The 72,089-nt window shown below is 44.0% G+C and overlaps 1 protein-coding gene and 1 pseudogene across 1 annotated transcript; one reads left to right on the forward strand and one right to left on the reverse strand.

The window, feature by feature from the left end:
* The first annotated feature begins 40,139 nt into the window (after window positions 1-40,139).
* LOC148451049 (acyl-coenzyme A thioesterase THEM4-like) lies at window positions 40,140-58,872 on the forward strand. Its single transcript, XM_088462342.1, has 6 exons — window positions 40,140-40,238; window positions 40,383-40,539; window positions 43,670-43,823; window positions 50,310-50,420; window positions 54,734-54,858; window positions 58,511-58,872. The coding sequence occupies exons 1-6, from the start codon at window positions 40,140-40,142 to the stop codon at window positions 58,534-58,536; spliced, it is 672 nt and encodes a 223-aa protein (XP_088318468.1). The 3' UTR covers window positions 58,537-58,872.
* An 11,595-nt stretch (window positions 58,873-70,467) lies between these two features.
* On the reverse strand, window positions 70,468-70,586 carry LOC148451050 (5S ribosomal RNA; annotated as a pseudogene).
* Window positions 70,587-72,089: the final 1,503 nt, after the last annotated feature.

Raw genomic sequence — 72,089 nt, forward strand, 5'->3', positions numbered from 1 at the left:
CATCGACAGCCGCCCCTTTTGTTGTGAGCTCCGGAGAAAGAGAATTTCTCTCTCGCTCCGGGGCTTGCGCATGCGCAGTGCGGCCGGTGTGTGTATGCAGGGCCTAAACATCGACCCAGTTGCAAGCGCTCAGCCTTGACTGACATGGCTGTAGTTTGTCCTTAGCAACCTTGTGTCCTGTTTGCGAGAGATGAAGCAATAAAAGTTTAGTATAATTTAAACATGACATAAATGAATCAGAACATAACAATAAATCATCCACATATTGTATTAGAACAGATCCATTGACAGGTTGAAAAGATTGTAAACAGTCATGTAAGGCCTGGGAGAAGATACTGGGGATGTCTTTGAAGCCCTGGGGCAATCATGTCCATGTGTATTGTACACCCCTTGTAACAGGAGTAACAAAAATGGAGTTTTCAAGCCATTTTGATGTTCAGTGCTCTCAGTCAGTTTTGCAACATATACAGATTGTGACACAGTCCAATATATGTCAATATGTTTTAGAATGCCAACTAGTTAGCTATTACAAATGTATTGTTATGAGACAACATATACTTAAGACTGCGTCAACATGGTTTTACCTTCAACTACGCACCATAAATGTACTCAATTTCTAAGACAACAGTGCCCCCTACTGTCTCAATCTACTTTGGTGTATTGCAAAAGATGACCTTTATACCTTTTTAAAATGCCTATTCAGGAGTTTTCCCCTCAGCATCTAGCCCAGGGGTTCCCGGCCGCGGTCCTCAGGGCACACTGGCAGTCCGGGTTTTAAGGATGGCCATGGTTGAGCACAGGTGACTTAATTAGCACCTTAGGTATTTTGATTTAACCATCTGTGCTTAAGCATGGATATCACTGGGGCCGGGACTGTTGGTGTGCCTTGGGGACCGAGGTTGGGAATCGCTGATCTAGCCTATATTAGCTGTACTGTGTCAGTGTGAAAGCAGCCTTATTCCTGGAACCACACTGACAGCAGAAGTGCCAGGAGATCCCGTTTGAATATAATCCAGTCTCTAGATGCTGAGAGAAAGGCTCCTGGATTTTGCTGATGTGATTGCTGTATCTATTGAATAAATCGACAATTGTAGCTAAGTATATTAAATTTACACTTTTATATTCATTTTGTTTGTTTAAGTATCATTTCTGGGAATCCACCCATCTGGGATCTTTTAGATTGAACCCACTTGTAACATTTGGCGAGCCAGCCAGGAGATCCCGTTTGGACCCCCATCAAGGTACTGTATACTGTATTGTGTAACAAAATGTTTAAGAGATTATTCAGTAAGAGAAAGAGGGCAAGTTTTCCTTCATGGCTGACTAGATCCGGACCCTGGGCTGACATGATGGAAACTGCCTGTAAATACATGTAACCAATCAGAACTATAACACCTTTAGTTAGATTTAACAAGGGGGTGCAAACGGATAAAAAATCCTCTGTCTCATAATTGAATGAGGGAGGTGTGACCTGATTAGTCACAGAGTGTATACTGTACACCACAGTATATCTGTATGTTGTCTGTTTACTGTCTTTGTGTTTGTGCAACTGAAACAAACAAGAATAATGCATTTTAAAATTCTTAAGAAATTTTGTAACATTGTAAAACAGAAATTAGAAGTTCAGCTGGCTGATTTCCAAAGAAAGCATAATGTTGGTTTTTCACTGCCTGAGAGTAAAAATAGTGAAATTTTGCGTAGACCCATATATGTTGGGAAGAGAGAAGGGAGCATAAAACCTATGCAGAACAATGCTGTGATAAGGAAGCCTGTCTCACAGATAGAGAGAGTAGGCTTGAATTCACATTGTCCCATGAATTCCCAAGGGAGGGGCAGTGAGGGGTTTCATTACTTAGCAGCTACTGAGGGAGAGAGATCAGATGCAGCTGCCTTTGAGAAAGAAAGTTGTCAGGTACAAACTTTGAATGTATCAGAAGATTCTTGTGAAATTGCAGATATTGATAGTCACACATTCTTAGAACAAGAGTTTGATTCTGAATTGAATGGCAACAAATGTGTGCATGAAGTAGCAGAAACTGAGGTTTCTGACAAAGTGACATTGGTTTGTGGCACTCCTGAGGTGAAAGATAGTACACCTGAATTACTACATACTGCCCCTGTGTGTGGTGAACTGAACAAGAACCAGGAAGTGTCTAAATGCCCATTAGAAAAGGTAGGGCTAAGTGATGACGGGGGAGTGGTTATGATGCCCAGTGATGATTGGGATTTACCCAGAGGGTGGAAAATGGGCAGTAATGCAGTCAAAGAACATTCCCCTGAAACAGAGAACTACCCCCATGATGATAATGATTACCAGAGAGTTACTGTAAAGTTTCACAGTAATGAAAATGCATGTTCAGCAAATGATGTTTATGAGTTATCAGCTATTGATGAGACAGTAGTGGTGGGAAACACACTGATACTGATAACCAGTGAGCCATCACATATGGCAATGCACAACAGCTTTGCACCCACAACATACATACTGAGTGGGGAAATGAAAATGTTGTTTGATAACAGAGAGCAACAGAGAAAAATATGGGATGTAAACACTGTGTTTTGTATTGCAGAAAGGCTGATTGTGAGTGGTAAGAAAGATCAGACCCCAGTGTATTCCCTGATAAGACCTTATCAGTCAATTGTTTAAATCAGCTTACAGATGTTGAACAACAGCAATTACCAGAGCTGACATGTCGATTGCTGAGGAGTTTAAAGCAGAGAAATGGATTGTGCATAACAGGGGCATGCAAGATCAGACTTTGATACATGGACGATGGTACTTACAGGAAAGAATTCGCATGAAGCGACAAGGCCCTCACGTTGTACCAGTTTTATCACAGCCGACTGCTGGGCTTGTCAAGTTTAAGTCATTGTTGCCAACGTTACCAGGACTGGGTTACAGTGCTGTCTGCACTGATACAGAACTTTTATGGACTATTGCTGCAGCAATGCTGCCATCTTTGCAGACTGTCAGGCAGACACGTGAAGAAAAGGAATTATTCCTGCTGCAAATAGGTGCGAGACCAGTATAGGTGGCAGAATTGTATGCCAAATTAAAGGAACACCAGCTGCAACTTGTGTGGTGCACAGATGGATCAGCCACACTGAGAATGAAAGGACATTTCTGCACAGACAGCTGTACCGTGTTGCAAGGCTTCACCACTAGGATGCCGACATGGAAGCAGGACTGGCAAGTCCACAGCAAAGTTATCTGGGGTGGCACTGCCCTGTGCATTCATAGGCCTGTGACCATGGGCCATCTCAATGCCCACACTGGACTAGATGGCAATACAGTTACGGATGTACTGGTTCAAGGCAAAACAGTGGCGCTTACCCCTGGCGAGTGAAGAGAACTGTACAATCTGGGAGAAATGGCTCATTTGCAGTGTGGAGAAATGGCTCATGTGTGCAGAGGAGCAGAAGACACGTATACCTGGGCCCAGAGAAAATAAATTCCCATGACACAGTTGCTGGCAAGAAACATTGTGGAGAAATGCAAAACTGATCAGCTGTGGAACTACAAGCAAAAGCGAACCAAAGACATGGGCTCTATACACAGAGGAGAAAGAGCAGGACAGGTGTGGCAGATAGCTTTTATTGACCATGTGCCCACTGGACATGGGGGAGTCAATTCTGCTGCACTGCGATGGACACCTACTACCTTATGGTGATTGTCGCTCAGCCTCTGTACATGCTAATACATATGCCCATAGTCTGAATGGTGAAATTCATCGCAGACGCAGCACTGATTGTGCAAAGACTTGTGAAACTATGAAGCTTGATGTCACATTAAAGCAAAGCCTTATTTCCAACCATGGACAGAGACAATGCAGAAAACTGTCATGTTTGACAACAAACAATTGAGAAGCTTTAAACAAACACAGCATAGAGAGCCTGATTCAGAGCCGGACGCTCTGACCAGAGCGCTCCCTCTGAATCAGGGCCCTCCTCCATTAAAATGGAGTGTCCTCCTGGACGCTCGTATAGCAGTGGGTGACCACCCACAGCATATACGAGCGTCCAAAAAGATGGTCGCGATGGTCTTGACCATCACGACCATCGGACTTGCGACGGAAACCCTGCTGTAGGGTTTCCCAGCCACAAGTCCTGGAGTGATTTTGGCTCTATCAGAGCCAAAATCACTCCCACTGACATCACTAGTGATGTCAGTGGGGCCGGCTTCAGACGGTAGGCGTTCCCATGGGAACGCCTCCGTCTGGCAGGCACGCCCCCGGCACGCCCACCAAAGGGGGCGTGCTGTCACTCACCATCGACAGCACGCCCCCTTTGGTGCAAGACCCGGAGCGACAGCTTGGCTGTCGCAGTCCGGGTCTCGCGCATGCGCACGACGGAGCTCCCTCCGTCGTGCGCATGCGCAGTGGGGAACATTGACCCACTTGCGAGCGTACTGCCGCTTGCGAGTGGGTCTGAATGACCCCCAGAGTACACTGGAGGGTCATTTGTATTTTCTTACTATCCACAAACAGCAGAGTGTGAATGTGTGAATATTTTGTTTAAGAGAACTGTACATTTCTATGTTACATATAGATTAGATATTATAGTAGGAAATCTATATCTGTTTATTACAGTATAGCAGCTAATTAAAGAAAATGTTTATTTCTGTTTATTTAGTTAAGAATAAGTAAGGGTAAGGTGTAGATTTTGCTGTTAAACAAATACACTGAGACTTTTAAGTTGAAAAAGCATATCTATAGGAGTGATGTATTATATTGTATTAGATATTGAGACTCACCCTGTTTTCCTTTCTTTTTCACGATATGTTATCAAGAAAAATGACGTCCCTCATGTTTATTCCGGGATTTTGATACAGAAGCTTTCTTGTGATATTACTGTGTATCAGAGACTATATTACAGTGCCAAGGACAATAGTGAAAGACTGTTAAATTGTATGGATTCATCCACAGTGCAAGGGTGGGGAGATACGGACTTTAAATCCATTGGAATGTGGTGTGATTCTCACACAGGACAATTACCATCGAGGACTCAACATGTTTTATACATGTTTGTTTACATGATAATGTGTATTACCTTAGTACATTATGAGATCAAAGGGTGGTTCATGGGAATTTTACATTTAATAGGATATATTTTAATAATGATTTTAGCAATATATTTGGTGATCAAATGTGGTATATGGTTATTAGGAAAATGTTGTTCTAGAAAATGTTAAATCATATCCTGTTAAGATGATAACTAATACAGGAGAAATTTGGAAGGTATATGGTGCAATATCACCTGAGAGCAAGGGTGGAGTGTAACATGAGTAACAAAAATGGAGTTTTCAAGCCATTTTAATGTTCAGTGCTCTCAGTCTGTTTTGCAACATATACAGATTGTGACACAGTCCAATATATGTCAATATGTTTTAGAATGCTAACTAGTTAGCTATTACAAATGTATTGTTATGAGACAACATATACTTAAGACTGCGTCAACATGGTTTTACCTTCAACTACGCACCATAAATGTACTCAATTTCTAAGACAACAATGCCCCCTACTGTCTCAATCTACTTGGGTGTATTGCAAAAGATGACCTTTATACCTTTTAAAATGCCTATTCAGGAGTTTTCCCCTCAGCATCTAGCCTATATTAGCTGTACTGGTGTCAGTGTGAAAGCAGCCTTATTCCTGGAACCACACTGACTGCAGAAGTGCCAGGAGATCCCGTTTGAATATAATCCAGTCTCTAGGTGCTGAGAGAAAGGCTCCTGGATTTTGCTGATGTGATTGCTGTATCTATTGAATGAATCGAAAATTGTAGCTAAGTATATTAAATTTACACAAAGCGAATAGGTACTGACAGTCAGGATGAAGAGATACAGAGAAGAAAGCAGAACAGAGGTCAATGACAGTGAAATGGGTTGCATTTGGTGGGATCTGCATGAGAAAGACAGCTGGATTCGGCACTACGGGGAATTGGCTCTCTACTACCTTATTAACCCCTCTAAGGTCTTGTACCAGCCAATAACCCCTCCCACCACTTTTCTTCACAGGAAAGATGGGACTGTTGGCTACACTTGCTGTACGGACTAAAATTCCCTGTTGTAATAACTGCTCAATTATGGGATAAACCCCTATCTCTACCTCCTGTTTTATCGGGTACTGGGGAATTTTTGGAGCTTGCCTACCGCTTTTTAGATTTGCCATTACAGGAGCTACATTTGCCATCAATCCAGTGTCCTGTCCATCTTTGGTCCAAAGTGAACCTGGTATTTGGGATAACATTTGATCTACCTGAGATGGATTTTTACCGGAACCAGTAGAGTGATACATTAACCTTTGGGGAGTATCCAATATATCTGTCACCTCATGCGCAACTCTCTCTGGGATATCTAGAAATATACCATCAGGGGTACAATATATGACACATTCCATTTTACATAACAAATCCCTTCCCAGTAGATTGGAAGGGCCGCTGCTGCCAGGAGAAAAGAATGCCTGGTATGCAATGGCCCGATAGTAACCTTTGTGGATTTGGTTAAAGGATAATGTTGCACTTTACCCGTTACACCCATTGCTGGTGCTGTTTCGCTGGTCACCTGTAAATTAGCTGGAGATTTTATCACTGATCTGGTCACCCCTGTGTCTACAAGAAAAGAATGTTTAGTACTAGCTACATCAATTAACATTACAGGGTCTTCTCTAACATCCCCAGTTAACCTGACTGGCTGTAGACTACAGTTATGATCTGACCCCTATAGTTGACTCTTACTCTCCAATACAGCATTTAAGGCCACAATTGGAGCAGCTGACTGTGGAGAATTCCCTGCATTCTGCATATATTCCTTAAAGGGATATCTAGGTACTCCCTGGTTAGGGTGTCCTACCCTCTTCACTTTACAGTTCCTACTTACATGTCTCACTTGGTTGCAGTTAAAACACCATCATGAGTGGGGTGGGGGAAAAGGTTGTTGTGTAGGTTGGGCAGTAGAGAAAGATTGTGAGTGTGGGTATGAATTTTGAGGGAAATATGGTGGCTGAGGGTAGTAAGGGTTTTCTGGTTATGTGGGATAAGTGGGGTAGGGCTGTTTGTGCATGTGCAGGATTGGTGAGTGCGTGCAGCTGTGAAGGTGCATGTGTGTCTTGTGGCTGTGATGGTATATTCATTCCTTCTAGAGCTTGAATGCTAACAGCCATTGGCTTCTCGCTCTGGGTTTTTCTCTTCTTGAGGATGTTTTTATCTTGCTCAATAGCAGACTCCCTGAGTGTGTCTACAGTATCTTCCCTCCAGCCCAGTAGAGATGTCTGGACTCGGGTCTCCAGATTGTCTTTAAGACCATCCATAAGTATCGTGATGACCGTTTCCCTATGGTGAGTGCTATCTTTAATATCTTCTATCCCAGTGTACTGGGTGATAGTCTGCAGAGCTCGGGTACAGTAATCTTCTGCAGATTCACTCTCTTTTTGTTTTATGGCGAAATTTTTACTTCAGTTAACTGCTACCGGAAAATATACACCCAATTGAGTTATTATGCGGGTAATGTTACCTTGGTTATCCTCATCTGTTAAGGGACCATCTCCCCATAAATACGCAATCCATGATAAACTTTTTCATGTCTGTATTGTGCGGAAGACACGGCCTAAACACCACTCTCCAGTCTTTATTGGTTGGCTTGTTAGCATTACCCAAATTTTTCACAAATCTTTGGCATTTTGCTAATTCCTTCTTAGGGTCAGGGAAGTCATTCATTATGGAATTTAGTTCCGCTCTTGTCCAAGGACAATGCACCACACCATTCGCATTCGGATTCCCATTGGGAACAGTTACTGTCCGGACGGGATGGAGACCGGCCGCACTGCTACCTTTGGATTTGTTACCTGGCTGGAGATTTCAGTCTATTACTGCTACGTACAGGATTAACAACTTTCGTTACAGGTACGGCTGACACTTCCTGTACTACCACTTATGAGGATGGGGCCACCTCCTTTGCTTGTTGGAACATCTAACATTTGTACGGCATGGGAAATGGCAGACATAACAACAGGTTCATCATCCACATCATAAACATTTTCCTTGTGATTACTCAAAAGAGGGTACAGGTTACATGTTAAATTTTTATGGGTTTTTACATTGACTGTACCTTCAGCCCCATCCGCATAGGGCGGTGGTGGTGTGTGAACCACTGATATTACCTTCCGCAACGCTACCTTGTTATGCGTGCGCGCTATTTTGTGGTGCGCACGCACGCACCACAGTTTGCACTGCGTGCACACTCCCCTTCATCGTGCACATGACGCTGGTTTGTGTCGCATGCACACCCCTGAGCCATGTATCTCCTTCGTGCTGCCATAGCTTTAAACAATCGTTATATTTTACCTTTTTCATTCGAGAGTGCACCATACAGATGCTATCTCAGACATTGTTCAATACCTCCTTATCAAAGCTGCCAATTCTGGGAAACGGTTTCACAGTCTTCCTCATAATTTTAAACCATACATCACAGTACCTAGTTGCATAAGCACCATACCTAGTATGCATAATATGCCGTGCCGACCCAAGCGGCGCTTCCAAAAGCAGCACATCATTGAACATCTCTACCGTTTGCTTGGCTCCCATCTTGGGAAAATAACACTAAACTTTTCAATAGAGATTTAAATCGGTGAAAGAATGTCAAGGCTACTTTCACTTACCTGTGGACGATATTAACAGGATGCGCCCACACACCTATGGAAGAATAACCAGGCTGCTTCCACGCACCTAAGCCCTTTTCGAGTACTTTGCACTGCTAGCATTTAGGCATTCCAATAACACCTACCCTTTTCAGTGATTTCATCCACCACTGCTCAGTTCACAATCACAATATGCCACAACTGTGCGGTTCAATCACAATAACCCTAACTGATCACTGGATGCTGCAATCACACTGAGAGACGATGCCTACAACAAGACAACAATTACACCTGCTTATGTGTATAGACTGCGGTATCTACTACCGAGCCACTAGGCCAACACCAGGACCCTAGAACCTAAGAGTCTTACGATACCCCTAGCTAGGGAACATGTTACCCCTACCAACACACATTCACTGTTACACACCATTTTCCTGTGCAGAAAAATACACGTTTTCCCAGACTATGGCAGCACTGACTAAGGTACTTACAACAATGTTATCATGCTATCAATATCACAATGCAAACTCAATGGCTTTGTTTAAACATACGGCAGCAATACAGGAAATACATATATGCTATTGTGCGACTAGTCGCATACACAATAATGCGACCGCTACACAAAATGTATTATTACCTCTTGCTATTGTGCGACTTCCCCTTTGAACATGAAATTTTATCAACGAAGGAAAGCAAACTTTTTCCTCCCTTGTCCCTGGATTCTAATCAGCGCTCCTTAAACTCACGCAATAACGGATAGCGGTCTCTCAGCAGCAAAGTGGTAGCAGGTATTCAAAGGCACAATGCGTTCTTTCCTGCTTATGGCGCATCCACCCTTTTGCTGAGAGATCGATAACTGTGTGTTACCGGGTGAATGGTAGCGTGATTTCACTATGAGCCCCCATCTATTGATTCCTACCTATCTATACACTCTAAATGTCGCTAAATAGCATTATGAGTCGCACAAGAAATAATTGCTCTCCAGACTTTGATTGTGGTTCCAAAGCACAAAAAGATATTATTCACCAAAAAGCAGATAGTTACACGCTATGATCTAAATACAATTAGCACAAACAAATTATACACTCACAAGGTATAGTCGATATATACGCAAGCGCACCGGTCTCAGTTACAGTCATCAATCCAGAGGTCTGTGGTCATCCCAGAGAATGGCTACTAACTGAGACCGGGACACAGGCTATATACCCTAACAGATCATGATAACAACAATGTAGAAAGACAAACATAATTCCATTGGTTCTTGCTCTTGGTCTCTGTAGTATGCTGTAGTTCATAGGGCAGTTCACTAGGGGTATGTCCCAATTCTACAGATTACATTGTCGTTCTTTAATTGATTTAAATTAGATAGAGACACTACATTACAGTGTACACATTCTAACCAATAATTTCCTATATACCATAACCATCGAACGCAAGATGCGACTCCCTCGCTGATAGGTTCAGATTTCTGGAAATAAACAGTGTGTCAGTTTTGTACCAAACATGTCAGGTTTATCATGTTGTATACCATAAATATTAAATACATGCATTTTATTTAAAAATTAATAACTTTAATATAAACCATAATGTGCAGGAACCTTTTATGAGTGTGTGTATATTTATGATTACATGTAAGTATGCGTTGTGTGTTTTCATGCAGTGGAAAAAGGTGCGTTGTGTGTTTCTATTTATAATTGCAACTGTATGTCTATGTGTGAACACTTTGTGGATACCCATGTAATCGTTTAAGTGTATATATATATATGTACATATACATATATATATATATATATATATATACACATACCTATATATATACATACACACACACATATATATATATATATATATATATATATATATACACACATTCACATATATATATCCTCAAACTGGTCATTATTTATTTTACTTCTGTCTGGACTAAAGGAATGACAGACAACGGGGTTTTGTCCTGTTCATGGATGGAGCAAGCCTTGGCAAACAATCTTATAATTTTAACAAAAGGCTCCCCTAAATCAACTTAAATATATCAGCATTGGATATTTGTTAACAATAGCTACACGCCTGGCAATTGTTTATTAATCTACATTTAGGACACTTCAATTGTGCATATCAGTGCCTGGGCTATATTTCAATTGACACAGACATACTGTGCATATATTAGAAGTAAACATTCACAGTATCTTTGTGTATTCTTGATTATTTGTCACAGACATGTCTACAAGACAAGTCTGTCATCAGTGAATATATGAAGTCTTTAAATATATATATTTATATGTGTATCTGTGCGTATGGGGTATGATAGGGTTTTAAACAGTATGCAGTGGTAATGCGATCCCACAAAGCTAATAATAGCATATTAGCATCACACACCATGGTTTCATGCTGATGACGCAAGATGGCGTCATCAGAGGCAACCTAACATGGCGTCGCTTGATATTAATTTTAAGATCTGGTCTCAGCCAATCATCCGGCTTTGACAGTCCACCCTTTGATAGCAAACACAACGCTATCACACTCTGGTCTTTACACCAAATTGGGTGGCCAAAGTTACGCAATACCCTCCTGTGATAGCTGTCAAATAATTTAACACTAGTTTTTGTTGCACCAGTTCTTTCTTGTAAACTTGCAACTCCCTACCTGTATACCTACATGTGTCATAATACATCTTGGTGATATTATCTATCAATTTAGCAAGATCTTGGATATATCTAAAATTTAGTGTACCCCGAGCGATCCTGGTGGGATCCAATGTTACCAAAACTTTAAAGCCAGTTGTTTCACTAATTAACTGTGTGGCTTTATGTACATCACCAGGTATCATATTTCTTTTGTCACTATGTTCATGCTGTGTGTGAAGATATGGTGATGGTGTGTTTATATGAATACCAAGCATTTCACTATCTGTAAGGGTCATAACCTCTGGGACTACTCTTCCCAGATAACACAAACCTTCAGAACTCGGAGAGAGCCTCTTATACGCTTTTATACCTTGGCACAATATCCTTCTGCTACCAATCATTTCTTTGATGTTACTTAGTGTATATTTATACCGGAAGTGTCTTCCACCCAATCAAATTGTGCGTAACAGTTCAAAATTTATAGGTTCATTATCAGCTCTTAGTGAGAAGGTCATCGTCTGGTTATTCCCCGTCACCTCCCAACTTCCTGGGTCTTTGGAGTTGGTGATGTTCAAACATAAAAGTGATTAATCTACTTGGTACTGGTGGAGTTTAAAATGAGGTGGTTTGGACTTAAGAAAATTTCCATCCAGTGCATGCCCTCTTTGCGATTCAAAAACCTCAGAGACATTCAATGGGAATGGCACTAACCCTACATTATGCTGTCCTTGAGGCATGTGAGAGCACACCCAACAGTCAGTTTGGTTTAAAACTTTGCCTACCATGGTATGATAATCCTCTAAAGAATACCCACCCCAATACTGGTTATACTTAGGTTGGCATTGTTGCATGCATCTCTCATCGACTAGGGACCCACAGAACTCACACATACAATAATCCCCAGACGATAGACCTTCACACTGTCTCCGAGTGTCCAGATTAGCAGATCTCTTAACAATTACTGTACTGAGTTTGGTCAGATACACCCCCGATTGGTTTAGCACTCCTTCTCCAAACTCTATTCCATTGATATCACCATCAGCTCCCCTCTCCATCCTCTGTCCTCTGTCACAGAAACCAAAGATCCTGAAACAACCCAAGATAATGAGAAATCTGGGAGAAAACACAAAGATAACCACAGCAGACCAATCTATTGCTGATAACAATGATCTACAAATTTCTTTAGCTCAGGTATCTCACTGTACCTTTAACCTTCCCAGAACAGACTCGCAATTGACTGGTCTACGTTATCTGGCTCGGTTCCGCCTTGTCTCTCCACCAGTTGGTTGACCTTCTTACAGTGAGTGGAATGGACAAAAGGTATCTCTCTCTGCCACTTTCAATGAAGTTGTACTCATCAGCAACACCTGATACGGACCTTCCCACTGATCTGTCAAACAACCTGAATGCAAGAAATTTCTGATCATAACATATTCTCCAGGTTCAACATCATGACAGTTTGTTTCAGGCATCATATCATGTGACAACAATTTCAGTTTCTGCTGTTGCTGTTTTAACTGTTTACTCATTGTTATAAGATACCTTACAGTTACCTCGTTGTTACTTTTCAAATCTTCCTGCAGACTTATAATCAAATGAGGTTGTCTACCAAACAGTATTTCAAAGGGGGACAGATTGAGAGGGAGTCTAGGAGTTGTCCTGATGCTCTGGAGGACAAGTGGTAGTGCTTCTGGCCACCCCAGTCCAGTTTCTGCCATGATATTACTTAATAGTACCGTTCATCCTCTCCACCTTGGCACTGGCTTCCGGTCGGTAAGGGGTGTGGAGTCTACTATTAACACCCATCAGCTTACACATGTTTTGGAAGACATCACCTGTGAAATGAGTACCCCTATCACTTTCAATAATTCTAGGGATACCGTATCTGCATACAAACTCCTGAACAATTTTCTTAGCAGTAAACGCAGCAGTATTAGTGGCAGCTGGGTATGCCTCAACCCAATTAGAAAACACATCAGTGCACACTAATACATACTTGAGATTCCTGCAGGGTGGTAATTGGATGAAATCAATTTGTATTACCTGAAAAGGTCCGTTGGTCAGAGGAATATGGGATGGTTTGGTAGGAATTGTTTTCCCAATGTTTTTCCTCAAGCAAGTCAAACGGAACATTGCTCTCTTTTCTGCTTGGGAAGAAAAACCCAGTGCACACCAGTATGCTCTCACCAATTTGCACATACCTTGCTTTCCCAAGTAAGTCAGACCGTGTGCTGCCTCAGCCAGGCTTGGGTAATATGCCTTGGGGGCCACTGGCTTACCTTGTCCATCTCTCCAGAGTCCAGAGAACTCCTGCCCACATCCCTTAGACCTCCAGACTGCCTTTTCCTGAATGGAACACAAATTTTGCATCTCAATTAATTTCTGCATATCAATCGTTTGAAACGTTATTTGGTTAATTGGCACATTCACTTTTAACCCTGCTGTCCATTTGGCAGCTTCATCTGCCCTGTTGTTGCCCAGTGACCCCGGATCATCCTCACATGTATGGGCTTTGCACTTAAATACCACCACTGCCTTAGGCAATTGGACCGCTGTTAGTAGTCCTTATATATGTCTGGAATGTGCGACTGGTGTGCCTGATGTCATAAAATTTCTCAGACGCCATAGAGCACCGAAATCATGTACCACCCCGAAGGCGTACCTAGAGTCAGTGTAGATATTAGCAGATTTACCTTCTGCTAATTCACAAGCTCTTTTTAGTGCCACCAGCTCCGCCACTTGGGCCGAGTGAGGTGGACCAAGAGGTTCAGCCTCTATGATGTCTTCATCATTTACCACTGCATAACCTGTACATAACCCTCCAGTGTCAGTTTGTCTATGACAACTACCATCCGTGTAAATTGTCACATCTACATTTTCTAAAGGTGTATCCCATATGTCAGGTCTTGCAGTAAAGGTCTGATTCAGATATTCCATACAATCATGTATCAATATACCTGCAGAACTCACCTTCCGCCAGCAACTCACCTCTCTCCACCCTTGGTGCATCCTGCTGCACATATGGTAAATACGTTGCTGGATTTAACATACTGCACCATTTGATGGTGTTGTTTGCAGTGCTATTAGGGCTAATTCCCATTTTGTAAACCTAGCTGAGGAGACATGTCTGGTTTGGGCAGAATTCAGCAAAGCAGATACAGCATGGGGAGTATAGACAATCATATCATGGCCTAATACTAAATCCCCACTCTTACTGACCACTAGAGCAGTTGCTGCTACACTTCTTAAACACGTTGGGAGTGATCTTACCACAGTGTCCAATTGTGCACTGTAGTATGCTACGGGCCTACTGGCATCACCATATTTTTGTGTGGGGACACCTGCTGCACAACCATTAACTTCCGTACAGTACAAATCAAAAGGTTTTTCATAATCAGGTATTCCCAATACAGGTGCTCTTGTCAGACTATCCTTAAGATTGAGGAAAGCCTGCTCTGTTTCCTCTGTGTGTATGACACGATCGGGCTTTGAGGAAGAGACTAAGGGCCTGATTCAGAGCCAGACGCAATTAGCGCTCGCTCGTCCAGAAAATAGGGGTGGCTATTCAACTGAACCGTTCGCTCTTTGCGGTCTGTTCACGCCTCTAGGTCTGAACGAGCGAACAAAACTTGCGGTCGTTTTTTGAAAAAATACGCCCCCTGGCCGCTCGCAGCCTGCGTCATGTCCGCTATTTATTAGATTCATCGAGTACATCGACCAGGGTATGAACTGCTCGCTAATCTTGTGGTTGGTTTTTGCTACCACAATTTTGCGAGCAGTTCTGGCTATAAAAAAACCCAGTGACGTGGTCAATGACGCTGCTGTTTCAATTATGCATACCCTTAAAACGCCCGTTTTGACCTTTAAGCACGCCTGTGTTCGGATCTCCACTCCGCGTTTTCAAGCACCTTCCCCCATTACCACCCACATACGCCTCCTCCTGTCACTCAAATTATCAGGCATTTGCTATTTTGCGAGCACATGAATTTCGACCGCACTGACTGGTTCGCGCATGCATATAACGATCCATACGCATGCGCAGTTGGGCAAACATCGCTCAGAGCGAACGAGCGGCCGCTTAGGAGCGGCTCTGAATCAGGCCCTAAGGCCCTTATTCAGAGGCGGTTGCAAGAAGTGAGCGCACGCTCTGAATGAGGGCGGCCGCTTGTGGTTTGAAGTGCAGCCTCCTGGTCGCTAGCTAAGCTGTGGGTTACCACCCACAGCTTTAGTGACCAACCAGGTTGATGGTCGTGATGGTCAAGACCATCGTGACCATCGGGGCTTAAGGAACGCCTCCATTTGTGAAACCACCCCCCACCACGCCTACAAAACGGGTCGAGCTGTCGATCACCATCGACAGCCGCCCCTTTTGTTGTGAGCTCCGGAGAAAGAGAATTTCTCTCTCGCTCCGGGGCTTGCGCATGCGCAGTGCGGCCGGTGTGTGTATGCAGGGCCTAAACATCGACCCAGTTGCGAGCGCTCAGCCTTGACTGACATGGCTGTAGTTTGTCCTTAGCAACCTTGTGTCCTGTTTGCGAGAGATGAAGCAATAAAAGTTTAGTATAATTTAAACATGACATAAATGAATCAGAACATAACAATAAATCATCCACATATTGTATTAGAACAGATCCATTGACAGGTTGAAAAGATTGTAAACAGTCATGTAAGGCCTGGGAGAAGATACTGGGGATGTCTTTGAAGCCCTGGGGCAATCATGTCCATGTGTATTGTACACCCCTTGTAACAGGAGTAACAAAAATGGAGTTTTCAAGCCATTTTGATGTTCAGTGCTCTCAGTCGGTTTTGCAACATATACAGATTGTGACACAGTCCAATATATGTCAATATGTTTTAGAATGCTAACTAGTTAGCTATTACAAATGTATTGTTATGAGACAACATATACTTAAGACTGCGTCAACATGGTTTTACCTTCAACTACGCACCATAAATGTACTCAATTTCTAAGACAACAGTGCCCCCTACTGTCTCAATCTACTTGGGTGTATTGCAAAAGATGACCTTTATACCTTTTAAAATGCCTATTCAGGAGTTTTCCCCTCAGCATCTAGCCCAGGGGTTCCTGGCCGCGGTCCTCAGGGCACACTGGCAGTCCGGGTTTTAAGGATGGCCATGGTTGAGCACAGGTGACTTAATTAGCACCTTAGGTATTTTGATTTAACCATCTGTGCTTAAGCATGGATATCACTGGGGCCGGGACTGTTGGTGTGCCTTGGGGACCGAGGTTGGGAATCGCTGATCTAGCCTATATTAGCTGTACTGTGTCAGTGTGAATGCAGCCTTATTCCTGGAACCACACTGACTGCAGAAGTGCCAGGAGATCCCGTTTGAATATAATCCAGTCTCTAGGTGCTGAGAGAAAGGCTCCTGGATTTTGCTGATGTGATTGCTGTATCTATTGAATAAATCGACAATTGTAGCTAAGTATATTAAATTTACACTTTTATATTTATTTTGTTTGTTTAAGTATCATTTCTGGGAATCCACCCATCTGGGATCTTTTAGATTGAACCCACTTGTAACATTTGGCGAGCCAGCCAGGAGATCCCGTTTGGACCCCCATCAAAGTACTGTATACTGTATTGTGTAACAAAATGTTTAAGAGATTATTCAGTAAGAGAAAGAGGGCAAGTTTTCCTTCATGGCTGACTAGATCCGGACCCTGGGCTGACATGATGGAAACTGCCTGTAAATACATGTAACCAATCAGAACTATAACACCTTTAGTTAGATTTAACAAGGGGGTGCAAACGGATAAAAAATCCTCTGTCTCATAATTGAATGAGGGAGGTGTGACCTGATTAGTCACAGAGTGTATACTGTACACCACAGTATATCTGTATGTTGTCTGTTTACTGTCTTTGTGTTTGTGCAACTGAAACAAACAAGAATAATGCATTTTAAAATTCTTAAGAAATTTTGTAACATTGTAAAACAGAAATTAGAAGTTCAGCTGGCTGATTTCCAAAGAAAGCATAATGTTGGTTTTTCACTGCCTGAGAGTAAAAATAGTGAAATTTTGCGTAGACCCATATATGTTGGGAAGAGAGAAGGGAGCATAAAACCTATGCAGAACAATGCTGTGATAAGGAAGCCTGTCTCACAGATAGAGAGAGTAGGCTTGAATTCACATTGTCCCATGAATTCCCAAGGGAGGGGCAGTGAGGGGTTTCATTACTTAGCAGCTACTGAGGGAGAGAGATCAGATGCAGCTGCCTTTGAGAAAGAAAGTTGTCAGGTACAAACTTTGAATGTATCAGAAGATTCTTGTGAAATTGCAGATATTGATAGTCACACATTGTTAGAACAAGAGTTTGATTCTGAATTGAATGGCAACAAATGTGTGCATGAAGTAGCAGAAACTGAGGTTTCTGACAAAGTGACATTGGTTTGTGGCACTCCTGAGGTGAAAGATAGTACACCTGAATTACTACATACTGCCCCTGTGTGTGGTGAACTGAACAAGAACCAGGAAGTGTCTAAATGCCCATTAGAAAAGGTAGGGCTAAGTGATGACGGGGGAGTGGTTATGATGCCCAGTGATGATTGGGATTTACCCAGAGGGTGGAAAATGGGCAGTAATGCAGTCAAAGAACATTCCCCTGAAACAGAGAACTACCCCCATGATGATAATGATTACCATAGAGTTACTGTAAAGTTTCACAGTAATGAAAATGCATGTTCAGCAAATGATGTTTATGAGTTACCAGCTATTGATGAGACAGTAGTGGTGGGAAACACACTGATACTGATAACCAGTGAGCCATCACATATGGCAATGCACAACAGCTTTGCACCCACAACATACATACTGAGTGGGGAAATGAAAATGTTGTTTGATAACAGAGAGCAACAGAGAAAAATATGGGATGTAAACACTGTGTTTTGTATTGCAGAAAGGCTGATTGTGAGTGGTAAGAAAGATCAGACCCCAGTGTATTCCCTGATAAGATCTTATCAGTCAATTGTTTTAAATCAGCTTACAGATGTTGAGTCAACAACAGCAATTACCAGAGCTGACATGTCAATTGCTGAGGAGTTTAAAGCAGAGAAATGGATTGTGCATAACAGGGGCATGCAAGATCAGACTTTGATACATGGACGATGGTACTTACAGGAAAGAATTTGCATGAAGCGACAAGGCCCTCACGTTGTACCAGTTTTATCACAGCCGACTGCTGGGCTTGTCAAGTTTAAGTCATTGTTGCCAACGTTACCAGGACTGGGTTATAGTGCTGCCTGCACTGATACAGAACTTTTATGGACTATTGCTGCAGCAATGCTGCCATCTTTGCAGACTGTCAGGCAGACACGTGAAGAAAAGGAATTATTCCTGCTGCAAATAGGTGCGAGACCAGTATAGGTGGCAGAATTGTATGCCAAATTAAAGGAACACCAGCTGCAACTTGTGTGGTGCACAGATGGATCAGCCACACTGAGAATGAAAGAACATTTCTGCACAGACAGCTGGACCGTGTTGCAAGGCTTCACCACTTGGATGCCGACATGGAAGCAGGACTGGCAAGTCCACAGCAAAGTTATCTGGGGTTGCACTGCCCTGTGCATTCATAGGCCTGTGTCCGTGGGCCATCTCAATGCCCACACTGGACTAGATGGCAATACAGTTACGGATGTACTGGTTCAAGGCAAAACAGTGGCGCTTACCCCTGGCGAGCGAAGAGAACTGTACAATCTGGGAGAAATGGCTCATTTGCAGTGTGGAGAAATGGCTCGTGTGCAGAGGAGCAGAAGACACGCATACCTGGGCCCAGAGAAAATAAATTCCCATGACACAGTTTCTGGCAAGAAACATTGTGGAGAAATGCAAAACTGATCAGCTGTGGAACTACAAGCAAAAGTGAACCAAAGACATGGGCTCTATATACAGAGGAGAAAGAGCAGGACAGGTGTGGCAGATAGCTTTTATTGACCCTGTGCCCACTGGACATGGGGGAGTCAATTCTACTGCACTGCGATGGACACCTACTACCTTATGGTGATTGTCGCTCAGCCTCTGTACATGCTAATACATATGCCCATAGTCTGAATGGTGAAATTCATCGCAGACGCAGCACTGATTGTGCAAAGACTAGTGAAACTATGAAGCTTGATGTCACATTAAAGCAAAGCCTTATTTCCAACCATGGACAGAGACAATGCAGAAAACTGTCATGTTTGACAACAAACAATTGAGAAGCTTTAAACAAACACAGCATAGAGAGCCTGATTCAGAGCCGGACGCTCTGACCAGAGCGCTCGCTCTGAATCAGGGCCCTCCTCCATTAAAATGGAGTGTCCTCCTGGACGCTCGTATAGCTGTGGGTGACCACCCACAGCATATACAAGCGTCCAAAAAGATGGTCGCGATGGTCTTGACCATCACGACCATCGGACTTGCGACGGAAACCCTGCTGTAGGGTTTCCCAGCCACAAGTCCTGGAGTGATTTTGGCTCTATCAGAGCCAAAATCACTCCCACTGACATCACTAGTGATGTCAGTGGGGCCGGCTTCAGACGGTAGGCGTTCCCATGGGAACGCCTCCGTCTGGCAGGCACGCCCCCGGCACGCCCACCAAAGGGGGCGTGCTGTCACTCACCATCGACAGCACGCCCCCTTTGGTGCAAGACCCGGAGCGACAGCTTGGCTGTCGCAGTCCGGGTCGCGCGCATGCGCACGACGGAGCTCCCTCCGTCGTGCGCATGCGCAGTGGGGAACATTGACCCACTTGCGAGCGTACTGCCGCTTGCGAGTGGGTCTGAATGACCCCCAGAGTACACTGGAGGGTCATTTGTATTTTCTTACTATCCACAAACAGCAGAGTGTGAATGTGTGAATATTTTGTTTAAGAGAACTGTACATTTCTATGTTACATATAGATTAGATATTATAGTAGGAAATCTATATCTGTTTATTACAGTATAGCAGCTAATTAAAGAAAATGTTTATTTCTGTTTATTTAGTTAAGAATAAGTAAGGGTAAGGTGTAGATTTTGCTGTTAAACAAATACACTGAGACTTTTAAGTTGAAAAAGCATATCTATAGGAGTGATGTATTATATTGTATTAGATATTGAGACTCACCCTGTTTTCCTTTCTTTTTCACGATATGTTATCAAGAAAAATGACGTCCCTCATGTTTATTCCGGGATTTTGATACAGAAGCTTTCTTGTGATATTACTGTGTATCAGAGACTATATTACAGTGCCAAGGACAATAGTGAAAGACTGTTAAATTGTATGGATTCATCCACAGTGCAAGGGTGGGGAGATACGGACTTTAAATCCATTGGAATGTGGTGTGATTCTCACACAGGACAATTACCATCGAGGACTCAACATGTTTTATACATGTTTGTTTACATGATAATGTGTATTACCTTAGTACATTATGAGATCAAAGGGTGGTTCATGGGAATTTTACATTTAATAGGATATATTTTAATAATGATTTTAGCAATATATTTGGTGATCAAATGTGGTATATGGTTATTAGGAAAATGTTGTTCTAGAAAATGTTAAATCATATCCTGTTAAGATGATAACTAATACAGGAGAAATTTGGAAGGTATATGGTGCAATATCACCTGAGAGCAAGGGTGGAGTGTAACATGAGTAACAAAAATGGAGTTTTCAAGCCATTTTAATGTTCAGTGCTCTCAGTCTGTTTTGCAACATATACAGATTGTGACACAGTCCAATATATGTCAATATGTTTTAGAATGCTAACTAGTTAGCTATTACAAATGTATTGTTATGAGACAACATATACTTAAGACTGCGTCAACATGGTTTTACCTTCAACTACGCACCATAAATGTACTCAATTTCTAAGACAACAGTGCCCCCTACTGTCTCAATCTACTTGGGTGTATTGCAAAAGATGACCTTTATACCTTTTAAAATGCCTATTCAGGAGTTTTCCCCTCAGCATCTAGCCTATATTAGCTGTACTGGTGTCAGTGTGAAAGCAGCCTTATTCCTGGAACCACACTGACTGCAGAAGTGCCAGGAGATCCCGTTTGAATATAATCCAGTCTCTAGGTGCTGAGAGAAAGGCTCCTGGATTTTGCTGATGTGATTGCTGTATCTATTGAATGAATCGACAATTGTAGCTAAGTATATTAAATTTACACAAAGCGAATAGGTACTGACAGTCAGGATGAAGAGATACAGAGAAGAAAGCAGAACAGAGGTCAATGACAGTGAAATGGGTTGCATTTGGTGGGATCTGCATGAGAAAGACAGCTGGATTCGGCACTACGGGGAATTGGCTCTCTACTACCTTATTAACCCCTCTAAGGTCTTGTACCAGCCAATAACCCCTCCCACCACTTTTCTTCACAGGAAAGATGGGACTGTTGGCTACACTTGCTGTACGGACTAAAATTCCCTGTTGTAATAACTGCTCAATTATGGGATAAACCCCTATCTCTACCTCCTGTTTTATCGGGTACTGGGGAATTTTTGGAGCTTGCCTACCGCTTTTTAGATTTGCCATTACAGGAGCTACATTTGCCATCAATCCAGTGTCCTGTCCATCTTTGGTCCAAAGTGAACCTGGTATTTGGGATAACATTTGATCTACCTGAGATGGATTTTTACCGGAACCAGTAGAGTGATACATTAACCTTTGGGGAGTATCCAATATATCTGTCACCTCATGCGCAACTCTCTCTGGGATATCTAGAAATATACCATCAGGGGTACAATATATGACACATTCCATTTTACATAACAAATCCCTTCCCAGTAGATTGGAAGGGCCGCTGCTGCCAGGAGAAAAGAATGCCTGGTATGCAATGGCCCGATAGTAACCTTTGTGGATTTGGTTAAAGGATAATGTTGCACTTTACCCGTTACACCCATTGCTGGTGCTGTTTCGCTGGTCACCTGTAAATTAGCTGGAGATTTTATCACTGATCTGGTCGCCCCTGTGTCTACAAGAAAAGAATGTTTAGTACTAGCTACATCAATTAACATTACAGGTTCTTCTCTAACATCCCCAGTTAACCTGACTGGCTGTAGACTACAGTTATGATCTGACCCCTATAGTTGACTCTCACTCTCCAATACAGCATTTAAGGCCACAATTGGAGCAGCTGACTGTGGAGAATTCCCTGCATTCTGCATATATCCCTTAAAGGGATATCTAGGTACTCCCTGGTTAGGGGGTCCTACCCTCTTCACCTTACAGTTCCTACTTACATGTCCCACTTGGTTGCAGTTAAAACACCATCATGAGTGGGGTGGGGGAAAAGGTTGTTGTGTAGGTTGGGCAGTAGAGAAAGATTGTGAGTGTGGGTATGAATTTTGAGGGAAATACGGTGGCTGAGGGTAGTAAGGGTTTTCTGGTTATGTGGAATAAGTGGGGTAGGGCTGTTTGTGCATGTGCAGGATTGGTGAGTGCATGCAGCTGTGAAGGTGCATGTGTGTCTTGTGGCTGTGATGGTATATTCATTCCTTCTAGAGCTTGAATGCTAACAGCCACTGGCTTCTCGCTCTGGGTTTTTCTCTTCTTGAGGGTGTTTTTATCTTGCTCAATAGCAGACTCCCTGAGTGTGTCTACAGTAACTTCCCTCCAGCCCAGTAGAGATGTCTGGACTCGGGTCTTCAGATTGTCTTTAAGACCATCCATAAGTACCGTGACGACCATTTCCCTATGGTGAGTGCTATCTTTAATATCTTCTATCCCAGTGTACTGGGTGATAGTCTGCAGAGCTCGGGTACAGTAATCTTCTGCAGATTCACTCTCTTTTTGTTTTATGGTGAAATTTTTACTTCAGTTAACTACTACCAGAAAATATACACCCAATTGAGTTATTATGCGGGTAATGTTACCTTGGTTATCCTCATCTGTTAAGGGACCATCTCCCCATAAATATGCAATCCGTGATAAACTTATTCATGTCTGTATTGTGCGGAAGACACGGCCTAAACACCACTCTCCAGTCTTTATTGGTTGGCTTGTTAGCATTACCCAAATTTTTCACAAATCTTTGGCATTTTGCTAATTCCTTCTTAGGGTCAGGGAAGTAATTCATTATGGAATCTAGTTCCGCTCTTGTCCAAGGACAATGCATCATCTCTTGTGGGCACCACACCATTCACATCCGGATTCTCATTGGGAACAGTTATTGGCCGGACGGGATGGAGACCAGCCGCACTGCTACCTTTGGATTTGTTACCTGGCTGGAGATTCAGTCTATTACTGCTACGTACAGGATTAACAACTTTCGTTACAGGTACGGCTGACACTTCCTGTACTACCACTGATGAGGATGGGGCCACCTCCTTTGCTTGTTGGAACATCTAACATTTGTACGGCATGGGAAATGGCAGACATAACAACAGGTTCATCATCTGCATCATAAACATTTTCCTTGTGATTACTCAAGAGAGGGTACAGGTTACATGTTAAATTTTTATGGGTTTTTACATTGACTGTACCTTCAGCCCCATCCGCATAGGGCGGTGGTGGTGTGTGAACCACTGATATTACCTTCCGCAACGCTACCTTGTTATGCGTGCGCGCTATTTTGTGGCATGCACCACAGTTTAGCACTGCGTGCACACTCCCCTTCATCATGCACACGATGCTGGTTTGTGTCGCATGCACACCCCTGAGCCATGTATCTCCTTCGTGCTGCCATAGCTTTAAACAATCGTTATATTTTACCTTTTTCATTCGAGAGTGCACCATGCAGATGCTATCTCAGACATTGTTCAATACCTCCTTATCAAAGCTGCCAATTCTGGGAAACGGTTTCACAGTCTTCCTCATAATTTTAAACCATACATCACAGTACCTAGTTGCATAAGCACCATACCTAGTATGCATAATATGCCGTGCCGACCCAAGCGGCGCTTCCAAAAGCAGCACATCATTGAACATCTCTACCGTTTGCTTGGCTCCCATCTTGGGAAAATAACACTAAACTTTTCAATAGAGATTTAAATCGGTGAAAGAATGTCAAGGCTACTTTCACTTACCTGTGGACGATATTAACAGGATGCGCCCACACACCTATGGAAGAATAACCAGGCTGCTTCCACGCACCTAAGCCCTTTTCGAGTACTTTGCACTGCTAGCATTTAGGCATTCCAATAACACCTACCCTTTTCAGTGATTTCGTCCACCACTGCTCAGTTCACAATCACAATATGCCACAACTGTGCGGTTCAATCACAATAACCCTAACTGATCACTGGATGCTGCAATCACACTTAGAGACGATGCCTACAACAAGACAACAACTACACCTGCATATGTGTATAGACTGCGGTATCTACTACCGAGCCACTAGGCCGACACCAGGACCTTAGAACCTAAGAGTCTTACGATACCCCTAGCTAGGGAACATGTTACCCCTACCAACACACATTCACTGTTACACACCATTTTCCTGCGCAGAAAAATACACGTTTTCCCAGACTATGGCAGCACTGACTAAGGTACTTACAACAATGTTATCATGCTATCAATATCACAATGCAAGCTCAATGGCTTTGTTTAAACATACGGCAGCAATACAGGAAATACATATATGCTATTGTGCGACTAGACGCATACACAATAATGCGACCGCTACACAAAATGTATTATTACCTCTTGCTATTGTGCGACTTCCCCTTTGAACATGAAATTTTATCAACGAAGGAAAGCAAACTTTTTCCTCCCTTGTCCCTGGATTCTAATCAGCGCTCCTTAAACTCACACAATAACGGATAGCGGTCTCTCAGCAGCAAAGTGGTAGCAGGTATTCAAAGGCACAATGCGTTCTTTCCTGCTTATGGCGCATCCACCCTTTTGCTGAGAGATCGATAACTGTGTGTTACCGGGTGAATGGTAGCGTGATTTCACTATGAGCCCCCATCTATTGATTCCTACCTATCTATACACTCTAAATGTCGCTAAATAGCATTATGAGTCGCACAAGAAATAATTGCTCTCCAGACTTTGATTGTGGTTCCAAAGCACAAAAAGATATTATTCACCAAAAAGCAGATAGTTACACGCTATGATCTAAATACAATTAGCACAAACAAATTATACACTCACAAGGTATAGTCGATACATACGCAAGCGCACCGGTCTCAGTTACAGTCATCAATCCAGAGGTCTGTGGTCATCCCAGAGAATGAGACCGGGACACAGGCTATATACCCTAACAGATCATGATAACAACAATGTAGACAGACAAACATAATTCCATTGGTTCTTGCTCTTGGTCTCTGTAGTATGCTGTAGTTCATAGGGCAGTTCACTAGGGGTATGTCCCAATTCTACAGATTACATTGTCGTTCTTTAATTGATTTAAATTAGATAGAGACACTACATTACAGTGTACACACTCTAACCAATAATTTCCTATATACCATAACCATCGAACGCAAGATGCGACTCCCTCGCTGATAGGTTCAGATTTCTGGAAATAAACAGTGTGTCAGTTTTGTACCAAACATGTCAGGTTTATCATGTTGTATACCATAAATATTAAATACATGCATTTTATTTCAAAATTAATAACTTTAATATAAACCATAATGTGCAGGAACCTTTTATGAGTGTGTGTATATTTATGATTACATGTAAGTATGCGTTGTGTGTTTTCATGCAGTGGAAAAAGGTGCGTTGTGTGTTTCTATTTATAATTGCAACTGTATGTCTATGTGTGAACGCTTTGTGGATACCCATGTAATCGTTTAAGTGTATATATATATATATATGTACATATACACATACATATATATATATATACATACACACATACCTATATATATACATACACACACATATATATATATATATATACACATTCACATATATATATCCTCAAACTGGTCATTATTTATTTTACTTCTGTCTGGACTAAAGGAATGACAGACAACGGGGTTTTGTCCTGTTCATGGATGGAGCAAGCCTTGGCAAACAATCTTATAATTTTAACAAAAGGCTCCCCTAATACAACTTAAATATATCAGCATTGGATATTTGTTAACAATAGCTACACGCCTGGCAATTGTTTATTAATCTACATTTAGGACACTTCAATTGTGCATATCAGTGCCTGGGTTATATTTCAATTGCCACAGACATACTGTGTATATATTTGAAGTAAACATTCACAGTATCTTTGTGTATTCTTGATTATTTGTCACAGACATGTCTACAAGACAAGTCTGTCATCACTGAATATATGAAGTCTTTAAATATATATTTATATGTGTATCCGTGTGTATGGGGTTTTAAACAGTATGCAGTGGTAATGCGATTGCACAATGCTAATAGTAGCATATTAGCAACACACACCATGGTTTCATGCTGACGACGCAAGATGGCGTCGTCAGAGGCAACCTAAAATGGCGTCGCTCGATATTAATTTTAAGATCTGGTCTCAGCCAATCATCCGGCTTCGACAGACCTGTGAAACGTGGGCACGTATGGACGATAAAGATATCGTCTATCGCCCGTGCATGCAGGCCAACCTTGTTGATATCGACCAGGTAGTACCAGGTCAATATCGACCAGGTAGATATCATTGATCGTGGGTCATTGGCCGTCATTGGTGGGTGGGTGGTGTGCTGGATGATCGATATCAATCATTCAGTACTCCGGGAAGGTGCAGGACGATCAGCCAGTGATATTATCACTGACTGATCATCCCGTGTGTACGCACCATTACTGTACTTTGCCCACCACCTCCATCCAACTGTGGAGAGTCACAAGCACAATATCCCATAGGCATGGATGTGTAAGAATTATAGTTGCACATGTAAAATAGAAAATATTGCAATTTGTGCCAAGAAACAAGCACTAATTGCATTTACAGTACTCCCAACTCTAAATGGGCTGTTAAAAGTACTATACTCTGCCTTTCCTACTACCAGCTCAGATATTGCATGAGACACATGCTCTTTTAGTTATACCCCTTATGTTATAAGTGATCTTCTAAATAAACTAAGACATTTTGATCATCAGGACGCAATTCATACATTCATTCATTTTTATTTCATTTCAATTCCAGTTAACCAACTTAAATTTGTTTTGTTTTTTAGTTTTTCATGACAAAACTGTGACTCTGCATATGCTCAGGTTGGCATTTGTTTTCCCCAGTAAGTAAAGCTGTAAATCTTTCCCTTCATCTGCCAGTCATCACTTGTCTCTGACATTGCATGTTAAGAGACTTATCAGATTGGCAGGACAAGCTAAATCACTCCCATACATTTGAAGCCAGACACTGCACAGGGGAGCAATAACCAGCCACAGGTGAGTGATTACTTTATTAATGATATGTAGTCTGTACTTTCTTTCTTACTTTTTTTTCATTATTTACAGAAAAATAATATGCTCCTCAATAGTATTAACATCATCAACATTAACTCTGGTAACACTAATGTTTCACTCTGCCTTATATGGAATTAAATACTAATTTTCATGAGAAGCTGTAAAAACTGAATGACAATATAAATTGAATAAAACAGTAAGTGCACCGAATGAATGATCACTGCTTGGAAAAGATTTTTACTAATGTGTACCATCCTCTATCCCAGTAATTCTCAAATCCAGTCCTCAGGTAGCATCAACACGTCATATTTTGATTTTTAATCATGCACAGGGGACTTATTCTATTTTTGAGTCTGTAATTATCCCACCTGCAGAGAGATATCCTCAAAACATGACCTGTTGGGAAAACTTGAAGGTTAAGGTTGAGAACCGCTGCTCTAGCTAGAAACCGAGTGTCTGCTACATACAGCTGTGTTTATTTGGGTCTCTGAAGGGTTTATAATGCAGAACCAACAAGACAGTTTAGAGGTCTATGTACTAAAGCTGGGTACAATCTGGCAGATCGGAGCAACATATGTTGCTGACGATGTGCGCTCCCATGCATGCAGGTCTGACTGGCATGATCTGTCTAGTGTCTACTGGCCTTAAGACTTCGAGAGAGATAAAGTGGATGGAGATAAAGTACAAACCAATCAGTTCTCAACTTTCACTTTTCAAACACAGCCTATTAGGAACTGATTGTTTGGTACTTTACCTCCATCCACTTTATCTCTCTCCAAAGCTTAGCACATAGGGGCCCATTTATCATTGTATATTTGCAGCTATATCCCTGAAAACACCCATTTTGGGGGGTTAACCGCAATTTCACGTTCTCCCCAGATGTATGAAGGAGGGACCACAGCAGGTATCCCCAATACCTGCTGCGATCCCTCCATTCCCGCTGACAGCTGCACCCCCCATTAGCTGCTGTAGCCTATGGGCTACCCTTCGCATAATTAGCCGGTAGAGGATTCCCCCGGGACCCTCCCCAGAAATGACGGCCAGGCATGTGCAGTCATGCAGGTCTCCGGGCGCATCGCAGGGACTTTCAGAGTGACTGTCCCTGCATGTGACAGCGATAGGATTGCATCTTGGGTGGTAATATCGTGCCTAGATCGCATTGCAATTGCGATCATTAATAAATGGGACCCACAGACCCCATACTTGGCTACCTTTTACCAGCTGTGGAGGAGGGAGGAAAAATCACAAGCCACAATCTCTAGATTGCAGAATTCAATTTATCCCAGGACTAAAACATGATTTGTATGGGCGCCATTCGTCTTACATTGTAGTTAAGTGTCATAACATGTCATAACATAACATGTCACCTTCTTCTACTTATAGTAATGTGTATTTGTTTCATTACAAACATATAGCGTCCTCATAAGGAGTGCTGCAAGTATATCAGATGATACCTGTCAGCAACATAAATCCAGACTTCACAGAAAGCTAAAGATACTTTGTTATCACTATCTGACCATTGTTGTTTAATTCATAGAGCAAATATATTTTTTGCCAACAGCATTTGATATATAAGATCAATATAAACATACAAATATACTAGGCCTTTCTATATATCATTACAAATAAATAAGATACCTGCCAGCAGCATAAATTGAGACCTATAAGTTTTCTGTACAATTGATAGTGTGGGGGGTTCCTGCCAATAGCAACTATTAATTAATATCTCATTCTAGAACTTAATCAGGATATATATCTTGGTGTATTGATTCCATAGTGGACACTTTAACACCAGTGATTTGTATTCTAATTAAGAATAGATATTTAAAACAAATCAGCAGTAGAATTTTACCACCATATTTCAAAGACATAAGCAATATTAGTTATATTAATAAAATAAACAGTAAGGAATTAATTGGAGACAAGCACTCTTCTATACAAAGCTTTATTCAAATTAATTATATTCTCTGACAACACAACCAACAAATTCCTGGGAGGTTATAAATACTAATAATAGAATAATTTGGAAAAGGACATTGCATACACACTATGATACAGTGTGTTTATTTTTAATATCACTTTATTTTTCCTTTCACGATTCCCACCTTATTTGTTCTTAATATTTTACAGTAATGGGCCATTTAATGTAATTAATAAAAGTTATATTTTACTGGTGTAAATTTGCTCTAGCTGTAAGACCAATCCTTTCTTTTTGGAGTATGTTCTAGTTTATATTGGCAAAAATAGAATTTGTGGCAGCACCCCCAGATGTGATTGAATTGTACGTGATTATAATATGGGGTTATAAAACAATATTTCAGATAGTGAATAGTGTAGTAGCTTTTTCCTATTTCCCCTTTTCCTTTGTATTATTAGTTGTTTTATATACAGAAGTGAAGTGTTTGTCAATACCAGTCTGATATGGTTGACAAATTACATTGTACTCATATAGGAGATGTTAAAACATATTGTAGCAACAATGTTATAAAGTAACATTAAACTTTACTGATTGCAACATTGTAGTGAATATGGAAGAGAGGGATTTGACAGTTCTAATACTGTATTTTTTGAATATTATTTGAATATATGACAACTGAAGTCACGGCGACACTGAGAGGGCGGTGGAGCAGGTACTACTTATCCGACCAAAGCCAGTTGGATGGGCCCGGTGGGTGCCCAGGTCAGCAATCACCCCCACTGCTATGCCCACTACCTCTGGTCATGTCTATATAGCAGTACATCGGGTAGCGAGAGAGCGGAGACGGATGCTGCAACAGTCTCCTCTTTCAATCCTCCACATTTAATACACTACACATAGCTTACTTTAGAAACATAGAATGACGGCAGATTAGAACCATTTGGACCATCTATGTTGCCCCTTTTGGGTTTAGGTGCCTACACACTTGGTGATGTGCTCACGATCAGACATCGTATCTGATTTCCCCTTGAACTTTTCCCAGCAGCTCCCTGCCAGTCGTGGGCAGGATTTGGTGTTAAAAAACTGTCCAATGTGACAAACGATCTATCGTGCCTCCTAACTATTCCACTGCATCGTGTCCCTGATTGGCAAATCTGCCCTGCAGCACGGCAGATCTGAAGATGCGATGTACGACCAGAGGCTACGCGCATCGGCATTGTGAGTAGACACTCACAATTAGGACATATTTTACAGGATCCTTCATTCTGATGCGTCGGAATCGGGAGGATTGCGTAAAAAATCGCTAAGTGTGTAGGCAGCTTTAGATTATTAGGGTTAGGGTTATTAGGTGGTTAAGGTTGCTTCAGCATTAGTGATAGGGTTATGGGTTAGTGTACTTTGTCCTAGTTAATTTGCATACAATTGTAACATACCTGATTCAGAGTCGCTCGTAAGCGGCCGCTCGTTCGCTGTGAGAGATGTTCGCACAACTGCGCATGCGTATGGGTCGTAATGCGTATGCGTAAACCAGTCATTGCGGTCGGAAATCGAGCACTCGCAAAACAGCGAGGGGCTGTTAATTTGATTGACAGAATGTACCGTTTGTGGGTGGTAACAGTAGAAGGTGCTTGAAAACGGGGAGTGGAGATCCGAACGCAGGCGTGCCTAACGGTAAAAAGGGTGTTTCATGGGAGTGCATAATTAGTAAAGGAGCATCATCGACCACGTCACTTGGTTGTCTCTTAGCCTGAACTGCTTGCAGTGATAGCGGTAGGAAAAACCTACCACAAGCACTGCGAGCAGTTCAGATGCCTTTCGATGTACCCGATTAATCAAATAAATACGGAGATGACGTGTGATGCTAACAGCAAAGGGGCGTCTTTACAAAATAGCAAGAGCATTTTTCGTTCGCTCGCTCAGACATAGAGGCGTCAACAAACCGCAATGAGCGAGCACTCAATTTAAATAGCCGACCCCTTTTTTGGAACGACCGTCTGCAAATAGTGTCCGGCTAGGAATCAGGCCCAGATGCCATTACCACTGTAGTGGTTACATCTAAGAGCACACTATGGCAACCATATGCATACCCGCAATTTGTTTAAATTCATCCTGTGCCATGCCTCTGCCCTAATGCTGCCACTAACATCCTCACTGTAACTTACTCAGGATTACAAATGGGTGCAGCTGTAGGTGTGAGCAATGTACACATTTTATTGATTATAATGCACCGGATAAAACTCGGAAAAGTCTTTGGACCAAACACTTTAGAACGATGTGACCGGTAATGTGTTAGTCTTACTGTCAATGAGCATAGGTTTGCCCAAACCTCCTAATTTGCCCAGACCTGTTATAATTCAAATGAGCAGCAGTGACACAAAGAGAAGAGCTGGGCACTATACTGAGTGTTTTGTTTCTTTTCTCCCAGTTCACATACTTTGATTTTGAGTATTCATTTTTTTATTATATAAAATAATATTAATGTTATCACAAATTTATTGAAAGGGTTTTAAACCATGGTCAACACTGTTCCTAAAATAGGTGAGAAGTCGAGTAGATTGCAAAGAATTCTTCCAGACCTACGATAATGTCACAAAGGAAAACATTCCATTTCTACACTCATTGGTTCAGTATTTTGACCCAAAACTTGAGCAAATGATGCAATTGAAATTTGGGCAAGTGGCTTAAAATATAGAAGTGAAGGAGTCAAATTTGCTCATCTCTACTTGTACAGCATATATGATAAGAGCAATATTGAACAATTGGAAATTGGAAACTGCAGGGCCGGATTTAGGGCCACATAGACCTGGGGCTGAAAATGATCAAGGGTGTATTCTGAGAAGGGGAGGAGCTGTTTCCAGTGCAGTGTGGGTGTGGCCATTGCTATGTGGGAGTGTACAACCACTTCACTATCTGCACCACGGTCTCTCTAAACACATAGAAATAGAAAAATTGCATCATTTTGTGCGAAAAATATAAATACAATTTTTGTACTTTCAATTCATGGACAAATGTGTGGTCAGCTAAGCAGCTGGTCATCATCATCATGATGCTATGATGATGGACCTAATTTTATGTGGAGGCCTGTGTCACAAGCCGCCGCGCTGCCAATGCTGTGCGGGGTGAAAGCCGGACAAGCGTTTACTGAAGTCTCCTCCTTCCTCCTGTTAGGATCTGTGGTAGCAGCATATTGTTTGCAGTTTCAGTCTTGGTTGCTAGTTGCTACTGAGGCTCTGCACTAATTACTGCCTGTCTGTGTGCAGTATCAAGTGTGCACTAATTGATTCTCCTGTCTGTGCACAGCCCAGGTGCTCAATAGTGTCTCATTAGAGAGGCTTGCTCTGGTTGGGCCCTGTTTTTGTTAAATTCCAGCCAGCCCTTCACTCCATGCCGGTGATAGCATTTACTCGTGTTTCCAGTAGTGCCAGTCTCCTGTTATTCAGCTGAGTTCCTGTGTCCAGTTTGCTATAAATCTTCTGCTGTTTGTTCCATCAAGGCATCATGGTCTGCATTCCATCTGCTGTATGCTGCTCAAGTCATCTAGGCAGCACAGTGTGCATCTCTGTCCTCAGCTGTTTATATCGTCCCAGCGGTACAGAGTGCATACACGTCCAGGGGCACTCACCAGCGTCCGGTGGCTAGTGTCAACCCGACGGCATTGGGTGCACCTCAGTGTCTAAAGTGCACAATCCTGCGCACCAACCCCAGTGTCAACCCGGCGGCATTGGGCGCACATCAGCGTCCAAAGTGCGTAATCCGGCGCACCAGCCCCAGTGTCATCTTGGTGATATTGGTCGCACCTCAGCGTCCAAAGAGCGCATCCAAACCAAAGACTTTTCAGCCATCTAGGCTCCCACACAGCCCAAGGGCTGCATCTCATCCTTGGCCTCCAGGCCACAGCTAGCCAAGGTCTCCCAGCCCTAAAGGCAGCTACCCAGCCTAGAGGCTGATATCGGCCCAGAGGCCGCATCTCACTTTATTGGTCCACAAGCCTAACCAGCCCTCATGGCTGCTACTCAGCCCAGAGGCTGCTACTGGCCCAAAGTCCGCATCTCATCTTATTTCCCCACAGGCCCAACCAACCCGGGCTGCTACCTGCCCAAAGGCCGCATCTTACCTTTCTGGCCCACAGAGAAAGGCATGAAGGGAGCCAGCATATAGTGCCATGTGGAAGTTTCTGGGGTACCTCCAAGGTGAGTCAGCTCTCAGCTTATATATGTGCTGTTATTATGCAGTACACTAATTTGTAATTATATGACCTAGAGTGGGTGTTACTATTATGTATCCATAATTATTTTGGGGTGAGCGTTTGGGAGTGGGGCCCCAAGAGTTGTTCTGGCTAAACTTTTTTAAGGGCATCACCACTTAATTAACATAGATATTTTTTTATCACTTTTCTAATTGGTTATTATTCATGACATTTTAATTATTTCTGATTTCATTAACAGCTATTGATAAATCTTTACACATCTATTCTTTACTCTTCACTATCACCTTTTTTCCCCATTTCATGTGATGCCCTGGGGATGGTCCTTGGCTGGAATTTTTTGGGGTACCTTGCTTCTCGGATGTGAACCAATTAGGGACACCAGTATAGAGGAGCCTTGGCGATGGCCTGGCACTTATTCATATATTTGCAAATGTATGTAACTAATACCTCTGAATCTATATTATCATGTAGGATTTTTTCTTGACATTGCTGCAGTGAGCTGGAGGGAATCTTTTTTTCTGTGGTTCAGTGTAAACCCCACCCTTTACAAGCACCTGTGCTATGTCAATAAGCTGATATGAGCGACCACCATCATTTTTATCAACTGGCCACTACCTACCAAGTCACCTCCAGCTCTCAAGGCTGCTACCGGCTCAAAGGCCGCATCCTGCTTTATTAGCCCACTGGCTACAGTCAGCAAAGACACTTCCAGTCTTCAAGGCTGCTACATGACCACAGCAAGATAAGGTATACCAGCCCTCAAGGCTGTGGTGGGACTAATACCCTATTGCCTGACCTGAGTCTTAACATTGTCACCGGCCATACATATTTTTTCCGGGTACTGTGATCCTTCTTCATGGATCACACTCAGAATCTGGCTCAGATTCTGGCTGGACAGATCCAGTTTCTGACACAAAAAGTGCAGGAACTTTCCCTCCAAGTGGAGGAGACTCGTGGTACCACTGATCCCACTATTGTGGAACCTAAACTAAATTTGCCTGACCGGTTTTCTGCAAACTGGAAGGATTTTTTTGAACTTTAGAGAGAGCTGTAAGCTCTATTTTCGACTTTGGCCCAGGTCCTCGGGTTATCAGGTCCAACAAGCAGGCATTATTATTTCCTTGCTTCAGGGCGATCCACATACCTGGGCCTTTGGGCTTCCTTCTTCCAGTCCGGACCTGCTGACAGTTGAGGCGTTCTTTACAGCTTTAGGATTGCTCTACAATGACACAGATAAGGCAGCCATGGCAGAGGCAAGTCTTAGGTCACTGAAGCAGGAGGATGCAGCGGCGGAAGATTATTGTACGGAATTCCGCAAGTGGGCTGTCGATGCTGGATGGAACAATCCACCCTTGAGAAGTCAGTTTTGTTGGGGCTTATTGGACGAAATGAAAGATATCCTGGTCCAGTATCCTGCCCCAATTTACCTGGATGACCTCATGAGTTTGGCAATTCGTGTTGACCAACGGCTCCGGGAACGCCATGTAGAGAAGAAGCTTCCTTCTCAGCCCCCTCAATCTCCTTTATGGATGACTCCATCTGACTCGGGTGAACAAATGCAGTTAGGAGCATTCCGTCTTCCACCCGAAGAAAAACAAAGGAGGTGCTCCTTGCATTTATGTCTCTACTGCGGTGGTAGAGGTCATGTAGCCCAGCTGTGTCCTCTGAAGTCGTTTAAAGGTAAGGTCTAGATGAATAAGGGGAGATACATCTAGGCCTTGCGTTCGTCTCCCCAGAAAATTCTGTCCTGAAAACTGCAGTGATCCATCTTTCCAAAACGCAGGTCTTTGTCCCTGCATTCATCAACAACAGTGCAGTGGATAATTTCATGGACTTTATCTTCTTCCAAACCTTGGGCCTGACCCCGCTGTCATTATCAACTCCTGTGTCAGTGATTGGACTGGATGGGACCAGTCTTTTCGAGGCTCCAGTGCTCTTTCGGACTACTCCTTTGCAGTTGTCAGTTGGTGTCCTACATTGTGAGGAACTTTTGTTTCTTCTCCTTCAATGTACTTTGGCTCCGGTGGTCTTGGGGTTACCCTGGTTGAAAACACATAAACCCGTGATCCAGTGGCAGACCGGTGAAATTCTGGAATGGGGTACATCATGCTTTCTCAATGTTTGTCCCGAGCTATTCGCTGGCTGCCGGCTCCATATCATGTTTTACCCGAAGTGTTCTCTAAGAAAAATGCTGATGTCCTGCCGCCTCACCATCCCTTCGACTGTGCCATTGATTTGTTACCCGGTGCCAGGCTTCCTAAGGACTGACTATATGTCTTGTCTATTCCGGAGGATGAAGCCATGAGGGACTATATTCAGGAGGCCCTGGAGAAAGGCTTCATCCATCCTTTCAAATCCCCAGTGGGATCAGGGTTCTTCTTCATTGAGAAGAAGGACAGATCTTTTCAACCCTGCATTGACTTCCGTGGACTGAACAAGATCACAGTCAAGAATGCATATGCCTTGCCACTCATCTTGGTGCTGTTTGACCAACTGCGTGAGGCATCCATTTTCTCTAAGATCTATCTCAGGGGTGCATACAACCTCATTCGCATCAGAGAGGGGGATGAGTGGAAGACAGCCTTTAACACCCACTCTGTACATTTTGAATACCTGGTCATGCCATTCAGCCTCTCCAACGCCCCAGCTGTGTTTCAAGATTTTATTAATGAGGTGTTAAGGTATTTCTTGGGATTCTTTGCAGTGGTTTACTTAGATGACATCCTCATCTATTCTAAATCCATGGAGGAACATCGGAAGACATGTCAGACAGATCTTGTGAAGGTTGCTGGATAACAACCTGTATGCCAAGCTGGAGAAATGTGAGTTTGATGTTAAAGAGGTGTCATTCTTGGGCTACAGTATTTCCTCGCAATGTTTCTCCATGGATCCTGGGAAGGTGAAGGCCATTCTAGACTGGGAGCAACCCGCTACATTGAAAGCCATTCAATGGTTTCTTGGCTTTGCGTATTATGATCGCAAGTTATTAAATCCTTTTCTGCCATAGTCTTCCCCATTGTGGAACTGACCAAAAAAGGAGCTGAGGTTGCGAATTGGTCACCTGAGGCCGTTTAAGCCTTTAACACCTTAAAGGCGGCTTTTGTGTCTGCTCCTGTCCTCCGGCATCTGAACCCAGAGCTTCCGTTCATTGTAGAGGTCGATGCATCTGAGATAGGAGTGGGAGCTATCCTTTCTCAGAACAATATCAAGGATTTTAAGCTACACCCTTGTGCTTTCTTCTCCAGGAAATTCAGTTCAGCAAAGAAGAATTATGATGTGGGCAACCGGGAGCTTTTGGTGATTAAGTGGGCCTTTGAGGACTGGAGACACTGGTTATAGGGAGCTAACCATGTGGTGATGGTTCTCACTGATCACAAAAATCTGGCCTACATTGAGACAGCAAAAAGGTTGAACGCAAGGCAGGCAAGATGGGCCCTTTTCTTCACCCACTTTAATTTTGTGATTTCATTTCGACCTGGGTCCAAGAATATTAAACCGGATGCCCTGTCTCAAAGCTTCTTGGTATGTCAACCTCCCAAGCCTTTGGAAGAGTCCATCATTCTGATGTTCAAGATCCATTGTGCAGTCTCCAGGACCCTGGCAGATTCCCTCAGGGCTTGTCAAGCCAAAGCTCCTCGCAATATGCCATCAGGTCTACTGTTTGTCCCTGAGAGACTTCATAAAGTGGTGTTGAAGGACTTTCATTCCTCCAAGACAGGGGGTCATCCTGGCATTTCTCGAACTATTGAACTTTTGTCCCGATCCGTATGGTGGCAGTCCATATCAAGAGATATTCGTGAGTTTGTCCTGGCCTGTGAAGTATGTTCTAGAAATAAGCCCCTCAGGACTACTCCACAAGGTTTTTTGTGTCCTCTTCCAATTCTCTCTAAACTATGGACACACATTGCGATGGACTTTGTCATTGACCTTCCGGTGTCTTCTCGTTGTACGGTTATCTGGACCATCGTTGACTTTTTCCAAAATGGTGCATTGTATCCCTCTGGTCAAGTTACCATCTGCCAAGGAGTTGTCTGCACTGTTCTTACAGCATATCTTCAGGCTTCATCGGCTTCCGGTGGATATTGTCTCAGATTGAGGGACACAATTTGTTGCTTGGTTCTAGAGGTGCTTTTGTGCGGATCTTGGCATCAATGTTAGCCTGTCATCAGGTTACCAGTCCAATGGGCAGACGGAATGGGCCAATCAGTGTCTGGAACAGTACATCCGCTGTTTCACCTTAACATGTCAATATGATTAGGCTTCACTGTTGCCCTTTGCAGAATTTGCTTATAACAACTCCTACCATTCTGCTTTCTCCATCTCTCCCTTTTACTGCAACTCTGGGACCCATCCTAGGAGCAATTCTTTTGAGCCTTCAATAACCAGAACATCATTTTTTTCATCCATTTCCAGGTTGCGGTCAGTTTGGAGAAAGGTGCATCAGTCTCTCCTTCAGGCATCAGGTCGGTCCAAAGTTTGGCCGACCTGATGCCTGTACTTGAAGGCCCTGTACTTTCAAAATAGGAGACTAGGTCTGGCTCTCAACGAAGAATATTAATCTACGTCAGAGGTCACAAAAATTGGGGCCCAAATTCATTGGCCCATTCCGTATTATTGCTCAAGTGAATCGGGTGGCGTCTCGACTAAGATTACAGAGAACTCTTAGGATCAATAATACCTTTCATTGCTCCCTCCTGAAACCGGTGTTTCTTTCCTTCAGGTTTTCTTCGAGGCGTCTGGTCAGACTTCCACCTGTGTATTGGTCTTACCTCAGGGTCCAAAGGGCGCATCCAAACCAAAGACTTTTCAGCCGTCTAGGATGCCACACAGCTCAAGGGCTGCGTCTTATCCTTGGCCCCCATGCCACAGCTAGCCAAGGTCTCCCAGCCCTCAAGGCTGCTACTTAGCCTAGTGGCTACTACCGGCCTGAAGGCCCAAGTAGTCCTCAAGGCTGCTACTCAGCCCAGAGGCTGCTTCAGGCCCAAAGGCCACACATCACCTTATTGGCCCACAAGCCCAACCAGCCCAGGCTGCTACCTGCCCAAAGGCCACATCTTACCTTTCTGGCCCACAGGACACTACCTACTAAGTCACCTCCAGCCTTCAAGGCTTTTACCATCCCAAAGGCTGCATCCTGCTTTACTGGCCCACTGGCTACAGTCAGCCAAGACAATTCCAGCCTTCAAGGCTACTACACGGCCGCAGCAAGCCAAGGTATCCCAGCCATCAAGGCTGTGGCGGGACTAATTGCCTGACCTGAGCCTTAACAGCCTGGAGCTGTAGTGCCATCCGCCCTGGGTTACTGGATGTAAGCAGAAAATTAAATATACAAGAAGGCCTGACATTTTTTATGAAACCAATACCAAGGCCTCTGAAGAACATACAGCAATAGATAGCCCTCTAAACTCATCACCATAGTGCTCTCTTTTTTCCCTGCCATGATGAAAGCATTAAGATTAAGGGCTAAATGTAATAGATTGTGATCTTCAGCCGATGCGGGGATTTATGCGAGTCTCCCCGTAATTTTAAAGTGTCAATCATTTGTAAGGCTAAACCAGATTGGTTAAGCCTTAAAAATGATTGCCACTTTAAAAAATACGGGGAGACTCACAAAAATACCTGTAGCGGCTGAAGAATCCAAGTTCTTATATTTTTCCCCAAGAGTAAGGACCACGTCACTGAAATAAATATTGATTTCACATTTGACACAACTAGCAATCCATCCACCCCCAATATCCAGTACTCGTACAATCTTTAGGAAAAGTGAGCCCAGAAGGCAAATGAGGTTGTAGAAGAAACAGGTAATGTATTATTAAGGCACATATTGTGCTTGTTCAGTATTTCCTGCTTCACCATTTATCAAGGCAGGAATCTGTAGTGCCAAGATGTATTAACATCTGAGCGGTCGGAGTAAAGGAGAGAAATTCCACCCCCTGCGATCTCTGCAAGTCCTGTAGCACATCAGCCAAGTGCCTGTAAAAAAACTCCCAGTCCCAGGTGTCTTTCCAGTCAGCCACCACAGGAAAAACTACAGACACTGGCAGGTAATTCTGCCGATATATGCAAAAATGATAAACAGTATTTGGTGGTCCCAACATAACTAGTATGCTTCCCATTCCCACTACAGCACATCAAGGACAGCGTGTCTTAGCAGATCAGATATGAATCTGGTTTTCTCCTTCAGACAGTAATAAAAGATTAATGATAACAAGATCTGATTGGTATATATGTAGCTGCTGTCATATGTAGTTTACAGAAAATCCCTTGGGGGTCTCTTCCTTTTCCACAGCATACAGGTTTACCTGTGCTGGCCTCGAAATTAATGTTATAAATAAATAGCCTTTGATACATACAGAATATATTAAACTATTTATTTCTTTATCCAATGAAGATTTGTGTGAGATCTGTTTTAATATCCACTTTGTTTAATGACAGGGGGTAATAACCATGTTGAGAGGCTATGCCAGGCTGTGCCACCAGAGTATTGTTCTGTGTAACCTCTCCACTCAGCAAACAGCTGCCACTTCCATTTCCTGCCACTTCTCAGTAAGTACAGTATTTCATGTATGTACAGAAATGAGATTGAGATCTGGCTTCTAGACAGGAGCCTAGATTGCTTATTGGATCTGGATATTGCTATCTGGCAATAACTGTATCCTTCCTAATTCCCGGATGTGCACTTTCTTCCAGATCAGACACACTACTGAAGGACTGCGTGATTTTGCATTGCCCAATGCCACCTGGAGCCAGAACTTCCAGAATCTGTATAATAAATTCCTGGAACTAAGTAAAAATGGAAGTTGGAAGCGAATCCCTTCCCACAACACCACAGCTCATCACTTAACAGGTTACAGTCCCTGCAGAACTGGCCCTAGAGGAACATAATAATAGCAGTGCATGGAATGGGATTGAAATGTTGGCGGCTATTTAGCCGCCGGTCCAAATCCCGACAGCGGATGTCCGACAGGATCAAGATCCCAACAGGGGCAGGTAAGTACCCTAACCTCCCTTGTCCCCCCCCCTAACCCTAATCCTTCCTTAGCGGTGCCTAACCCTAACCTACTCCCTTGGTGCCTAACCCTAAACCCCCCTTACCGTTCCCGAATCCTAACCCTCCCGGGGGGGTGCCTAACCTTGACCTCTCCCTGGGGGTGCCTAACCCTAATCTTCCCTCCCCAAACCTAACACGCTATATTCCCTAATCCTAACCCTCCCCCCGTGGCTAATGCTACGCTTACCTTCATTCAGAATGGCGTCCTCAGCATTCTGGCGTCGGGACTATGATAGTATTTCGACGCCTATCATAAATCCCCAGCCGGCATTCCGCTGTCGGGATTGTGACCCGCGACTTTGCGGCCGCCGGTCATGTGACTACATCCCAAGTGCATTATAATTCTAAAAGGAGATGTATAATATACAGTAGTCCCTGTGTCCTTGCATAAACAGTTAATTGCTTTTGACAGTAATATGCTTGGAAGTTTGAAATTAGTAACTTGGACAGAACAGAAAGCTTATTATTGGTTGATAATCGTTTATTATGTGGCGCTTGATTGGTGGCTCCAGTTCACTACCAAATGTATATTGCATTTTCCTGCTGGATCACTACCTGCCCCTTACAGTGTGTTCTGTTCTGACTGCAGTCAGTAGCAGTGATTAAAATATACAGCTCTATACCAATTGATGTTGCGTAACATTCATCTAGCCCTTAAATTTCAAGCAAGTATTCTACCACTTTCACTTCCATCTTTTGAAACTAAAAAAAAAAAAACAACAACAGTATATGTATACTTTCTCTTAGCTGAGATAAAGTAGCTTTGGGAATCTCCTGCCACTAATCTTAGTGCACATAAAGCCCCATTTGTTAATTTAAATAATATAATCTGGAGTATGATAGCTTGGCAAATATGAGTTGGATAACACTTTGGGCCTGATTCTGAGCCGGAAGCACACTGTGCATGCGCTGAGAAACAGTGGCGTAACTTCATCCCAGACGCCCAGAGGCAAGTTATAATTCGGTGCCCCCCCACCGTCACAGCCGCTGACATTGTAATGTAGCAATTCGAATGCAGACAGGCTATAGATAGATGAAGGCAGCAGCTGATGGTCTGACATGGAGCTCTCCATTAGTGTATGGTGGTGTCTCAGGTGCTGGGAAGGGGTGCCATGTATTGGGCGGCTGTGACGGTACACTCTGGGGACATAGTTACAGCCCTAAGTGGGGTGAATATGTTGTGGACAATGGAGGAGGTGCCCCTTCAGAGCTGGAGCCCGGCGACAGGCGCCTCCATTGTCTCCCATAGTTCTGCCCCTGCTGAGAAAGCAATCGCAGTCTGCGCATTCACATGCACCCTGACGGAGGGTAGAAGAGAGGATGGGTTACTCCATGCCTGATTGCTTCTCTCCATCCATTAAGTACGTGATTCTGGACAACAACTGGGTGTTTCTTTCATCTAATGGAAGTGTCATGGGAATGTTGTGGACATGGAGCCACACTTCCATTCCTGTTTAAGGCCTGTGGATGGAGATGGAACGCCTATATTCGACGGATCTTTTGCAACCAGCATGAGGTGGGTATTCTGTAAGTGTCGATACTAGTGATGACTGCTGTAGCCGCAGATGGGAAAACACTGGGCGGTGTAACCATACAGATGAAGACGGACGACTATCCACAAAGATGGCCGGAAACTCACATTTGCATATGGTAGTAAATGTGGCTGCAGTGGATGCACACTTATGACAACTTTGCGTCTGACTCAGAATCAGGCCCTTAAAATGGAGGTTCTCACAGACAGGGCAGCTGAGAGTGGATGGGCCAGGAATGATCTTGCAACAAACTATATAACAAGCTCCAAATAACCCCCCTGACATTAACAAAGCTAGCTCCATAGTTACAGATTTCCTATGGTAAACCCAAACGCTGACCAGGTAAAACTGGGACAAATAGTAGCCCTTTATTTGTATGCTCTTTTATTGAAATGTAAATCTGATAATCAAACCCCAGCCTGTTCATGAGGCAGACATACTTTACACTGAGATAGGAGTTATGATCTTTAAAATTGTGAGGAAAGACTGAGTGGAAAGGGCATGGCCAGGCGGATTAGGCCAGAGCAGACCTTGGTGTGAACTAAAGTTCTCTGTTCAGAGTCCTTAAAAAAAAAATATCAACAGTAAAACATAGGAACTCATTCAGACTCGTTCGCTAGATGCGATTGTTCGCTCCGAGTGTATGGAAATTCGGCTAGGTGACGTCAAGGCAGCCGCTTGTAGGGCAAGTCATAAGCACTCCCACTTTGCTTTGGCAAGCGATCACTTTTTGTTTGTAGATGCCCACCAGGCTGTCTAAAGACGCCCACTTGCGTACGTCATATCCAGGCAGTGCATGAAACCATTGGTACATCGAGCAGCATCGAAAGTGATCGCAGCGCTTGAGGTTGACTATGCCCTACCGCAAGCACTGCGAGCACTTCAGTGTGAAATTCCACCAAATGACGTGTACTATGACGCTGCCTGTTAATTATGCATGCCTCTGAAATGGCATTGCAACACTCAGGCACGCCTGCGTTCGCACCTCCACTCCCCCGTTAGTAGTGCCCTGCCCCTGTTACCACCCACAAACGGCCTCTCCTGTCACTCATTCAGATGAGCTGTCTATGCTGGGCGAGCGAGCCCTTCCAGACCACTTGCAGTGGTTCATGCACATTGGGATGCATGCGCAGATTGGAAATATCGGCCGTGAACGAGCGAGCGGCCGCTTGCGAGTGGGTCTGAATCAGGTCTATAGTGAATATTAAACCTGATTATAATTTAAGTATAATTTCCCTTTAAATTATACATTTTTATAGACAGATCGTAATACGCTGATACAGTGGAGGTCAGCATGTACTAGACAGTTTATTCTCCCTGCACATTGAGCCTCAGAGCAGCCTCCATTGTACAGCTAACACCTAACTTCCACTTCAACTTTCATTCATTTGCAGGTGACCCCTTGGAGACAGGGAAAGGCAAACGCCTGTTCCTTAGGAACCTAGATAGTGATGGTGTTGGATTTGAGTACAGCATGTTTTATAACAAGGCCGAGAGAAGGATGGTCTGTCTCTTCCAGCCTGGCCCCTATTTGGAGGGACCCCCAGGGTAAGCTATGATTTATCTATTCATCGTATTTTCTTATAATAGTCAAATAATATTATTATTAATAATACTAATACTACTTCTACTTTTACTACTACTAATAATAATAGTAGTGTATTTAAATGGAATCAGTATGTTATACCGCCGGCTGCATGGTTGAAATTCCAACAGCGGAAGCCCGGCAGGGGTGAAGATCCCGACTCTAAAAAGGTAAGTACAACTAACCCTATTCTACACCCTAACCCTACCTTAGGGGTGCCTAATCCTAGCCCCCCCTAAGTGCCTAAACCTAACCCCCCCTTCCCCGCAGCCTAAACCTAAGTCCCCCGGGGGGGTGCCTAACCCTAGCCTCCCCCCAGGGGTGCCTAACCCCCCCTTCCCCTAGCCTAACCCTAACCCTCCCGGGGGGGGGGCTGCACATTAGCAGGAGCACACGTTGAGGAGCCGCTCATTGGCTAAGTCCATGTGGGTCCCAGCCAATGAGCGGCCGCTAATGGAAGCCACCGCTGATTGGCTCGCGTTGCAGGTCTAATGATAACTCATTCTCCGTGAGCTATCATTAGCGTAAAGTAACTAAATGCTGGAGCGTGTAATTCCAGTGTATCCGGCGCCCTATTTGGATTACTGCGGAGAACATCGTGGGACAAAAGGTGAGTATTAGATCTTTTTTTCAGGTACTTCCCATGGATACTTTACGTTGAGAAGGGGACGTGAACATCTGGCAGCAGGTAAGTATGTGTGAGTGTGTATGGGTGTAATAAATCTTTATTTTCATGGTGTGTTGTGTTTTTGTTTTTTTTTACACATTTCTTTACAGGTGAACTACATGGACTAGCAGGCCCTTAATGCCCCGCATGCTGGTACTTGTGGTTCTCCAAATACCAGCATGTGGGGGCGGCTTGCAGGGACCTGTAGTTCTACTGTAAAGACAATGTGAATTATTCAAATTTTTATACACTACACCTACACTATTAACCTGCCACTCACTGTCCAGGGGTGGCGGGGTTAGCCCCGGGCAGGGGCTGGCTGGCAACTTTCAGCCTGGGGGGCAACACAAGCAAGTGGCCCTGGTGATGTTAACCCTGACTAGAGGTTACACGTAAAAAACGCAATAGCCCACACAGGAACAAAATAAAACACATTGTCCCCTACAGGAAAAACAAATCAAATGCAATGGCCCTCACAGGAAAAAAAATAAAACACATATGCATTGCCCATGCCGCCCTACAAAAGTCTGACCTGAACTGTCAGACTCACCCAGTGGAACTACCGGTTGCTGCCACTTCAACTTGCAGGCGCTGAAGAGCGGAATAGAGAGAGGAGCTCCCAGTCTCCCCTTTGCCCTCAGCCACGGGTAGCACCGGCACACTGCAGCATCAGTGAGCAAGTCCCTGCAGATCACAATGCACAGTACTAAGCCCTGGAGAGAGTTAAATTGAATGAAGATAAAGTACCAACCAATCAGCTCCTGTCATTTTTTAAACACAGCCTGTAAAATGACAGGAGCTGATTTGTTGGTACTTTATCTCCATCCACTTTATCTCTCTCTAAGGCTTAGTACACAGAGCCCTTAGTAAACACACATTACAGCAAAAAAAATATCCACAAGAATAAACATTTAAAAACATACTGCACATATACAGTATATACACACACTATATTTAATGTCCTGCGTTGCCTGGCTTTCTTTTTAATTTTTTTTAACTCTCTCTCTCTTTCTTCAACCCACGTTTCTCCTCCCCACTTTTCCCTTCTCATTCCATCTTTCACTTCCCGCTCTGTCTCTTCTCCATATCTCTCTTCTCCCTCCACTATTTCTTTTTCTCCAATCCCACTACTTTGTCTCTTTCTTCAATACCATCTTGCTCTTTTTCCCCTCTTGCTCTTCTGCCCCTCTATGTCTGTCTTTGTTTCCGTTCTGCCCCTCTATGTCTGTCTTTGTTTCCGTTCTGCCCCTCTATGTCTGTCTTTGTTTTCGTTCTGCCCCTCTATGTCTGTCTTTGTTTCCGTTCTGCCCCTCTATGTCTGTCTTTGTTTCCGTTCTGCCCCTCTATGTCTGTCTTTGTTTCCATTCTGCCCCTCTATGTCTGTCTTTGTTTCCGTTCTGCCCCTCTATGTCTGTCTTTGTTTCCGTTCTGCCCCTCTATGTCTGTCTTTGCCTGGCAGGAATACAGTAAATGATGAGTATAGACACTATGAGGGTCATTGAGAGTTATATGAAGGGTGAATGTGACTGAGTGACAGGGCAATGAGAATCAGGGTCAGTGACAGGCAGTATAAGTGGCAAGAATATTGAGTGTGTGTTAAAGGGTGTGTTAAAGGGGGGCTGAGGGCAGAGACACTAAAGGGGAGTTATAGGGAGGGAGAGTACAGGGAGACTGAGGGCAACTTACAGAGGGGGTGAGGACGGAGACTGAGGGGGATTTATATTGAGTTTGAGGGCACCAGTGGAAGCTACAGATTTCAATGATGCGATTGACAGACCTTGTGGAATGTACATGTGCGTGTGTATATATATATATATATATATATATATACATACACACACATATATACTGTACATACACTGTATATATATATATATACACACACATATACTGTACATACACTATATATATATATATATATATATATATACACACACATATATATACATATATATATATATATTATATATATGTGTGCACTTAGTTTTTTCAGGGTCTCTCTAGTTGCGATGGCACTACAAGTCCCAGCACATCCAATTGACAAGGCGTGCTGGGACTTGTAGTCTCATCTCAGCTGGACAGGCAGTCAGTGGCCTAGTAGTAGGGCCCCCAAACTTGTTACCTCCATGTACGGTGCAGGTGCTTCTGGCTACCAGGGGAAGCCTCCGGGCATCTGTACAAGCACAGTCGCTGCAGGGATCACTAGCTCCCCGTTCTAACTGCTGACTCTGCAGTCTGCACTGCAGTGTGGAGACAGACCGCGCGGGAGAGCTGGGAAGTGGAAGGGAAGAGGAGGTGCCTGGCCACCTCCCTCACCCAGTGATGCCCCGCCCCTGGTGACTGTCTGAGCAATCTGCCCGTGAGTCCGAATCCTGGCTTGCGCTGCCTGCGGCCAGAAAACATGCACAAGATGCTCCCCAGGCAGCTGCTTATTACAAGGGCTTCAAAGAAAATCAGTGTGGCAGACGGCCGCACTGATTAGCCTTGCTACACAAACTGAGTGGCCGGGGAGCATCCTATGCATGTCTTCCGGCCACCAGAAGTGTATAGAGAAAGAAGGCCCATAACACTGGAATTATACCGGCCCGGGGGGCAGATGGCACCCTGCCCCCCGGGCCAGCCCGCCACTGGCCCCGGGTTATCAGTCTATGACAGGGGTGCCCTTTATTGGGGGGGTCCCAAACTCCCCAGGTATCACTGGCCTGGGCTGACTAGCAGTCAGGGCTGATTCTGCAGCTGGGGGGCCTGGTGAAAGGGCACCCGTGGCTGTGGCATCAGTCCCCCGCTAGAAAGGGTGCTGGTTTTAAATATAGGGATGACCTCATGCAAATTTTTTTAACCCTATATTTAAAACCAGCTCTGTCTCTGCTGCCTGATGCTGGTTCTTAAATTACAGTGGAACCCTACATATTTTGTTCCCTAAAATTTTAAGAACCAGGACTGGCTGGCAAGTCCGGAGCTGGTTAGTCTTTTGGGGGAGGAGGCTATGTAATTTTTTTTTTTTACTTTTAGCCCGTTTTTTTACAGGCTAGAATACAAGCAGCTTACACATATCTCACTGATATGTGCAGGCTGTTTGCTTGGGAGAGTTTTGCAGAGATAAGACACTGCAATCTTGGGTGAGTCATCTCCTGCAAAACCTGCTACTCGGGAGAGAAATCTCGTTCTGCTTCACCATCGGATATCTCACTCTCAGCTAAACTCACTTCTTTGTAAATTTGCAAGTTGAAAAAAAGCAAAAACTCTCCCAGACTCGATTCTTAGTAAATTTACTCCTAAGAGGTAATTGGGAGAATTTGAGCATTTTTTCCCACTCTCAAATTCACTAATGTCAAAATCGGGAGAGAGATCTCCTTTGCTACGGGTAAATACTGGAGAGTTAGCAAACTGTCTTCAATTTACCATCGGAAAAACTCAAGAACCTTTTCCCTAGTGAAGATAGGATTCTGGAATTTACCAAGCAGAGAGTTTCTAAACTCTCATGAGATGGGAAAACTCTCCTGTAAAAACTCATGAAATAAATACACCTGCCTGTGATCTGCGAGTTTGGCAGAAACATACACAGATCACTGTGATCCATGTATGTTTCTGCCTGTAAAAATAAAAAAAAAGTAAATATCAGAAAAAAATGACATTGGGTCCCCCTCAAAAGCCTAACCAGCCCCGGACTTGCCAGCCAGTCCTAGTTTTTAAAATTATGGGGAACAAAATGAGTAGGGTTCCACCGTAATTTAGAAATTAACACCAGGCTGCAGGGCCAGTCCTTGTTTTAAATATAGGTGGAAAAAATTGTGTAGAGTACCTCCTATATTTAAAACCAGCAACGGACCCAAAATGGCCACAGCCCAGAGACCCTTTCACCGGGGCCAAAGCATTATCAGCCCAAACCGTTCAGACCAAGCTGTTGATCTCAGGGGAAGTGGGGAGACCCCAAGAAGGGGTCCCCCCCCCACTGAAACCCCAGGCTTGGAATGAAGTCCGGGGATCTTCCCCGCATCCCTGGAGCATTGGGTACGGGGGTAATAAAGTGGGAAATATAAGTAAACTATTGTATTTTACAGTGGGACTACAGGTGCCAGCATGCCTGCCCTTTGGCACTTTTGGAACTACAAGTGCCAGCAGATGGGCGGCACCTGTACCCCCACTGTAAAATAAATAGTTAAGTAAAGACAAAACACACTCCGTGACAAGTAAAAGTTTATTGCATACACCTACCCACTCACACATACTAATCTATACCAACCCGACTGTCCTCTTCTCCCATGTAGAATCCTTAATGACTGGCCCTGCAAAAAAAGATTGCATACTCACCTATATCCTGGCGCTGGTCTCTGTAGCATCCCATGGCATTGGCAAAACAAAAAAACGACTTAGCCGACCAGATGGACTCATTGTACGTATGTGTGTCGAAAGTTCCCTGTCAGTAGCCGGAGCCAATCAGCGGCCTCTCTACAATTAGCGGCCGCTGATTGGCTGGCAGGATGTGCAAACCCCGTGCAGTCCCGTCAGCTGGCATTCGCGAGCTATCTGTATGTGTGGCAACACACATACAGATAGTGGGTCCGTCTGGTCGGCTAAGTCGTTTTTTTGTTTGCCAAGTCCTGGGGATGTTACGGAGACCAGCGCCAGGTTGAAGGTGAGTATAGATTCTTTTTTACAGGGCCAGTCATTATGGATTCTACTGGAGAAGAGGACAGAAACATCTGGCAGCAGGTACTGTAAGTATGTGAGTGGGTAGGGGTATGAAATAAAGTTATACTTGTCACGGTGTGTGTGTTTTGTATTTATTTAACTATTTATTTTATAGTGGGGGTACAGGTGCCAGCCGCTTGCTGGCACTTGTAGTTCCACATGTGCCAAAGGGCAGGCATATGGACACCTGTAGTTCCACTGCAAAATACAATAGTTTAATTCTATTCTTCACTTTATTACCCCTGTACCCAATGCTCCAGGGGTGCAGGGAAAAGCCCCGGGCTTCAGTCCAAGCCTGGGGTTTCGCCTGATCGGCTTGGGCTGATAATGCTTTGGCCCCGGAGCCCTGGTGAAAGGGTCTCCAGGCTGTGGCATTACAGCCCGGCCGTTTTGGGTCCGGTGCTGGTTTTAAATATAGGGGGTACCCTATGCAATTTTTTCCCCCTATATTTAAAAATAGTCCTGGCCCTGCAGCCTGGTGTTGGTTTCTAAGTTACGGTGGAACCCTACACATTTTCTTTCCTGTACTTTTAGAAACCAGGACTGGCTGGCAAGTCCGGGGTTGGTTAAGCTTTAGTGGGGGGGGGGGACTATGTCATTTTTTAAAAACTTTTAACCCGTTTTTTTTACAGGCTACAACACAAGCAGCTTACACATATCTCACTGATATGTGCAGCTGCTTGCTCGGGAGAGTTTTGCAATGAGAAAACACTGCAATCTTGGGTGAGTCATCTCCTGCAAAACCTGCTACTCGGGGGAGATATCTTGTTCTGCTTCACCATCGGATATCTCTCTCTGAGCTAAGCTCACTTCTTGGTAAATTTTTGAGTCACCCGAGTTTCGGTGAAGCTAATAGAGTTGAAAAAAAAGCAAACTCTCCCAGACTCGATTCTTAGTAAATTAACCCCTAGCAGTCCAGATTTTAAGGATAACCATACTTGAGCACATTTGACTTAATTATTACCTGAATTATTTTGATTTAAAACTCTGTGCTCAAGCATGGAGTATATATAACACATGATAGAGAGTGCTAGATCTTTTGGACATTTACCTATTCAATGCCTCTAATTCTCCCCTGATATTCTCACAGATATGCTCATGGAGGATGCATCGCTACTATAATTGACAGCACGGCTGGAGCAGGAGCTGTGTATACATATGGAAGTGTCATGACAGCCAATCTCAACATCAACTACCTCAAGTAGGTACTGCTCCTTAACAGTGCATTGCTTAAAGTCTGCAGTATTGTTACGCCAATAGCAACATTTGTGTTTGTATGTGAAGAGGGGCAGGCCAGCTGGTCCATCTGATAAGGATGCCCATGCTGTGTTCTTCTGAGATTTAGTAGGACCTGGTGCATGTACAGCTTTAAGCAGCTGCCTAGGGCACAGGCTCCTGTTGGGACACAAATGAAGAATGTCTCTTTCCTTCATTTACATGATACTGGCAGCGGCCACGTATCTTCCCAGCCACAACTGCCGCTACCTCTGCCTGCACTTGCCCCTTCCTAGTCCGGGGCAGGCTGGCCACATCACTGACAGTCAGATGACTGATGAGCCATGTGCTGTAATGAGGGCAATGTTGCGCGGGCGCCCGGACCCTGCTCTCCCCCCTTAGTTTCCTGCAATAAATGAGCTCCCCACCCATTTAAACTTAGATACTGCCCACCACAAAAATAGGGATCCCAGTCAGCTGTGCAGGAGACTACTTCCACCTCTTCCCCAGTGGTTCTTCCTCCTCACCAGCAGCACAGGCAGTGGCGTAACAAGGGGGGGTCGGGCAGGGTGCGTGCCCTGGGCGCCGCAGTGAGTGCGGTCAGCGCTACACATTTACACAGGACCGGCGCTAGGCTTCCAGCGTCGGCCCAGTGCTGCACAGCTGAGCGCTTGCCCAATAGCGCTAGGAGGCGGGCTCAGGCTGTGCATAACACACGGATCGCCGCCAGCGCTGGCGGTGATGCGTGTGTTAAACAGCAGCCTATGAGAGTCAGATAGACTCTCATTGACTGCTGCAGCACCCACTGCAAGAGCCGGGCTTCCGTCCGGCTCCTGCAGTGGGTAATGGGACAGACGTCATGACATCATGACGTCTCTCCCATAATGCTGAGCGCGCCAGCCCGGGAGGACTGGCGGGCAGCGGCGGGAGCGTTGTCGCGGTCCGGAGCAGCAGCGTGGATTCAGGTAAGTATATTTTTATATATTTTTTTTTTAAACCTGTCTGCACTACTGGGGGCACAACGGGGGACAGGGTTGGCTACTACTGGGGGGACCTCTACTGGGGGTGGGGGCACAACGGGGGAGGGGTGGCTACTACTGGGGGCACCATTATTGGGAGGACCTCTACTGGGGGGGGCTACTACTGGGGGCACTTAATCGGGAGGGGGAACCTCTACTGGGGACTACTACTTGAGGGGAGGAACTACCACTGGGGGAATTATAAAAGGGGCCTACTACTAGAGGCACTGCACTGGGGGGACCACTACTGGGGGCAATAATAGGAAGGGCCACTACAGGGGGCACTGGATAGGGGGGATCACTACTGGGTGCCTGCATAAGGGGGACCACTACTGGGAAAACTGCATGGGGGGACTACTGCTGGGGGCACTATATAAAGGGCACTGCATAGGAGGGGGACTACTACTGGGGGCATTATATAAAGGGCACTGCATAAGGGGATACCGCTACTGGGCGCACTGCATTGTGGGGACTGCTACTGGGGGCACTGCATAAGGGGGAACACTACATGGGGCACTGCATTTGGGGGGCCACTACTGGGGGTACTGAGTTAGGGGAACTAATTGGGGGATGTATAAGAGGGACCACTACTGGGGATACTGTATAAGGGGCACTACTATGGGCCTGCATAAGAGGGACCACAACTGCATACTGGGGGTACTGTATTAGGGGTACTACTGGGGTTAAGGTGCATATGGATAGGAATGTTCAGCATGAAAATCAAGGGGTGTTTCATGTTGACACACCCCATTTTTTAGTGACCACGCCCATTTTTTCCCCGCACATCGGGGGGGGGGCTCCCTTTTCAAATACCCTAGTTATGCCACTGAGCACAAGACCTGCTTCTTGAGGCTGCAAGTGACAACAACAGCATGAGGGTGACAGTGGTGGGAAGATCAGCAACAGGTAAGTGGAGCTGGGGAGAGAGGGGCTTGTGTGGGCGATAGGATTGTCAGTTCACATAAGTTGATAACTATAAAGGTAATCTATGTGAGTTTTATTATGAGGTTAAAGGGGTCAACGTAGTATAGATAAGATTAATGACATAATGGTTTTTATTGGTGGTCTCAAACAGTGATGTGCGGTCAGGTGAGACAGAGCCTTTCCTGCCACACTTAGATATATTCCACAGTTTTTACTGTAAAAATTATAAAATATCTTCTTTGTATTATTCTAATAAATTTTATAGTCAAAACTCTGGATTAAAAAGTGTATGGCAGGTGAGGCATTGCCTCCCCTGTCTACCTTTTCTGCAGATCCCTGATCAAAACACACCAAATTTCCAGCACTATATATTGCTGCACCTTTGTATAAGGACCACATGAACCCTCTGGGTTCATATATGTATCTGTAAGTCTGGCTTTGATTCTAGCCAGTGTCTCCCCCACATGTCACTGGTCTCAAAATGCTCTCATTATGGTGGCCACAAAAATGTTCTCGGTATTGCATGGGCGTCACCAACATTTTCTCACAGCTGCTCTCAGTATCTGTTTTGCAGTCACAAAAATGCTCTCTGTATTCTACGGCAGTCACAAAGATGCTCTCAGCATTTATGGTTTGCCGATCACAAAAATTCTCTATCGGTTTGTATGACGGTCACAAAGTTGTTAATGTTATTGCTATATTGTTTTAGTGTAATTTTTATCATTTTTTGTAATAAATCTAATAATAAATCTATAAATATTTTAAGAAGTCAAGTTGGCGGAGGATATTGGGAGGAGCAGGGGTGGTATTATGTATCTGTGCCTAGGGTGCCTAGAAACCTTGCACTGGCCCTGCGCGGGCCCCATAGCAGCCTAATGTTCCTCTCTGGTGGTAAGTCAGGCACTGGTTAATTCTCACTGACACTATTTTTTGATCTGGGTTTCGAGAAAAGGATACCAAGTTTGACCTTTTGTGGTAGTCCACAAGCTAAACTTTTTTAGTATTAAGGATCAGTGTCAGACTGGGGCATGAAAGGCCCATCGGGAGAATGCAGAAGTAGGGCCCATGCTTAAGGGGCCAGCCTACAGTGGGGGTGTAGCCAGCCGCCACAGAGGATTGGCTAGTCATTAGAGAGGACATAGAGAGTATGGCTACTACAGTGAATGATCTGACCCCTTTATAATATATGTATAGTATATACAGGTTGATAACAACCATGCACTGTAGTGCATACATAATATTGCTAGGATAGCAATGTAATGTAACATATGTATGATAAAGCACATGATGGTGATCCTGTCTATATATACCACATGTACTGCACATCTGATATGGGACCCCATATTCCCCAGCCATATTCTAAACCTGCAGTAGGTTTACTAAAAACAAATACATGCAACTATAAAAGAAAGTTTCTATTATCTAAATTCTGCCCACTGAGATCACGTAAGTGTTGGTTAGTTTTTACATTTTGTACAATCTACATTCTCAGTTTGCATTATAATGTATTTAAAATGTTAGATCTATTAATCTAAATGCTAATTTTGATTGGCAGGAGGGTGAATCTTGGTGCAATTGCCATGGAAACATCCCAAGCACCCATGTTCATCCTTGGTACTGCTCTATAACCTTGAAGAGTGGATGGTAACCCTCAGGCAGTGGGGCCCAATGGGGATTTCCCCTGTACCCCTGTGGGCCAGTCCAACCCTGTTTCACTACAAATAAGTTATCAGTTACCTATAGTGCATATAACTCAGCCACATGAGTGGAAGATGAGAGACATTTTATGTCTGTTCAATGTGTAATCAACACTATGAATCACAGGTCAAAATATTTCTCATGAGGCATCAATATTTGGGTTTTATCTAGGTACTTAAGTTATAATAGGGGGTGGATGCAAAAAAAAAAGGACACTAGGAGGTCGCTTATGAGGTGCATGCATCAGTGTCTGTTGGCTTCCACCTGTCTACGAGTTTATGCAAATGCCGCTGCAAACTCTCTCCCTTGTGTACATCCGTGTGGCCAAATGTACAGTACAAGGACTGAGATAGCCACTTTTAGCGTCCATCACTTTTCTGCAACATTTCTGCTACCATCTGTCCCGATCGCAATAGCACCATTGTGTGTACACTCTGTATAACACGTGTCAAAAGGGTTTCAGAAATTACACCTATAGAATATGAAAAAAACAGTTTTACAAATTTGTTATGTGATGCTTAACCCAGAATTGTGCTACAGCATGTATAAAAGAAAATCAGGATAAATAAATCACGTTATGTAGAGGTAACTAAAATTTATATTACTTTGCAATATATCTATTAACCGGAGTTTAATCTAGTATCACTTCCCCTCACAGGCCCGTACACTTGGGATGCACATTGTTGGTGGATAGCCGTGTGGAAAAAACAGAAGGTCGGAAGGTGTATTCAACCTGCCATATCCGTAGCCATGATGAGGTCATCCTTCACACAGAGGCAACGGGTGAGGAGCAAGCAGTTCATACACACAATCAGTCTTATTCTTCCTAAAACCTGTGCTAAATTGTTCTTTTTTTATTTGCAATGTTACCCCTTTAGGAATGCACATTTTATGTCACATAGCTGTATATACAGTAGTGGAATTAATTCTGGACACTTTCAGTAAAAAAAAATTATTTTATATTCTGCTATACCAAATCAATACTTTAATGATTTTATTTTAATCTATGATGTTTCTATTTAATATTTTAACATGATTTGTAAGAGAGAGAGAGGAAACAGAGAGAAGAGGATGAAGAGATAGAGTGGGAGAAATAAAAGAGAGAGAGAAGGTTTTGAAATACACTTACCAGCCACAGTCAGTGGTGAAGATGCAGGTTGTCACCAGTCACAGCAGGCAGCATGCTGACAGCATCCGGGAGCAGGTCCCACACAGCAACCATGCAGGCTCATGTGCTTTGTTCAGCACTCAATTCATCCAGACTGTGGCAACCTTTACAATCAATCTACTGTAAAATCCCCACAGCTAGTTGCAGCTCTGGTCAAAGTGTGAATAACGACTAAAATGGCTCAGAATACCTCGAAACGTGTTGACTGGTCACCTGGGAAGAGAGGCAAAGCCATGACGCTTCATGAGGAAGGGTATACCTACAAAGAAATTGCAAAGAGGTTGGGCAGTGGGGCAACGAAGTCAGGTGTAAGGAACTGCATAAGAGTTGCGAGCAGTGGATCGACAAAATCGGCCACAAGAACTGGGAGAAAGCCCACGCTTACTAAACAAGATGAGTGCAGAATCTGTCGCCTGGCCCTGCAGGACCGTCGAAGGTCTGCAAAAGCCATCAACAACATAATGAAGACATCTGGTGTCCAAGTTTGTGATCAAACCGTACAAAACAATTTTTGTGACAATGGTTTGCGAGCTAGGACCCCGAGAAATAAGCCAAATCTAAACCAGAAACAGAGGCAGAAATGCAAAGATTGGGCTCTGGTACACAAGGAGTGGACAGAATAAGACTGGGACAAGATTATTTGGAGCAACGAGACCAAAATCAGCATCTTCGGGAGTGGAGTGAAATTTGTTCAGGGTCGGCTTGGGGAAGATCTTTTGCCGAAGTACAGTGAGTGTGATGGTGTGAGGCAGCATTGCCATCCATGTTGTTGGACTTTTTGCTGTTGTTGATGGCAATATCAATGCCAAAAAGTATCAAGAAGCAGTGCTGGAGGTGAAACTGTTGCACACAATCGAGGATTTGTTCGAATGTGACCCACGGAAGTGTATCTTTCAGCAGAAAGGAGCGCCATGCCACACCACCAACAGCAGGGGCCGGCTGGCAACTTTTAGCCTGGGGCAAATGCATGCAGGCGGCCCTGGCAGAGGAGTAGCGTGTAGCCAGGGTGTCCGAAGAATATGCGTGCTACGGCGCCCCCCCCTCAAGTGTTCCAGGGAGGAGGCGGGTCCATATGGGATTGATGTAAGGTAAAAATAAAGATTAGGGCAGCCCCCTGTCATAGTGCCCATATGCAGTGCCCCCGTGTGCCACAGGAGAGAACACCCTTATGCAGGCCTCCAGTAGTGCCCCCAGTAGTAGTGCCCCCCCTTGTAGTGCCCCCAGTAGTAGTAGTCCCCCCCTTTGTAGTGCCCCCAGTAGTAGTAGTCCCCCCCTTTGCAGTGCCCCCAGTAGTAGTAGTCCCCCCCTTTTTAGTGCCCCCATTAGTAGTAGTCCCCCCTTTGTAGTGCCCCCATTAGTAGTAGCCCCCCCCTTATAGTGCCCCAGTAGTAGTAGTCCCCCCTGTAGTGCCCCCAGTAGTAGTCCCCCCCTTGTAGTGTCCCCAGTAGTAGTAGTCCCCCCCTTGTAGTGTCCCCAGTAGTAGTAGTCCCCCACCCCCCTTGTATTGCCCCTAGTAGTAGTAGTAGTAGTAGTAGTCCCCTTATAGTGCCCCCAGTAGTAGTAGTCCCCAGTAGTAGTAGTCCCCTCCCCCTTTGTAGTGCCCCCAGTGGTAGTAGTCCCCCACCCCCCTTGTAGTGTCCCCAGTAGTAGTAGTCCCCAGTAGTAGTAGTCCCCCACCCCCATTGTAGTGTCCCCAGTAGTAGTAGTCCCCAGTAGTAGTAGTCCCCCCACCCCCCTTGTAGTGCTCCCAGTAGTAGTAGTAGTCCCCTTATAGTGCCCCCAGTAGTAGTAGTCCCCAGTAGTAATAGTCCCCTCCCCCTTGTAGTGCCCCCAGTAGTAGTAGTCCCCCCCTTGTAGTGTCCTCAGTAGTAGTAGTCCTCCACCCCTCTTGTAGTGCCCCCAATAGTAGTAGTCCCCTTATAGTGCCCCCAGTAGTAGTCCCCAGTAGTAGTAGTCCCCCACCCCCCTTGTAATGCTCCCAGTAGTAGTAGTCCCCCACCCCCCTTGTAGTGCCCCCAGTAGTAGTAGTCCCCCACCCCCCTTGTAATGCTCCCAGTAGTAGTAGTCCCCCCCTTTGTAGTGCCCCCAGTAGTGCCAGACCCTCCCCCCCAGTAGACACACATAATATAAAAAACAAAATAAAAAAAGCACTTACCTGAATCCCCGCTCCCGCCGCCGCCATCTGCTCCTCCGTCTGTCCTCCCGGGCCGCTCTGCATTATGGGAGAGACGTCATATGACATCATGACATCTCTCCCATTGCCCACTGCGGGAGCCGGAAGATGGAGCGGCTCCTGCAGTGAGCGCAGCAGCAGCTAATGAGAGTCTGCCAGACTCTCATTGGCTGCCAGAGCCGGCTGTGTGTTTGTCAGTGTAGCGCTGGCCGAACTCCGTCCGGTCAGCGCTACACACGCGGTGCAGTCTGTGTCACAGTGACACAGACTGCACCGGCCCGCGGCCCGCATGATGCTGCGGCCCGGGGGGCACATGGCACCCTGCCCCCCGGCCCAGCCCGCCACTGACCAACAGTTCCATGAAGTGGTTCGGTGATCCCCAAATCACTGTCCTGCCTTGGCCAGGAAAGAGTCTGGATTTAAATCCGATAGAAAATGTTTGGTCAAGGCTTAAAGTGATCACGAAAAAATCCAAGCAACAAGACAGAGCTGATCGAAGCCATAATCCAGGTTTGGTACCATAGGATTTCACCTGAAGATCTGGGACGTTCGGTTCACTCGATGCCTTGACGAATCGAAGCTGTTCTTAAAAACAGAGGATATCCAACAAAATATTAATTTTGTGTATTGCTGAAATTGCATACTTTTTCCATAATAAAAGCATACCTGTAAAACTGTGGTTTTACTGAAATGTTCGCGGGACATTTTAAAAAAAACAACTTAAAAATAAATAGTAATGATTATACCTGTACTCACATATACTTCGATTGGAATATAAATTATAAGTGATTATAATGTAAAAATAATGACTAAACGCAAAATTGTCCAGAATTCCACTAGTGTACACAACTGAAGAACGGTATGCAGTAAATCATCAATAGTATAAGATAAATGTGTTATTATGTTGAGATTTGCACACTAGCCTGTTCCTAAAAGAAGATGATTTTCCAAAATTGAAATTATGCAGGACATCATTTGTGTTACTTTATTAGATTTCTGCATTCTGTAAGTACACAGAACATAAGGCATTGCAATGTTTACCCAGGTTCTTGTTCAGAACATATTGTAGTCTTTATTTCTGATTTACTTTTCAGCTCTATTTATCAAGGTGAACAATTAACAAAATCCAGTTCCTACAAGCCATCCATGTGTTGTCTGCAAAAAAAAGAGACTCCTCTATTATCAGCAAGCTGTCGTGGGATTTTTCCAATGTAAGAAGGAGACACAGCACATTCTACACCTACTGTACCTCCGAGTTCCTGACAACTAAAGTGAATGACTACATGGTCCAGCAACTGGGCACACACATGATGGCTGCCTTACCCTCTGCAATAATGTAAAGTGCTTTGAGTCCTATTACAATGAAGGCACTCCAATAATAATTATTATTGGTACTTCCGTATCTTCGCGGCCCCCGCTACGTAACTTACTTAGCCACTACGTAAGGTACTGTACTACTTACACTACTGACTCTTGCTAATGTATTTAGGCGCTGACACTGCGCCCTACTGTATTTAGGTGCCGACGACGCGCAATATATCTGTTTTGTCCCCCACTGTTCTGTCCCCATTTTGTGCCCCCCCCACGTTGTTTATCACATTAAAAATAAAGCAATAACAATAATACAAGTCAGACTCACCTTTCTTTACCCGCCAAACACTCGCCGCATTTCTTTAGCCACCGAACACTCGCCGCATATGACCAGCCAAACACACTCGCCCCCACATATGACGTATCTTCACTGTCAACTGTTAGAAAAATGACAGTTGGGAGCTGATTGGCTGGAGCAGCATTTATCATACACAGTGAAATGTATCACTCGTTTTGGTGATAAAACTCGTTAGTAAATGGGGGCCTTTATTGACTCAATGACTCACTCATACAGGAGTGAGTCACCTCATGCTTGGCCGTTGGTGCTGAAGGCCGCAAAATAGGTATCAATGTTTATTCTAATAATGCTAATCTGCTAGGAACAGTGGGCCTGATTCAGAGCTGAACGCTCTGACCAGAGCGCTCGCTCTGAATCAGGGCCCTCCTACCTTTTTTTGGAGCGTCCTCATGGACGCTCGCATAGCTGTGGGTTACCACCCACAGCTATAGCGAGCGTCCATGTTGATGGTGACCATCGCGACCATCGGGCTTGCGACGGAGACCCTGCGGTAGGGTCTCGCTGCCGCAAACCCTGGAGTGATTTTGGCTCTATTAGAGCCAAAATCACTCCCACTAACATCACTAGTGATGTCAGTGGGGCCGGCTTGAGGCGTTCCCATGGGAATGCCTCTGTCTGGCAGGCACGCCCCCGGCACGCCCACCAAAGGGGGCGTGCTGTCAATCAACATCGACGGCACGCCCCCTTTGGTGGAAGACCCGGAGCGATGGTGAGCCCGTCGCTCGCCGGGTCTCGCGCATGCGCATGACGGAGCTCCCTCCGTCGTGCGCATGCGCAGTGGGGAACATCGACCCGCTTGCGAGTGTCATGCCGCTCGCAAGCGGGTCTGAATGACCCCCAGAGACGTGACATTCTCAGCACTGTTCCAGGGAATATTAACCTCATTCCACATTTGGTTATGAAATGTTACATGATTCACTATCAGAATTTGGCCTGAAGTGTTACAGGTCCTTCCCCAAAAATACCAAACAGCAGAATGAATTGCTCGTTACTGGACCAACTTTATTTGTACATTCTGTGTTAAACAAGATTCAAACTTATACATACAATGCAGAAGGGCTAAGCTAAAGTGAGACCTGAAAATTGTATCATATACACTAAAATAAAACTACCAAAACCTGTACAATGGTCGTGGATAAACATATTGTCTAATTTGGCAAAGAAAATGTTAAGTCTTGTGACAGTGTCAGCAGGTTCAGTTCTGTAGAGATACCTAGTAAATAGGATTAACTGAAGTATTCGTGACAACTGTATTCTAGTACTTATGTGTATGTTATTACTAGTGATTCTGCCACCAGCTTCAGAAAAGTTTTTTTTAACGTCAGAAAAAAAAGTATATAAAAATGAAACGCACAGGGGGCCGATCTACAACTGCCCGCAAGTTGGCACCAATTGTACCTGCATTGCGTGCATGGAATTAAATGTGGATATTGGCTGATATGCCAAGTTGTACGCATCTATATGACAACACCGCCCCGTCCTGCACACTTGGCTGCACAGCTCTCACAATTATCAGTGCGCTAGCGCCACCATCAGGGGAATCCTGGGCCCGGGAGGAGTGGGGTGCTTGCCCACAATCCCGCCCGTCTGCTGGCGCCATGCAATAGTTTTTTTATCTTTGAAGACCCTGCGCTCGTGACATCATGCCGCGCCGCTGAAAGGAGTCGTGTCATGTGAGGAGCAACAAGTAGAAGGTAAGTGTGGGGACTGGCTGTGGATGGAGACAAGAGTTGGAGACACAGAAGGGGGGCTGGGCTGGAGACACAGAAGGGGGTCTGATAGAGAACACAGAAGGGGTTCTGGCAGGGGAGACAGCAGGGAGCTGACAGGGGACAGAGAAGAGGGGCTGGCTGGAGAGACAGAAGGGGTTCTGGCTGGAGAGACAGAAGGGGGCTGGCTGGAGAGACAGAAGGGGGTCTGGCTGGAGACCCAAAACGGGTCTGGCTGGGGACACAGAAGGGGATCTGGCAGGGGGCACAGAAAGGGTCTGGCTGGAAAGACAGAAGGGGGCTGGCTGGAACTGGAGAGACATTGCAGCACTGGAGTTGCAAAAGCACAGGGGGGGCTGTCTATTTTTTCATTCTTGGGCCCCACAATTTCTGATGATAGTCCTGCAGTGCACGCGTACACCAGCCCTATACCTGGTGTAAGGGAACTCTCGTAAAACAGATCTCGGACTACAGTATGCACAAGTAACATTACCCACAGTTCCCATAAGATGTCCTCCGTAAACTTAGCAATGTGCAAAAGCTCTTTTGCAACCCAGTTATGCCCCTTCAGCCACACATGGAGATGCAACCAGTTTACATATGTCTCTGCATCGTCCGTAGATGCGTACACTGGGCTCCAGGGTGGGAGAGCAGGCAAATCCATCCACAAAATGAACTTACATGCAACCAGCCCCAGTCTCTTTCCGTGTTTTAGAAATCAACACTACTGATAGATAGGATAATTGTTTTCTTTAACTGTCCAGCTATTTTTTTAGTTCATAAGTCTACCAAATATTGTCAGGAGAAATATGAAACTATTACTATGTTGTTTAATTATGATATTATTATTAATTAGAGACATAAAAGGTAATCCCTGTACAACCAGAATTCCGTTCATTCCTAAATTATGCATACAAGAGGATTTTTAATGATTCAGATCACAGAACAACCCATTCTTCATATAGACTGAAAATGTCAAACTACAAACATGTACAAATTGCTATATCTGATGCATTTACAAAATGTAAGTGATATTTATGACTGCATATAGCAGGTAGTTGAAATCCGGGCTGTCGAGATACCGCTGCAGCAATGGACTCAAAAGAACAGTTTCTGACAAATGTTGCTTCTCAGTCATTCTCTAAAAGCAGCGAGTCATTATTTTATTTACACCAGCACTATATGTAGAATTTTCAGACATTATTTTATCTACTATATAAATAATATAAATTTAGTCAGATGTCTGACTTGCAAAGAGGAATACAGACAATTAATTATGTTTTATAGACAAAGTGAAATTGCAATTGTTGGGACTTTAATGGAATCAGCTGCTATATCTTTGTGGCATGTGAGGGATACAGTGTAGGGAATGATTGGTTTGTCCTTTAGTTCTTTATATTTTGCACTTATGATTATTCTGCTAAAACCATAAGCTCTTATTTAACTTTACAGTTAATTTCCTATAGTAGAAAAAGTTAAATATATTCATGTGAAAATGTGCAGTATGTTTTTAAATCACATGTATTTAGATTTTGAAATAAGTAATCCCCAAAATGATGGGGGTCATTTATATACAAGAAGGGAGTTTTACCAGATTTTGGAGTCTTTGGGGTAAATTTACTAAAGTGCGGGCTTTTAGAAGTGGAGATGTTGCCCATAGCAATCAATCGGATACTAGCTATTATCTATGGTAGAAGGTGCTAGAAAAATGGTTGCTATAGGCAACATCACCACTTCTAAATCCCGCACTTTATTAAATATACCCCATTGTTCCTGCTTTTATAACCAAAATGGCATTTATGTGAACAAAGACTGTGGCTCTGGAACTGCATAATTTAGTAAATATTATACTATAATGTTATATATTGTTTTATGCTATATATTGTATGATACTGATGTGCATAATTAGAATATTCTCTCTTCCTGGTACAGTAATAACCATGCCTCCGGACAACCAAACAGCCATAATGGAATTTCTTCTTCTGGGGTTTACAAACCTTTCTGGTTTTAAATGTGAATTATTTGCTCTGCTTTTTATAGTTTATGTTGTGTCACTGGGTGGTAACCTGCTGATAATTACTTTGGTTTTATTAAGCAATTTTTTCCATTCCCCAATGTATAGCTTCCTCATTCATCTGTCTTTCTGTGACATTTTATTTACTACAAATGTTCTACCAAACATGCTGCATGTTATAATGAGAGGTGGTAGCAGTTTATCCATTGCTAGCTGTGTTGCCCAATATCACATTTTTGGTTTCTCGGCAAGCACAGAGTCGTTCCTCCTAATGGTTATGTCTTATGACCGATACCTGGCCATCTGCAATCCATTACGTTACAATGTAATTATGACTTTAAGTCAACACATCCTCTTTGAACATAAATAAGATATTGTCGTTGTTGTACACTGTGGTCCCACCATTGTTCAATCCTATAGTGTACAGTCTTAGAAATAAGGATATTAGGACAGTATTAGGGTCCCATAGCAAATGAAAAAACAACTACAGAAGTTAACCATACACTAACCTCTCTCTCTATATCAGGTTGGGGAACCTCCTGCCCGGGGGCCTCATGTGTCTATAATGGCACCCTGCAGCCAGAATCTATGCAGCAGTGCCACCTGGGGCATCCTTAGGATGCACACCGCTGCCCTTACAGCTCCCCTAAGCTTCCTCAGGATGCTCCGGGCATTGCTGTAACCACTGGCGATTGTGCCCCTCCCCCCATGTGGCATCACATGCAGGAGGCGTGGCCTGCAAATAATGTTATATATATCAAAATGGCCCTCAGCAGAGAAAAGGTTCACCACCCCTGCTCTATATATATATATATATATATATATATATACATACACACACACACACACAAATACTAGCTTAGATACCCGGCATTGCCCGGGTTGAAGACTGGACCCTGAAGTACACCTGCAGCCTTTGTTTACATTGTCCTCGCTTATGACCCCATTCCATTGATCCTGTAAAAGACTCAACTGTTTGCTAACATGCATGCCAACAGTGGCGTAACTATTGTAGGTGCAAGGGGTGCCCAAGCTGCCTCTGTGGCCCGCTGTTTACCCTGCACTCAATCACACACACAAGGTGGGCTGGTCCAGTCAGAGCCGTCGATGGTGACACTAATGTCAGCAATGATGATTTGGTGCTGGCCCGCCAGCTGATTACAACAGGCAGACAAACCTGTCGCAAGACAATCAGAGTTTGCAGACCGATGCCAGATTTAAATTGCACCAGCACTGACTGTCCATGTCTGCCGCTGCGCCAGCTGTCATTAGCTGGCGTCCCGGCCCCAAATCCACATCTGTTGGCTGCTGATGGCACACATGGGGAGGCGAGAGGCTGCTGGAGGGACACGGGGAGGTGAGTAGATGGGGGGACAGGGACATAATGTGTAAGGGGCCCTACTATTGTGCAGCAGTACTGTAAAGGGCATTACTGTGTGGTATAAAGTGTAAGGGGCACCACTACTGCATGGCATAATAGGTATAAGGGGTACTACTGTGTGGCATAACCTGAATGGGCTCTGTGAGGGGACAAATGTATGTGTTTTTTTACCTCTGGGGCGGGCCTTTTAAGATCTTGCTATGTGGCCCACAAAGTTCTAGTTACACCCTTGCATGCAATCAGTCATGTCCCACGATATATGTGTTTCATATACTGATTAGTTTCTGTTATTTTATTATTGCAAGGCTTTGCCTCTTGTTAATTTTGTCCTTCCTGATTCTCTGTAGCTAGGGTCTGATGTCATCAGCCCTCATTTCTTCCTGTCTGTAGCTCAAGCTCAGTGTGTGTGTCTGCCATTTTAGCTTGCAGCTGCACTTGTAGAGTTCTGGCAAATTATCATGTTTTCACATATTATTTTGTGCATAATTACAAGAATATCAGCTTGAAATAAACCCTCCTCTGGATTCTTCATACGTGCCTTACTAGTTGAGTTGACACTGTCTGACAAAGTATCTTGGTGTATGTACTGGTTCAATACAGATATACACAGAGGAATTATCTCAGGGGCCTTACACTTACAGCCTGGTTATTGAGTCAGGATAGTGAAAAGATGGTTGATAAATACTGCTATATACACCAGTAAGCCAGTGGCAGCTTCTGCAGATACAAAGGCAATAACAAGCTTGCATACAGTGTAAGAAGAAATCATCAGTGTGTGCAGCTACACATTAAAGCATAGATTCTTCTAGCAAGCTACAAACTCACTCCAGTATTATTCAGATCCATTCTACCTGCGTGATATCATCGCTGAAGGGAACACTGCACAGCCTGTTCAAGATGAACAATATCTACAATCAGAACAAGTAGAAGTACTGGATCCCAACCTGCAGTCTAAACACCCTGCTAAGCCTACGTGGAAGGTTAAAGAGAATCTTGATGGTAGGAAGAATGAACTTTCTTCCGATGTCCTAAACTTATGGCAAAAGTTGCTAAATCACATGTCCACCCTCTTTGAACCTGTTTCTGACGCGTCACCACTAGAGGGAGCCCTAGGACAGCTTTGTTCAGTATATGAGCTTTGGGGGTCATTCAGACCCGCTCGTGAGCGGCAGTACGCTCGCAAGCGGGTTGATGTTCCCCCACTGCGCATGCGCACGATGGAGGGAGCTCTGTCGTGCGCATGCGTGAGACCTATCGAGCGACGGGCTCTCCGTCGCTCTGGGTCTCGCACCAAAGGGGACGTGCTGTCGATGTTGATTGACAGCACGCCCCCTTTGGTGGGCGCACCGGGGGCGTGCCTACCAGACGGAGGCGTTCACATGGGAACGCCTACCGTCTCAAGCCGGCCCCACTGACATCACTAGTGATGTCAGTGGGAGTGATTTTGGCTCTGATAAAGCCAAAATCACTCCAGGGCTTGCGGCAGCGAGACCCTACAGCAGGGTCTCCATCGCAAGCCCGATGGTCATGATGGTCAAGACCATTGCGACCATCATCATGGATGCTCGCTATAGCTGTGGGTGGTAACCCACAGCTATGCGAGCGTCCATGAGAACGCTCCAAAAAAAGTAGGAGGGCCCTGATTCAGAGCGAGCGCTCTGGTCAGAGCGTTCAGCTCTGAATCAGGCCCTTTATACACTGAAAAGCCAGGAATATGTAAGCATTCTAAGGAAACTCAATACTCAGGATTCTTTAGAAGGATTGCAAAGCTTTAATGATCTTAATTTGGATTGAGACAGTTTATTACGTGAAGTTAAATCCAGGACAGCGGCAAGAATCGCACAATTACTGCAAACATCATCACATATTTCTGTGTCCACCAGGCGTTCAAAATGATCATCTAAGTCACGATGCTCAAAATATTCCATGCTCAGCGAGCAACTTATAAAGACGCGTGCAGATGCAGAGACTACCAAAATACAAGCCGACTTTGCACAAAAAAAGGCAGAAATGGAAGCCAGAGCAGCACGCGAAAAGACAGAATTGGAAGCCAGAGCAGCAAAAAAAGGCAGAAATGTAAGCCAATGCAGCGCGCGAAAAGGAAGAAATAGAGGCTTTAGAGAAACAATGTGAGCACGCCACAGCAATGGTATGGTTAAAGGTTTTGGACCAAACTGTCAGTGGAAGTGAAAGGGACAGCATCAGTTTAAGTGAAGTGGATGCGGAGGATTCTCTTAAGCGCACAAGAGACTACGTCCTAAGCCAAAACAGTGAACCCTTGGTTACTTCAAACATTCCTAACAGTGCAGACATTTTTCCAGAACAAAGGGACTCAGATCCCTATATAACATGCCATATCCAAGGTCAGTACAATGCACAACCACTTTGTCATCCTGACCCATTTTCACACAACGTAGTGCACCAAGGCCCAACACCTCAACAAGCCCAATATACAAACGCCTGGTCATAAACCAATATGCCAGTAAGTCACAAGGTCCCTGGCAACCACACAGTTTCAAATGCAGTGAGACCTATTGACTTTAAACCAGCTCTTAGGTATATACGGGGCTGCATAGGCATTCAGCCTATGTCTCTTACCCAGAACACCACAAATAATATGAACAGCACTACTCAGCCAGCAATTCCTTGCCCGAAGTCAGAGAAAACAGATATGTCAGGCTTTGCAAGATACATGGATCGCCAGAACTTACTAAGACCGGCCTCACTAGGTTCGATGACCAGCCTGAAAGCTGGAAAAGTGCCTTCAGAAACGCAGTTAGTGATCTTGGCATTACGGCTGCCGAAGAACTAAATCTGCTGATCACGTGGCTCGGCCCACAGTCTACAGAACATTTTGCGAGTGATCGTTTGGTCATCCAAGATGGTGTACACCTTTAGAATTCTTTCTGGCTGTCTCTTGGGGTATACATTGACTAGATATATCTTTGCACACGACTTGTCACAGAGATCTTCCCCACAGACATTAGTGCATGAAGATACAATAGTAGGACTTGCTTTTTCTTGTAGTCCACTTGTCTTGAATACCGTATGGCAGCTTGGAAACTATTGGGTTTACCCCATGAGCTGTGTCCAGGTAACTGAGACCAGGTAAGTGAGTATCCATTTTGGCCAGCTGGAGCTCAAAGAGTAGGTCACTGAGCTCTTGGAAATTCTCATTGTACTTGCCAGATATTTTTGGAAACAGAATTCTCTATGGCTTCAGGACTTCCAAAGCTTCGTTCTAACCTTTCCCAAGCAGCAATGAGGCCTGCCGCAGGATTATCAATGTGAATGGATCTGAGTTCAAGAAAAGTGGACTACACTTGGTTAAAGATACAAAAGGGAAAATCTAGTCGCCTTTCCTCCCTTTTGCTATTTCTGTGAGTTTGTCAGGAACATTGCAGAATCCAAGAATGACCCAAGCTTCACCTACAGTGAGTCAAGTCATCCTGGTTCACCTACTCCCAAGTATGACAGCCCACGCACTAACTACAAGAACCACAGAGGTCCAGTGTCAGTAGAAAAGACAGAAATCCTTCACACTCCGACATCAGCTCCTGACAAGAGCAGCCAAGTTGAAAGGATTGAAAACACCAATCGCCTGTGTCCCATTCATTAGAAGCCTCATCCCCTCAAGAAGTGCATTGGTTTCAGAAATAAACCTCTCCAGGAACACAGAGAACTTCTAAGGAAATTTGGGGTATGTTTCAGATATTGTGCCTCTACTGAACATTTTGCTAAGGACTGTAAAACCACTATTAAGTGCATAGAGTGCGGCTGTGAGGACCACGTGCAGGCACTTCACCCATCTCAATCCAATCCTACACTGCCTGCACATTTTCCTTCTGCACCAAGGCATGGCAGGGAGAAAATAGATCAAAAAGCAAGTCCTACTATTGTATCTTCTTCATGCACTAAAGTCTGTGGGGAAGATCTTTGTGACAAGTCTTGTGCAAAGATATGTCTAGTCAATGTATACCTCAAGGGACAGCCAGAAAGAATTCTAAAGGTGTACACCATCTTGGATGACCAGAGCAACCGATCACTCGCAAGACCAGAGCTCTTTGATCTGTTAAACTTAAAGGGAGACGCTTGGGTACCTGTAGTGGAATTACAGAGGTCTCTGGAAGAAATGCTAGTGGACTCATTGTAGCTTCTCTCAAGAACAATCTTGAGATACCCTTACCCACACTTGTTGAGTGTAACCATATTCCATCCAACAAAGAGGAGATTCCTACACCAGAGGTCGCTCTTCATCACACTCACCTAAGGCCTATATCCAATGAAATACCAGCCCTTGACAAAAATGCAGAGATCTTACTTCTGCTTCAGAGAGTCCTTCTCAGGGTACATAAAGTACGCCAGCAGATCAATGGACTAAATGATGCTCCGTTTGCCCAACGTCTTGATCTAGGCTTGGTCATCATAGGCAATGTCTGTATAGACAAGATGAAGAAGCCTACCAGGATATCCTCATTTAAGACAAACATCTTGCCTAATGGTCGCAGCACTCATTTTCAGCCATGCCCACATCATTACTAGGTGAAAGAAAGGCTGGACAACAGTAAATTGCAGCATGACCATCAAAATAACATGAACATGGTCCTGTCTTGGGATGACAGTCTTGGATCGACAGTATTCAATTCAACGAGTGAGGACAACAAGTTAGCATCTGCAAGAGAAGATAAAGAATTTCTCAAGGTAATGGACAAAGATTTCACCCAGGACGATTCCAACAGCTGGGTAGCACCTTTACCCTTTCGCTATCCAAGAGTGAAATTACCAAACAATCTACAGCAAGCAGTTGCTAGATTTTCCTCTTTAAAACGAATCCTAAAGAAGAAACCAGATATGGAGAAAAATTTTGTGGATTTCATGCAAAACATATTTGACAGAGATCACGCAGAACCTGCACCACCAGTAAAGGAAGAAGAAGAATTCTGGTACCTTCCATCCTTTGGAGTGTATCACCTGCGGAAACCCAACCAAATTAGAGTACTTTTTGATTCCAGCGCTCAGTATGAAGGTGTCTCTCTCAACAACCTGCTCCTTACTGGGCCAAACCTAAACAGCAGCCTCATAGGAGTGCTAATTCATTTTAGACATGAACCTGTTGCAGTAATAGCTGACATCCAGCAAATGTTCCATTGCTTCATAGTCAGGGAAGACAATCTGAACTACCTGAGGTTCTTATGGCACAAGGACAACAATGTCAACAATGAAGTCATAGATTATCGGATGAAGGTACATGTATTTGGCAACAGCCCCTCTCCTGCGGTAGCAATCTATGGACTCAGGAGAACAGCCCAGGAGGGTGAGAAGGACTATGGATCTGACGTTCGTCATTTTGTTGAAAAGAACTTCTACGTTGATAACTGACTAAAATCCTTACCCACAAGTGAAAAAGGCAATTGATCTCCTCACCAGAACACAAGAAATGCATTCTATAGCAAACCTCAGGCTCCACAAGATTACCTCCAACAATTAGGGCCAGGGCTAGGCTTTGCTGCGCCCAGGGCTGTCCTGTGTTGCCGCCCCTTCCCTCCTCCGCTCCCTCCCCCTGAAGTTACAGTCACTATAGCGCTGGGAGGGAGGGTGGGCGTTTCCAGCACCTGCCAGATACAATGGCGCTCCAGGCAACGGCCCGGCGTTCCCTGGCCTAGAGCCGCTACTGCCAACAGCCAAAGGGTAATGGAAGCATTTCCCTCTGATGATCATGCCACCAACTTGAAGGATCTTAATCTTGGTTCTGATGTTTCTCCCATACAACGCAGCCTAGGGTTACTCTGGGACATCAAACAGGACATATTTACATTCCAAGTATCAGCCTATGACAAACCTTTCACCAAACGAGGAGTTCTACCTGTCTTAAACAGTTTCTATGATCCTCTTGGGTTTGTAGCACCAGTCACCATCCATGGCAAGATGTTGCTGAGACAGTTTACCAAAGAGAACTTAGATTGGGATACTCCATTACCTATTGAGAAACATATTTATTAAAAAAGAAAAAAAGTAAGGCTATTCTTGGGGCACACCTATATATGAATTCTTATGATTGAAATAAAATATAACTTTTAATATTAATAGTAAAATATATACCAGGTACACATAAGGTCATAGGCGAACATATTAAAAGATAATTTCTGCAAAGTACCCCACACATACAATTTAGGGTAACAATTGTGTTAGAGTGTAGATGTTGCAATAACTACCATGGGTATTGGTATATAGGCTACACAGTGCGCAGTCCTATGATCCCCATTAAACAGTACAATATCTATCTACAGAACCTGGTATTCCTGAGTGGTCCCCCACATCAGTACTAACCAGGCCTACCACTGGATCGCTTCCAAGATCAAACGAGTTTGGGCATAGTCAGTGAAGTATGACTGTAGATTATCGCTACTGAAAATATATGGGGATTCACTAATGCACACGGTCTGAGCCTACTTCAAAAGAGAGGTCCAATTAATAATCAGTTTCTGTCAAGACAGGTGGTGCATAAGCATACCTTCCTTGTGATGCAATCAATTGACACATATGGCATAGACATGTATAGATTGTAACTTTAGGAAAACATCACATAGGTAATTTATCACAAGTTGTACTTAGTTCCAAGTATACAGAATAGGAACTCTACACAATAACATAGCCTGACAGAACACATAATATACAATCACCCCATAAACACAGAGCATCCATTTTATATAGATTGAAAATATATTAGTTATGGTGGCTGCATAAGTATGCTAATCCAAATGGTTCTCCTATGATCAAATATTCTCTATCAGTGAATATCTCCCACCAGAAAATGCTCCAAAACTTCCAAATTGGGCTGCAATAGAGTATAATAGCAGGCACTCTCATTAATCTAGTATATAGTAGGAATCACCGAAAGTACAAAAAAGGTTTTTATCAGCCATACATAGGAAACGAGCTAAATCACAGGAGTAGGTCATATCCCCAAAATGCTAGAGAAAGAAATAGGAGGTAGCAATTGGAAAAAGAAAATGACAGGCTAAGCCTGAACAAATCTATCTGGCTGACCAGACACAATCATCTGTCAGCCTATACGTTACCAGTGTGAGGTATAGTGGAGCCCAGTCCGTGCACTGACTGGGTTTTCCTTAACATCAGCAGAGTCTCATATGTAAACAGAGGACGCGCGTTTCGCCCGCATATGTTCGCCTATGACCTTATGTGTACCTGGTATATATTTTACTATTAATATTAAAAGTTATATTTTATTTCAATCATAAGAATTCATATATAAGTGTGCCCCAAGAATAGCCTTACTTTTTTTCTTTTTTAATAAATCTGTCATATTTAGGCTGTGGGAGCACCACCAACATAAACTTAGGATGTATAAATTATTCATGGATATGGATGGTTGGTTAAAATAATTCTAGTTATGGTTCTGTGCGGAATCTTCCCTGTTTTTTATTCAACCTATTGAGGAACATCAAAGGTGGGAGACGTGGAAGAAGTCTTTGAAGATATAAGAACTCCAAATCCCACGCTGTTATACTAACAGCTCCCTTTCAGCTGCCGTCAGGAGATAAATACACATTTTTTCGGATGCATCGGTTGAAGCCATAGCCGCAGTAGCCTACCTGAGGACCTCTGAAACCAACAACAAACTACATTGTGGATTTGTCATGGGTAAGGCCAAATTAACCCCAAGACCTGCACACTCTGTACCAAGACTCAAGTTTTGTGCAGCTGTGCTAGCAGTTGAAATTGCTGAAGTTATAAAAGACGAAATGGATGTTCCAATTGATTAATTTGCATTCTACACAGATAGCAAAGTCGTGCTTGGTTATATATACAACCAAACTAAACAATTCTATGTATACATCAGCAACAGAGTAGAGCGCATCAGAAGTTTCTCCACTCCTGA

This window comes from Taudactylus pleione, unplaced genomic scaffold (assembly GCF_031769625.1).
Source record: "Taudactylus pleione unplaced genomic scaffold, aTauple2 ptg001191l, whole genome shotgun sequence".
Classification (NCBI taxonomy): domain Eukaryota; kingdom Metazoa; phylum Chordata; class Amphibia; order Anura; family Myobatrachidae; genus Taudactylus; species Taudactylus pleione.

Bases quoted from the DNA above. Each gene is read 5' to 3' on its own strand.
- LOC148451049 (XM_088462342.1), top strand. From the start codon at position 40,140: ATGTTGAGAGGCTATGCCAGGCTGTGCCACCAGAGTATTGTTCTGTGT. The intron at 40,239-40,382 runs GTAAGTACAGTA...ACTTTCTTCCAG, and splicing joins CCATTTCCTGCCACTTCTCA to ATCAGACACACTACTGAAGG. The intron at 54,859-58,510 runs GTGAGGAGCAAG...TTTACTTTTCAG, and splicing joins CCTTCACACAGAGGCAACGG to CTCTATTTATCAAGGTGAAC.